Source organism: Nicotiana tabacum, chromosome 1, assembly GCF_000715075.1.
Source record: "Nicotiana tabacum cultivar K326 chromosome 1, ASM71507v2, whole genome shotgun sequence".
Classification (NCBI taxonomy): domain Eukaryota; kingdom Viridiplantae; phylum Streptophyta; class Magnoliopsida; order Solanales; family Solanaceae; genus Nicotiana; species Nicotiana tabacum.
In genome coordinates this window covers 45,142,286-45,214,087 of record NC_134080.1, presented here as the reverse complement: position 1 = coordinate 45,214,087, position 71,802 = coordinate 45,142,286, and the positions used below count along the sequence as shown (strand labels likewise).

At 38.3% G+C, this 71,802-nt stretch overlaps 1 protein-coding gene, 2 long non-coding RNA genes and 10 other non-coding genes across 15 annotated transcripts; 12 read left to right on the top strand and 1 right to left on the bottom strand.

The window, feature by feature from the left end:
- Window positions 1-6,403: 6,403 nt before the first annotated feature.
- On the top strand, window positions 6,404-6,518 carry LOC142164984 (U5 spliceosomal RNA). The gene has a single exon (XR_012696051.1). It is a non-coding gene; the product is annotated as a U5 spliceosomal RNA (small nuclear RNA).
- Window positions 6,519-6,847: 329 nt separating this feature from the next.
- On the top strand, window positions 6,848-7,008 carry LOC142165025 (U1 spliceosomal RNA). The gene has a single exon (XR_012696064.1). It is a non-coding gene; the product is annotated as a U1 spliceosomal RNA (small nuclear RNA).
- A 2,439-nt stretch (window positions 7,009-9,447) lies between these two features.
- Window positions 9,448-10,764, top strand: LOC142180343 (uncharacterized). The gene is made up of 2 exons (XR_012708846.1): window positions 9,448-10,176; window positions 10,360-10,764. It is a non-coding gene; the product is annotated as an uncharacterized LOC142180343 (long non-coding RNA).
- LOC142164935 (U5 spliceosomal RNA) lies at window positions 10,644-10,760 on the top strand. The gene has a single exon (XR_012696027.1). It is a non-coding gene; the product is annotated as a U5 spliceosomal RNA (small nuclear RNA).
- Window positions 10,765-11,179: 415 nt separating the features above from the next.
- On the top strand, window positions 11,180-11,339 carry LOC142165412 (U1 spliceosomal RNA). Its single transcript, XR_012696175.1, has one exon. It is a non-coding gene; the product is annotated as a U1 spliceosomal RNA (small nuclear RNA).
- Window positions 11,340-46,185: 34,846 nt separating this feature from the next.
- LOC142164988 (U5 spliceosomal RNA) lies at window positions 46,186-46,299 on the top strand. Its single transcript, XR_012696053.1, has one exon. It is a non-coding gene; the product is annotated as a U5 spliceosomal RNA (small nuclear RNA).
- Window positions 46,300-46,628: 329 nt separating this feature from the next.
- On the top strand, window positions 46,629-46,789 carry LOC142164956 (U1 spliceosomal RNA). The gene has a single exon (XR_012696044.1). It is a non-coding gene; the product is annotated as a U1 spliceosomal RNA (small nuclear RNA).
- A 3,635-nt stretch (window positions 46,790-50,424) lies between these two features.
- On the top strand, window positions 50,425-50,541 carry LOC142164943 (U5 spliceosomal RNA). Its single transcript, XR_012696033.1, has one exon. It is a non-coding gene; the product is annotated as a U5 spliceosomal RNA (small nuclear RNA).
- A 6,649-nt stretch (window positions 50,542-57,190) lies between these two features.
- On the bottom strand, window positions 57,191-63,404 carry LOC107829157 (uncharacterized). 3 transcript variants are annotated; one of them, XR_012708121.1, is made up of 3 exons: window positions 61,762-63,404; window positions 61,489-61,584; window positions 57,191-57,966 (listed from the first exon to the last, which is right to left on the bottom strand). XR_012708121.1 is itself a non-coding variant. In XM_075250413.1 (2 exons), exons 1-2 carry the CDS (start codon window positions 59,691-59,693, stop codon window positions 57,458-57,460), a joined length of 915 nt encoding a protein of 304 aa, XP_075106514.1. In that variant the 5' UTR covers window positions 59,694-61,006; the 3' UTR covers window positions 57,191-57,457. The 3 variants fall into 3 exon arrangements, 1 of the variants encoding a protein (XP_075106514.1); XR_012708122.1 differs by having other exon boundaries at window positions 61,489-61,577; XM_075250413.1 differs by lacking the exons at window positions 61,489-61,584; window positions 61,762-63,404 and adding an exon at window positions 59,288-61,006.
- LOC142164953 (U5 spliceosomal RNA) lies at window positions 61,839-61,956 on the top strand. The gene has a single exon (XR_012696043.1). It is a non-coding gene; the product is annotated as a U5 spliceosomal RNA (small nuclear RNA).
- A 5,744-nt stretch (window positions 63,405-69,148) lies between the features above and the next one.
- On the top strand, window positions 69,149-70,756 carry LOC142179582 (uncharacterized). Its single transcript, XR_012708120.1, has 2 exons — window positions 69,149-70,026; window positions 70,210-70,756. It is a non-coding gene; the product is annotated as an uncharacterized LOC142179582 (long non-coding RNA).
- Window positions 70,494-70,610, top strand: LOC142164941 (U5 spliceosomal RNA). Its single transcript, XR_012696028.1, has one exon. It is a non-coding gene; the product is annotated as a U5 spliceosomal RNA (small nuclear RNA).
- A 223-nt stretch (window positions 70,757-70,979) lies between the features above and the next one.
- Window positions 70,980-71,139, top strand: LOC142165313 (U1 spliceosomal RNA). Its single transcript, XR_012696151.1, has one exon. It is a non-coding gene; the product is annotated as a U1 spliceosomal RNA (small nuclear RNA).
- The last annotated feature ends 663 nt before the right edge of the window (window positions 71,140-71,802 follow it).

Here is a 71,802-nt window from a genome sequence, read left to right as displayed (position 1 = left end):
TTCGATTAGCAGAGTTGGAGGCTCTCGATGAGAAAAGGTTGGAAGCTCAACAGAGTCTTGAATGTTATCAAGTTCGATTATCTCGCGCCTTCAATAAAAGAGTTCACTCGAGATCCTTTCAGGTAGGAGATCAAGTCCTTGCCGTACGAAGACCCATAATTACTTCCCATAAACCCGTAGAGAAGTTCACTTGAAAATGGGATGGGCCATATGTCGTACAAGAAGCTTACTCAAGTGGGGATTACAAGTTGATTGATGCAGATGTCATGAGAATCGGCCCTATCAATGGCAAGTTCTTAAAAAAGTATTATCCTTGAAGTTGCAACGCTCCTTGACGCATGAGCCTAAACTGCATGTTACTACACTCCTTGCCCGCATGAGTCTAAACTGTGTACGGCCCCTACAAAAAAAAAGAGTCCGCTAAGTTGGAAACTTCGAAAGAAGCGTCCTAGGAAAACGTTAGGACATATATAAAAAAATTAAAATAAATCACCCATTCTGAACTACGGTATGACTTGATCCTCTTCACCGAGGTACGTAGGCAGCTTAGAGTTTCATTCTAAGTTCAGTCGCATAAGTTCAAAAGATATATATTACCCCAATTATTGTTCAAATGAAGTATGAAGGAATGTAAGATCAAGCTGAAATGCCATCCTCCTGTTGAACTTTGATCTCATTTGATTTAAAGGGGACAACTCTCTAAGGTAAATTTATATTTTCAATGGCCGATTTTTGGAGGATGTCAAGCATTTGTATTGAAGTCCAGGGATTCTCTATGTCTTCAGGTTCACCAAACCTTCAAGTTTGTTGGTCTCCAAGTCCGCCCTCTGCCTTAAAAAAAAAGGGGAAGAGAAAAGTGGCGTCAAAAGGAAACACAAGTATAAGGAAAAGATTGCTTGACACAACGTTTCAGATTCAGTGAGACTTGAACTCAAGATTTTTGTGAGAATATAGCTCTTAAATTTCTATTGATGGCAAGTAAGACATCTTCCGATATCTAGGCTTCCGTACCAAGATATGAATTTTTTGGTGAGACTGCGCAAATCTGGAATTGGTAGCGCGGTGCAATATAAAGTTGATTTCAAAATATTATCTGGGACGATTCTGAAATTTTTTGATTGATAATTTTGGATATGTTCTAGATCTTGAAGGATAGTTTTCAAAAAATCAAACGGTTCAAATTTCGACGTTCCTACACCAAGATATGAATTTTTCGGTGAGATTGCACAAATCTGGAATTAATAGCGTGGTGCAATATAATGTTGATTTCAAAATAATATCTGGGATGATTCTGAAGTTGTTTGATTGAGTATTTTGAATATATTCTAGATTTTGAAGTCTAGTTTTCAAGAAATCAAACGGTTTGCAATTTCGATATTTCTACTCCAAGATATGATTTTTTTGGTGAGACTGCGCAAATCTGAAATTTTCAACGTGGTGAAATCTAAAGTTGGTTTCAAAATATCATCTGGGCCGATTCTGAAGGTGTTTGATTCTAAATTTTGGATATATTTTAGATATTGAAGTCTAAGTTTCGAGAAATCAAATGGTTCATTATTTGAACTCTCCCACGGCAAAATATGAATCTTTTGTTTCAAGCGTTTAAAGCTGAAAATTATGCGACTAAGATAAAAGTCGGACAATGTAAGGCAAAAGAGAAGTCGAAACATTTAAGCCCTCGAAGTCTCCAAGTTGAAATCTTCAAGTTCGTCGGTCTTCAAGTTGAAGTCTCCACGTTCGTCACCCTTCACGTTGAGATATCTAAGCCCTCTAGGTCTCCAAGTTGAGGTTCTTAAACTCGCCAGTCTTCAAGTGGAAGTATTTGAGCCCTCAAATTTTTAGATTGAAACGTCCAAGTCCGCCGAATCTTCAAGTTTGCCGGTCTTCAAGTTGAAGTCTGCAAAATCCGCCGAATTTTCAAAGTTTTCTAAATGTTCAAGTTGGCGTTATCAAGTCCATGAAGTCTTCGAGTTGAAGCTTTATAACTTTCCAATCTTAAGGTGGACATATGAGTCCCTTTGCACCTTAAGTTGGCCCCTTCGTGGGTTTGTCCTTAAAAGGAACTATAATTTTCCAATCTTAAGGTGGACGTATAAGTCCCTTTGCACCTAAAGTGGCCTCTTCGTGATTTTGTCCTTAAGAGGAACTATAACTTTCCAATCTTAAGGTGGACATATGAGTCCCTTTGCACCTTAAGTTGGCCTCTCCGATAGTCGGGTCATTTTGAGAGTAATCTCTCCGATAGTCGGGCCACATTGAGAGTAATTTCTCGGATAGTCAGGCAAAGGAGTTTCGTTAATTACACGTGTAGGCATGTAAATTTTATTAGAATTAAAGCCGTAAAATAATTGGGACTATATTTTAAATTCAAGATATATTAGTTCAAATAAATTATTGGGCTAATATAATTGGATTAACCATATAAGTCCAATATATATGGATTAAATAAATAAGTCTTAATCCATTGGGCTAGCCCATTTAATTGGACTAAAGTGATGAGTCCACTTCATTAAGCCTAAGATGTCATCTTCCTAGAGGCCCAGTTTGACGCCACGTGTCAAATGAAGTGGCGTGCCAAGTCAAGCAGAAGAGCCAATAGGACCATGCCACGTGTCAAAATGACAAGGCATGCCCAGTCACACTGAAAGACCAATGAAATCACTCCACTTGTGCAAGTGACATGTTATGGCCAATCAAATACGGCCATGTCACACTTCAATTTGATTGGTCGGAAAGAGTTTGTTCTTATTGTGAGCACGTGATTTTTGCCCTATAAGAACTACTCTCATAAATTCAAAATAAAATAGTTTTGTGTCGCTTGTGATTTATTTGTACTTGTCTGTGCATGTTTATTTTTACTTTAATTAAATAAATGCTTAGTATTTGTTTTTGCATTATTAGAACAACTGTTTGGATTATATGTTGTATGGACTATTCTGGACTGTCTTAGCTTACTAGTTCATTCAGTATTACCAGGGTAGTATGGTATAGCTTAATTCAATTCCATTAATTCATCTCCAGTAGTTATAAAATCGATCCAAATAGCTTTATATGTTAAAAATAGGTTCGGCGGGTTTTGTTGGGCTGTAGTGGGGTGTGATGCAGCAATTTGCACTAGTTAAATGCAGGATGTGGTTCCATATTTTTCTTGGTAGTTTATGGTAGGCAACAGTTTGAAGTTCATGTCTATTTGTTCTAGGTCCGGATATATTGACAAAAGAAATGCGAGTTTACTTTTAAGAATTTTTAACTTGAGGTGCTATGATTAGGACATTATGTTAAATAATAGGTTGAATCAAGGTTACTCGTTACAGTACTGATAATATTGAAGCATGCCCATTTCAATTTAAAGTTCTGATTAATTAGCTAGTTTCCATTTGCTGAGAATATGGTAGTTAATTAATGTTGGGGTGTCTCTTTATAAACGTCATGTTTCCGGTAAATCAAAAGTTTCTTCAGGAATTTGGGTTCACTCTTAGGCCCAGTTGAGAGATGACCCAGTCTCATCCCTGCATCCCCATTCATTTCAGTTTTGACTCGCCTTATTTGAGTGATGCATTGAGCAGTCAATAGGATTCGATCCCTCTCCGCCATTGGGCTTGTTCTGCTTTTCCAGCACGGGTTGGCTTCAGGCCCAAATGCTGGAATCTAATAAAGCTAATTTGTTTTAATTCAAGAAATTTTTGATATCCTAGTAATGATACATGGACTTGTTAAAATAATTAGGACCTTTTTCTTTTACTTTAGAGACAAACAAAATATATAGAAAATCATAGTCGCTTGTAGGTTTGTCCTTTAAAATAATAGATGAGACGAGCCTCGCTAAATAAAGCTACAAATTGCGGGGCCCTCAATAAATGGTTAAAAATAAAATATTTAGAATTCGGGATGGGCCGTTTAGTGAATTTCACGGCCCTCCCCAAAGATAATAATGCACTAGTCATTCTAGACGCGTTTTTGATAATTTACTTTCTTAAACTCGGGTGCACATTAATGTGACCCAAATCCAAATCTCAGCAGAGTTGAAATGTGTCAATAACCACGGGTGCATTGATGTGACGTGGTTCGAGATGTATTTTCACAACGTTGCAACTCTCGTTAAAAAAAAATAAAAATAATAAAAGCGGTAAAAAGTTAAAATTTGCACATAGGTTCAACATGTATAAAAATCAGATAAATAAGCTGAATATGACAGTTGAGCGACCGTGCCAGAACCACGGAACTCGGGAATGCCTAACACCTTCTCCCGGGTTAACAGAATTCCTTACTCGGATTTCTGGTTCGCGGACTGTAATACAGAGTCAATCTTTTCCTTGATTCGGGATTCAACCAGTAACTTGGGACACCATAAATCTCCCAAGTGGCGACTCTGAATCTTTAAATAAAATCCCGTATCGATTGTCCTTTAATTGGAAAAAATCCATTACGCCCCTGCGGGCGCAGGTAAAAAGGAAGTGTGACACTTATCACAACTCCTTCCTTCCACAACTATAAATAAGGGTCTTCATAACTCAGAAAAGACACCAGAAGTTATAACAAGAAGCAAGAGAGAGCTCGTGGATCAAACGCCGCAAATTTCTCTACAAGTTTCAAACTTCAAGCAATCAAGTTCAAGTTCAAGAAATCAAATTTAAGCTCAAGAACGAAGAACAATTCAAGTATTCAAGATCAAGAACGAGTCAAATTAAATACAAGGCGTTCAAGATCAAGGCTACTTGTTCGTGATACAATTCGTGGCAACAATCAAAGTGTTCGCGACGGATAAATCAAATTCAAATTCAAGATCAAGTTCAAAGCCCCTTGAATTTATATTAGAAAATTAGAATCAGAGGAATCATAGAGATTGTACACTCAAATATTCGAAATAAAATACTACGATTGTTGCGATATTTTCGGTCTTGATTTTACTTTCTCGACGCAAATTTATTGTCTACAACACGTTTATACTGAATTATATGGACAAGAATGAGAAACTTGAAATCATCAAACATCTAATAACAACAAATTTATTTCACAACAGTTATGACACAACCCAACTGTATGTCTTGCTCATAGGTATGGCGAAATACGAGAAAAATGTAAGGTATTAATACACAGGAGATAAAGCCCATCATCAGTAGTTGATCAATAGCATCCTAAGACTACTTCCTAACTGGCTAGTCTCACTCTAGTGCGCTGTAACAAAGACATCACAATTTCCCTAACCTACCACCTTAATGCTCGATCTCCACAATTCCCTGTTTAGGGCCATGTCCTCAGTAACCCTAAGTCGCGTCATATCCTGCCTGATCACCTCTCCCCAATACTTCTTAGGTCTCCCCCTACCTCTCCTCGTACCCACCACCGCCAGTCGTTCACACCTTCTCACCGGTGCATCAGTGTTCCTCCTCTGAATGTGCCCGAACCATCTGAGCCTTGCTTCCCGCATCTTGTCCTCCATGGGGGCCACACCCACCTTCTCTCGAATATCTTCATTTCTAATCTTATCCTTCCTTGTATGCCCGCACATCCACCTCAACATCCTCATCTCTGCAACTTTCATCCTCTGGATGTGTGAGATCTTCACCGGCCAACACTCGGTCCCATACAACATAGCAGGCCTAACCACTGCCCTATAAAATTTACCTTTCAGTAACAGTGGCACTTTCTTGTCACACAGGACTCCCGTCGCTAACCTCCATTTCATCCACCCCACCCCTATACGGTGTGTGACATCCTCGTCGATCTCCCCGGACCCCTGAATAAACGATCCCAGGTACTTGAAACTACCCCTCTTAGGGATGACTTGAGAATCAAGCCTCACTTCCACTCCCGCTTCCGTCGGCTCTGCCCCAAATTTGCACTCAAGGTATTCCGTCTTCGTCCTGCTCAACCTGAAACCTTTGGACTCAAGGGTGTGTCTCCAAACCTCTAACCTCTCGCTGACGCCGCGTCGTGTCTCGTCGATTAGGACTATGTCATCAGCAAATAGCATGCACCATGGCACCTCCCCCTGAATATGATGCGTTATAGCATCCATCACCAGGGCAAATAGGAAAGGGCTGAACGCAGACCCTTGATGCAATCCCGTAATAACCGGAAAATAATCGGAAAACTAAGCTGAGAAAGCCTCCGTTTAATTCCGACCCAATGCATTTAAAGAAGCAGAATAGCTTTTAAATAAGAGATTATATCCTTCCTTTACTCATTCCCTGAAATTGAAGAGAATCAGAGCTTATATGAATCAAACGTGGAAGGATACACAACAGTAAAGTCGATTCTATAAGAAGTATATACTTTGATGTCCCACGGTTCAATAAAACCTGATGGAGGAAGAATGAGTCCCACATCCAAAGTGAAGAAGTAAGTCAAAACTTGCTGCTACATATAAAAAGGCAGCTACAGGAAGTGTTGCTACCCACGCAGCCACGCAGTGAGCACAAAGCGAACTATTCTTTCGCCTTTTACTAAAGAATACCGTGTGCGCGTTGCATTCAGTGGCAACTCTTAAAATATACTGATAAACCATGTATTTTGAAAGACTTTCCCTCCGGATTTTGCTTACTTTGTTAATATCAGCTCCATAAATGCCACCTAGTATTGAACATTTCGAGTATTTGTTCTAATTGTTATTTATCTAGGTGTTTTCTAAAATTGAAGGAAACAAAGGAAAATCATTTCATCAGTTACACGTTTATATAGAATTTCATGGACAAGAATCAGAAATTTGAAATCATCAAACATCTAATAACAACAAATTTATTTCAAAGAGAAGATAGTAGGCACAAAATGTCCCATATCGGATTGACACAAAGGAAAACCAAGAGTGGGATGGATATAAATCCATAGGGCAGAGCTTCGAAGAAACATACTTACCTGGACGGGGTCAATGGGCGATTAACAAGGCCCATGGCCTAGGTTGGTGACCTCCATTGCACTTTGGAGGGGTGCCTGCCTAAGGTCGGCCCAAGTGGCTGAGCCTACGTCATAATTTGTGGTAGTGGGGGCCTGCGTTCGCGCGGTCCCTACCCAATTCTTCAACAAAAGTTTTCACTCGTGGCATGAATATGTGTGCTCGTTGAGTTCCCCTTACAATTCTATGCCAATATTTGTAACTATTAAATAAATGAGAAAGTTCTATTTGCTGTACTAGTTGTTTGCCTTTGAGGATGGAATTACTTGGTCTACTGCTGAAAATTTATTCTAATTACTTTTAGCCTTTTCCTTCACATTATTCTCGTCTTTGAGAGAATCTTTTTTTTTTCTCTTGGACCAAACATTATATATGTCTTGTTCATAGGTATGGTGAAATTCCATTTGGACAAAATGCCTTTAATTAAGAACTATGATGTCAATAAGACACATCACACATCAAATATATGGTTGTCTATGAAGACTAGTACCCGATTTTTGTAATCACTATTACATGGATAAAAATGACAAGTTTGAGAAATTATCAAGAAAACAGAAAACAGTTGGAGAGTAACTTTTATGCATCTGAAGATCGACAGTTATAAACTCAGTGATAACAATGATAAAAAACTATTGTTGATCACATTAACAATCTCTATCCATAGGCCATTGGTATATTTCAACGAGATTGCATATTCAAGTAGGCGGATCCAAAATTTAAATTTATGTATTCTGAATTCTAGAAAAGGCAGCTTAATGGGTTTTGGATAATTGTTTATACATATTAAGTAGATTTCTTAACACACATACATAGTTTTGGCGGAAGCTACTAGTTCTGACAAACCGTAACTAGAACTCCAGCTCCGCCTCTGCCCGAATGATGAGGAGGAATGGCCCCTAAAAAGATGTAGGATCTTTGTGTTGAGCTACACGAATTCCACCAAATACTTTATCCCAAAGTTCCAACAAAATGCAAGATTTCGCATTGAGCCAAGGGAATTCCACCAAGTGCTACAATCTCATAATATTACATCTGGTTGACAAGCGCAAAATACAACACAAAATTATTGCTCGTTCGACAAACATAGCATAGTTTAATTATTGTCTCCACAGAGATTGGATTTAAACAGTGTCCGAATAATCTCAAGTTGATTACTATCCAAGAAAATTAACACTTGACTTGATTGCTATTACTATGATTAACTACTAAAATTTAAACAATTAATAATTGATCACAAAAGACAGCGGATGAGCAACGAAGAAATATCAATGAGAGAAATAACAGTAATTGACTAGACATGTGCAAGATAATTGACTCAGGATCCAATTCTTGATGTAATACACTCTATAATACTGTTGATTCTCACGAGTTCAACAAATAATCAGATTACATTTGAAGTTAAGGTTCCTCTTTCGAGTAATCTTTAATTTCAGTAATAAATCCAATTGAAGCACGTCAAACAATTGCAACAATAAAATGATGGTTATGATCTAAAGGGTAACTTCTCATGAATATTTCTCTATTTTCTAGTTCGATTAATAATTCAAGAGGCTCTTTCGATTACATGTTTGAATCACAAATTTAAACTAGAGCATAAGATGTAAAGAAATTCAATATCAAACTCCTCTTTCGATTAAGCAAAATAATAAATAACACCACAATACAAATTGAAACTCTGTCAATTAATTTCAACAATTATCAAGACTCGAATCCCTAATCAAGGTTTCAAAACATCGTATCTGTCAATAGCCTAATGGAATTTACTCCATAGGTATGGAAAAAATCATCTCAATAAGTTTTAAACACAAAGAAGACATCAACGACAATGATTCGATACAAACTCCCGTATTGCACCGATCGTTGGTTGAAATGTTGATGAATTCTTGAATCTTCTTGCCTTGGTTGGTTCTCCAATCTATCGTAGGTCAAAAGTCCTTCAAAAAACGTGTTTCCAGCGTATTTATACCAAGTAGGAACGAACCCGGACGAAACTAACCTCTTTGAGTCAAAGCAGGAAACCCAACAAACTTTTTGCACTTCACGCGTCGCACAATGCGTCGCAGGTTGCGTCGCACAATGCATCATAGGCTGGGTCGCATCAGTGTAGTTTACTTAGTTGCAAACTCTCTGAACACCACGTGTCTGACAGAATTTTGCCTTAGTGCGTCGCACCATGCGTCGAAGGTCGCGTCGCAATAGTGCATTTTCTTGTCAGACCAAAAATACCGAGTCTATGAACTTGTCAAACTTCTGATGCATATTTGCACTAATGCGTCGCTATCTACTAGGTTTTGTGTGTCGCCTTAGTCCATTTGTTCTGGCCCTTGCACTTTCTTCCCACTTTCGTATGCAATGCCTGTCCAACAGCCCCAAATGCGATCCCTGTTTAATTCTATGGCTTTTACTCAGACTTCAAAGCTCCAATTATTCGATTTAGCTCCAATTTATCCTTTTAACTCAGAATCATTTCCTGCAAGGCATAAAACACGTAATAAGTGTAGATCACCATCATTTAAGCTCAAACATACGTAAAATGCAGTAATTAGTGTGTAAACTATGGCTAAAACACGAGTTTCTAGCCTACCATCACTGGTGAGAATGATTAGCTAGTGCAAATACCTGCAAAGAAGAAGCACCAAAAAATCCAGTTTGACCTGTGGATGGATTGATTAGCAACGCCTCCTTAAAGATAGTAAATTAAAGGAAAGACTCCAATAGGAATGTGGGAAAGTTTTTCTACTCCATTGTTTTAACATCAGAACTTGGAAAAGCTAATTTTGCTAACACACATTTCTAAGCCGCACAACATAGATTCTTTTTACTAAAATCGCCCACATTTTGACTTTGAAGCAAATGATAGGATCGTTACTTCCCTAGCTACACCAAACTTCTTAGATTGGTGGCAGTAGACAATTCTTTTTACTAAAATCTTTGCATTGGAGCACAAGGTTTGCAGCAATATATTGTTATCTGTGCTGCGCCAAGAATGCAGAGAGCAAATTAACGACGTCCAGAAATCACCATAGTTATCCAGCATTGCAAGTGAAAAATGCCCAGTACCCTAAGAAGAAGAAAGCAAGTTATGGGTATCTTATATGATAATGCAGAGGCGAAATGCAACATATGGATGGTGGCTAACTGATTTTCATACCAAAAGTAGTCAGAACAGAACACTTCCAACAAGTCCATAGCTTATAACAAAACAAAAAATTGTGAACTTGAGTTCATCACCAAACTCTGCAGCATCAACCCATTTTTATTGGCTTGCGGAATCTTAGCTCCAGGTATATATTGTTCCTTACACTTCTCAATGCCATACTAATGCCAGCTGCTTTGTTTACTTATTCTGCCAATTGGTCATTGTTATAAGCTTAAAAACTAAACCTGCACTGGAAATTCAATATATAAAGTACAACACCATCCTGTCGACATTTCATCGATAAGATTGTTAGCATGTATTTCTTCAGAATCACTAAAAACTAAAGCGAATCAGAGCTTAGATGAATCCAATGATGAAGGAAATGCAAAAGGCGCTTCTATTTGAAACACGAAGATAGTCACATAACATAAGTGAAGGAATGGTGAAGCAACTGAAGAAGGAGAAGGAGAAGAATATTTTGATGCCTCAAATTTCAATAAAACCTGATGGAGGAAAAGGAGTGAGTTGAGTCCCACATCGAAAGTGGAAGGGTATGCCAGAACTTGCTGTTACATATAAAATGGCAGCTGTGAAGAGCAGTAAAGTTCACGCAGCCACGCAGTGAGCACAGAGCGAACTATTCTTTCGCCTTTTACTAAAGAATACCGTGTGCGCGCTGCATTTAGTGGCATACGCCTATTTTTGGAGGGGTTCTCTTCTTTGAGTTCCCCCTACAATTCTAGTTTTAACCTTTAGTGAGATGTTTGATAGGTGTACTAGTTGAAGAAACAAGTGGAATGATTTGGGGCTCTGCGTAAATTTTTCAGAACGGAAATGAACATAAATTTTTCTGCGTAAAATATGTCGATCCTTTTTCTTCTGCTAATTCTGAATTAACTCCAAACGCAAAATATTGGATTACCCAGTAGCAGGGGGTGCACATTATGTTCCCCCATTAAATTCAGCAACTTTGCAGTAATCTTACGTTTTTGTCATTCTTGCTAACTCAGGTACTAAACAACACCCTTAATCCAAAAGATGATTTGCTCATTTTAGGTTTCAGGCGAATTTTTGGTATTTTACTTTTAAGAGATTCGAAATAATCTGTTTATTATCTACCAGGCGTGCTATATAAATGAAAAAGAAACATATATACCTGGACGGGGTTAATGGGCGATCAATAAGACCCATGGCTTAGGTTGGTGACCTCCATTGCACTTTGGAGGGGTGCTTGGTTAAGGTCGGCCCAAGTGGTCGAGCCTACGTCATAATTTGTGGCAGCGGGGCCTGCGTTTTCGCGGCTCCTATCCAGTTCTTAAACCAAATTTGTTTTCTCAAGCTACTGCTTCTATTTTTTTGCATGACCCAGAGTCAGGCGATCAACTTTTTTGCATTGGGCACTGCTTCCTAGCAGGGGCGGCCTGGCGAATTTTGTGGCCTAAAGCCAAAATTAATGAGGGGCCTTAACTTTTAAATTATTATTTTTGAAGTCTATTTTTTTAAGCTTTCTTATATATAAAGTTGTTAATAATTTTCTTATAAATAACTCCTAATAAGTATTTCTCAATTGACAATATAGCTAATCCATTTAACCTTTCTTGTGACATTGTTGATCTTAGCTAAGATTTGATCAATTTTAATTTTGAAAACTCCTTTCCGTTGAAGCAACGGTAGTATGATTTATTAACATTATTCCATAAGTAATTTAGGTATTTGGAAAAGTATCAATTAAACTGCTATCTTCTAATTGTACTATTTTCCTTAATATTTTTAATTCAGAAAATAAATCTAAAACCATCAAATACGAATTGATTATTATGCTTTAAGGAACATTCAAGATTAAGGCAATATTTTTTCAAATTTCCAACATCTAGTGATCTTAATTTTTACCGCCAAATAGAAAACCAATTATATTTTCACATGCTTCGAATTGTTCAAATCTATTTTGAAGTGAAAAAATAGCATTGTCTATTATGTATAAAAGTAATCAACTCTAAAGGTTTATTCGAAAGATTTTAAGATTTCATTAGCAACATTCGCATCAATTGTTACTTCCTATATATCACATGTTTCTTACGAAATTCGGGTTTGATATTCATTTCAAGCGAAATTTCCTTGATAAAAATCTTAGCAGTTGCAAATCCTTCTTATCTATATTTGTTAAAGAAATAAATCAAACTTTTTCACTATACATAACTTTTTTTAAAACTTATACATAGTTTATTAGATATAACAAAAAATGGGGCCCTCACAGACCGTCTATCAGATGGTGAATTCCACCGGAAAGAGAGGGTAGGGCCGCACCCCAACCGTTTTTGTATATAAAATAGGCGTCACCGAGGAAGCTGTGATTATGTTTTAATTTTCTGAACAAAAATAAGCAAATGTATTACCTCAATTAATTCATTATTTACTCGTTCTATAAAGTAAAAGTTGATTTACTCTAGATCCAGCTTTAGTATTAATGCAATATTATCCTTATTCTAAAAAAAAAAGCTTCAGTAAGATTAAAAAAATTGAAAATACAAATTATTTACTACTGTTAAAAGGACATAGTGTTGACTTTTGTAACATTTCAAAAGTAAGAATACTCTTTTCCCTGAATAAGAGAGTATAATAGGGAAAAGAAGAGAGCATGACGTTATTGGATGTGACATTTAATTTAATACAATTCTACTTAGGAATTATAGTTAATCGATCTACTCTCTTGCGTGGTATTTAGGAATCAATTTTCTTCTTTGTCTTGTCTAAATTTTGACTTTTTACATCAGAACTTATTTCCTGAATTATTAGAATGTAACTAGCTACAATCTTGAAAGGCCAAATACATCGACATCCCCTTAAATTTGAAATCGTTTTTCACTTTACTACTTATTCTTTAATCTGTTCCATTTAAACACTTTAACCAATCCTTTAATGTGCCACTTAAACACTAAAACCATATTAAGAGGGTGTTTGGATTGGCTTTTAAGTTAGTCAAAACAGCTTTTAAGCTCTTTTTAGCTTTTTCAGTGTTTGGCAAAGTCAAAAAGTGCTTAAAATAACTAAAAAACTACTTAAAATAAGCCAAAAGCAATAAGCTGGGCAACCCCAACTTATTACTTTTTGGCTTAAAAGCTATTTCTGTTGAAAAGCCACTTTTTTAAGTCAATCCAAACGAGCTCTAAAACAAAAGAGCGTGTGTGCAAGTGCTATCCATGTGTAATTTCAGCCCAATAAATGTACGCCATGTGGATCTGTTGTCCACGTAATTGACCTGGGTATCGGGTTTACTCGTCACAAAGTTATTATACCTAATGACTAATAACACATCCCCATTTTTTACCTCCATCAGTACGTAAAAAGAAAAAAAGAAAAACCCTAACCCGACGATTTTCATCGGCTGAATCGCTTGTTCATGCTCCCAATTCCATCGGCTTCCATTCGTTTGTCTTCCTTTTGATACTGGTAAGCAACATTTGTTGTTTATCATCAATTATTTTGGGTACATGTTAGTAATTTGGGTTTTGAAATGTCAGACCCCAATTTCGAGTTTTTTCTCTTCTTTTTTGATGAATCTTTCTGACTTGCCTTTGTTTTTTCTTGCTTCGTCTTTGTCAATGTAGGGTAAAGTATGTCTAGGGATCCTTTATTCTTGTACGCTTTCATCATCGTGGAACCTTTACCAATCCTCCAGACGCAAAATATGTCACCAATATAGAGGTGAACGAATTTTCTATTGATCAGGGCCACTTTTCCCCTTTTGAGTTTGGTTATTATACAAGGGAGCTGGGGTACCACACTATTGGATTTTTTTTATTTCTTTAACCTTAATACTAAAGAATTTGTGTTGGTGGAAAATGAAAAAATTATATAATATTGGTTGCCAATGTACTGATGGAAAATTAAATGTGTATATTTTACATGTTATTGATGAGGTTTTTGAGACAGTTGTCCCAACTAGCTATTTATGTAGGCCAGAAATTACTCAAGATAGTAGTGACTCAATAAATAAGTCATCTAGGGCAACAACTCAAGGTGGTCCAGATAATATAAATACAGAAGAGCCTCCACATGAAGAGTCACAGGTTGGTATTTCTATTGGTGATTTTTCTGCCGAAGAACCAACTGCTGCTAAAAAACCAACTGTAGATGATGTTATTGTTGAGAAAGATGGTTTTGTTGTTGCAGAAGATGAAGTTATATGTGGTGAAGAAGGGGTTGAATCAGATGTGGCTAGTAGTGAGTCTGATGTAGATGAAATTTCTGATGAGGATGATAGTGAAATTGATGGAGAGTTGAAAATCATAAGAAATGATAGGGGAAATAAAAAGAAGGCTAGCAGAAGAAAGAAACAACCTGAAACTGCTAGAGTACCAATAGGAGAAACTAGAATTGATAGAGGTTTTGAAGATATAGTGGTGACAAACGCCATAAATATGCTGGCATATTAGGAGGTGATGAGGAATTCATAGATAGTTCAGATGCTGGAAGTGATGACACTAGTGAAGAGTTGGATGTGGACTTTGAGCTAGCTGCTGACATTCCAAGTAAAAGGAAGAGCATAAAGTTTAGATATGACCCCGACTATGTAGTTTCAATATTTGAATTGGGCATGATATTTGAGAATGCTAAGGTATTTAGGAAGGCAGTGACTGATTATGTAGTTGAGTATAAGGTTCAATTGAAACTTAACCCAATGAGAAGCATAGAGTAAGGGTAAGGTGTAAACATAAAAGATGCGGATGAGAGTTGTTTGCTAGTATTGATAGGGATTCTAATGACTTTATGGTGAAAAAATACTACCCTATTTACAAGTGTCAACCATTGAACACAAACAAGTTGTGCAATTCCAAGTACATTGCTAACAAATTCAAAAAAGAACTGTTGCACCTTATATGGGGATCTGGAAAATTCAGGAACTTGTTAGAGAGAATTTGGGATTGTATGTAGGAAGAACAATTGCTTATAAGGCCAAACAAACAGTTCTTAGAAAGTTTATGGGAATTGGAAGTTGGAGTTTGCTAGACTTTGGGACTATGTTGATAGTATTAAAGAAACAAATCCTGGTAGCTCTTGTTGGGTAGAAATTGACAGGGAATCAGAACGTCTTAAGAACTTGTTTAAGTACTTTTATGTTTATTTTGATGCCTTGAAGAAAGTTTGGCTAGAAGGTTGTAGGAAGATCATTGGCTTTGATGGGTGCTTTCTAAAGGACATTGCAGGGGTGAATTATTGGTTGTTGTAGGAAGAAATAGGAACCATAAGATGTTTCCTATTGCACGGGCTGTTGTACACCATGAGACCAAACATTCATGGAACTGGTTCATTGGACACTTAATGGAAGATCTGCAGCTAGGATATGGTCAAGGTTTAACAGTTATGTCAGACATGCAGAAGGTAAATGTTTTGCTATTCTTGCTTGTTAACAGTAATACCTTTTTTGTTTTAATTCTTAATGTTTTATTTTGCCTACATTTTTATGTAGGTATTTTTGGCAACCGGAAAGGACTTGTTTCCTGATGCAGAAGTCAGGATATTTGCAAGGCACATATGATCCAATTGGTCAAAGAAATGGTGGGGTGAAGAAAAAAGAAAGCAATTCTGAAAGGTTTCAAAGGTAAGCTATGTCTTTAAATACAACAAAGAAGTTGAGAACATGAGGAAACTTGGCTCACCGAATATATGTGAAGACATGATGAAGTATCCAATGGAGGCATGGTACAGAGCTTTCTTCCAAGAACATTCCAGGTTTTTGACATGGTAGAGAATAACATGTGTGAGACTTTTAATTTATGGATATTGGTTGTTAGGCACACGAGTATTATTACCATATTAGAAGAAATTAGGCATAAGATCATGGCTAGACATGTTGATATGATTAGGTTTGCTGAGACATGAATTTCAGATATATCGCCTATGGTTAGGTTAATATTAGAAGAGAACAACGAGTTAGCTAGACAATGCATAATTATATGGAATGGCCAGGATGGATTTGAAATCAAACAGAAAGAGTTAAGGTTTGTAGTAAATAATACATTCAAGACTTGCACTTGTAGGTTGTGGAAGTTGAGAGGAGTCCCATGTGAACATGCAGTGTATATATATTATTGCTTACAGCAGGATCCAGATGAACATGTGGAGCACTGGTACAGAAAGGATAAATTCCTACAGGCTTATGAGCATTTCATTCAGCCAATTCCTAACTTAGAAATGTAGCCATTGAGTAACAATCCTCCAATTGAACCACCAACACCAAAGCTAATGCCAGGCAGACCCCAAAATAATAGAAGAAATAGGGCAAACTGTCCAAAAAGGAGTTAAAATGACTTGTTCATAATCTCATCAACTTGGCCACAAAAAAAAAAAGATGTCCAACAAGGGTATGAATGCTGCATTTTCTTGAAATTTCACTGCATGTTAACTTCACTGCATTTTCTTGAACTTCACTATATTTTCTTTATCTTACTGCGTTTCTATAACTTCACTACATGTTCACTGTGCTTTTTTATTTAGAGTGGCCCTGGAGATTCTTCAACTACTGGTGGAAGGGGCAAAGGAGGGGGCAGAGGAAGGGGAAATGCTACACCAACTGGTGCAACTGCTGGAGGAAGTGGCAATGGTACCCAAATAAGTGCAACTACTGGAGGAAGGGGCAAGGGAAGGGGTATAGGAAAGGCAAGTAGTACAACAATTAGTCTAGATGAGTTATGCAGTTTAAAAGGAATGAAAAATGAAGAATTACTGGTGAACAACAAAGTTGAAGACGGTCATCCTGATGATGATGAAGGTTGGACGTTGGTGACTCATCGTAGGCGCCACAAAAGGAGCCCACAAAAAGAATCAATAGAACAACCAACAAGGAAGATAATGGTAAAAAGACCAACGAAAAAGAATCCAGTTAAGCATTTGAAGAAAGCAAAAGTGGAGATGCACCATTCTCAAAAGCCACGAAATCCAGTGACCTTGGAGGAGTTTTTACCAAGTTTGTTCCGCACGAAGATTTTCCATGAGGGTATTGAGGCCTCTTGTTGCAATGCTGATAGAGGGGAAGAAAAGAGTGATGTCCTACCGTTGGCACCATCTTTGGAAAAGCTCACCGAGTCCACTTCTCAAGAAGTTAATGCTTGTGAGGAAAAAGTCACGTTCACAAATGACGATCTTCTGCTAGATGACACTCTTCATAACCGCCCACTATACTTGATTTGCTATATGTGTGATGAAAAGGTAAATTGAATTTTGGTTGATGGAGGATCCTCAATGAACATTTTGCCAATTCGCACTGTGAAAGAACTTGGTATTCCCATGAACGAACTCTCAAAAAGTCGTGTGATGATCCAAGGATTCAACCAAGGGGGCAAAGAGCCATAGGCATGATCAGGCTGAGAATCACCATTGAAGATATGCAATCAAGTGCATGGCTACATGTAATCGATGCAAAGACTTCATACAACGTCTTGCTTGGAATGCCTTGGATACATGAGAACAAAGTGGTTCCATCTACCTACCACCAATGTTTGAAATACTATGAGGGTGAAGTCGAGAAGAAGATAGTTGCTGATGATGAGCCATTCAACGAGGCTGAGTCACACTTCGCCGATGCAAAGTTCTACTTGAAGAACCGCATTGTGAAGGAGATAAAAGCTGATGGTGGCATGAAAAGCAAGAATGACGAGCCCATAACTAAAAGAGCTGAGGTGACTATTGGTAAAGCCAAAGCTGTTACTGAGGAGGTACACGCCAACGTGAATAAATCTCATAAAGGTGGTATTTCGTCTTATGGCAAGAAAGTAAGTCATGTGCTCCAATATGTCCCTAAAAGGAAGAAAGACGAGGGAGGATCATCTAATCTCCAAACCAAGATGCTAAAGGAGTTAACTCTTCTGGTAAAACGAATTGAGGCAGTAAAGTTGTCCTCGAAGCCACTTGCAGGGTTTGTAGCCCAAAATCATTGGCAGAATGTGGCACTCCCTACAAAGATAACAGATGAAGGTTTTAATCCTAACGCTTGCAAGCTGTTTGCAAAAGATAGATACAATCCCAATGAGCCATCAAAGTTAGGGAAGCTCCCATCGGAAGCTGCAACGAGGCAACCACGTGAAGGTTTGGGATACAAGCAACCGTCACCAGTGCGCATCTCAATAAGAATGGCGAGCAATAATTATATCACTATAGAAGATGAATCAGCCGCTTCTAACAAGCCTTCTGTCTTTGATCGACTTGGAAAATCACCTGTGAAAACCTTCGTGTTTGAAAGATTGGGTCCATTAAAGAAGGGGAACAAGTTCCAAAGAAATTTTCAAAGCATAAGAACACCCGTTTCACCCAAAATCTAGGAGATATCTAAGGATTTCCCAAGTTTGGTTCCTTCTAGAATAAGGCGACAAACAAAACTTGTGGTTTCATGTAAAGAAGTACTGAAGGTAAAGCCATATACTGTGGTCTACACTAAGGAACGCGACAAAGATGAAGAAAGTGTGGGTTCTTCGTATCATGTTACTACACAAGTCGAGAATGTTGTTCCATCTTCAATAGAGAATAATGCGGAATTGGAGGATGTTTTATCGTGTTACCACATATCCTTCAACGATGGGGACCCTCAAGAAGATGAAGATGCGAAAGATGCTCCACCTGAACTTGAAGAAGGAGTGAAGACGACAGTTGATGCCTTAAAAGAAGTCAACCCTAGCACCGATGAAGAGCCAAGACCCACCTATCTTAGTGTTTTTCTACAAGCTGATGAAGAGAGCACTTATATTGAGTTACTCAAGGAGTTCAGGGACGTCTTCGCTTGGAGTTACAAAGAGATGCCTGGCTTGGACCCGAAAGTAGCAGTCCATCACCTTGCAGTCAAAATGGTGCTCACCCTATTAAACAAGCTCAAAGGCGTTTTAGGCCGGACTTGGTTCCCTTGATCAAAACAGAAGTTAAGAAACTCATTGAAGCTGGATTTATTCGTGAAGTTAAATACCCAACATGGGTTTTAAGTATTGTCCCTGTAAGGAAGAAAAATGGCCAGATTCGAGTGTGCATTGACTTTAGGGATCTTAACAATGCGTGTCCGAAAGATTAGTTCCCGCTTCCCATTCCAGAATTGATGATCGATGCTGCTACTGGGTACGAGGCAATGTCATTTATGGATGGTTCATTGGGCTATAACCAAATACGCATGGCACCAAAATATGAAGAGCTTACTGCATTTCATACTCCAAAGGGTATTTATTGCTACACGGTAATGCCTTTTGGCTTGAAGAACGCTGGTGCTACTTACCAAAGGGATATGCAGAATATTTCCGATGATCTTCTCTACAAGAATGTCGAATGCTATGTTGACGACTTGGTGGTAAAATCAAGAGAGAAGGGCGACCACTTGAAGGACTTGAGGATGGTATTTGAATTTCTCCGGAGGTACCAACTTAGGATGATCCATTGAAATGTGCCTTTGGAGTTACTTCTGGAAAGTTCCTTGGTTTCATTGTCCGACATCGAGGGATCGAAATTGATCAAGCCAAAGTGGATGCCATTTTGAAAATGCCTGAGCCTCGGGATATCCATGAATTAAAAAGTCTGCAAGGAAAGTTAGCGTACCTTAGGAGATTCATCTCGAACTTAGTTGGGAGGTGTCAACCATTCAATCACCTTATGAAGAAAGGTGTCCCTTTCAAATGGGACCAAGCGTGCAATAATGCCTTTGAGAGCACTAAATCCTACTTGATGAAGCCTCCAGTTTTAGCAGCCCCTATACCTGGAAAGCCATTGATACTATACATTGCGGCACAAGAAAGGTCTGTTGGAGCACTATTAGCCCAAGAAAATAGTAAAGGGAAAGAAAACTCGCTTTACTACTTGAGCAGGATGATGACACCGAACGAGCTAAATTATTCGCCAATTGAAAAGTTGTGTTTGGAGCTAGTCTTCTCAATTCAAAAGTTGAAGCACTACTTTCAAGCTCATGTTGTCCGTCTTGTTTCAAAGGCAAATCCCATCAAGTTCGTGATGTCAAAACCTATTCTTAGTGATCGACTAGCGAGATGGTACCTCAAATTTCAACAATTAGAGGTTTTGTACATCCCTCAAAAGGCTGTAAAAGGACAAGCATTGGCAGACTTCTTGGCAGATCATCCGATACCTGATGACTAGGAGCTAACTGACGAACTACCTGATGAGGATGCAATGGTCATTGAAGTTCAACCTCCATGGAAGATGTACTTTGATGGTGCTGCACATCGTGGAAGAGCTGGTGTTGGCGTAGTATTTGTCACTTCCCAAGGTGAAGTCTTGCCCTACTCCTTCACCTTGGCACAACTCTGTTCCAACAATATTGCTGAGTATCAAGCATTAATACTGGGCCTTGAAATGGCCGTTGATATGAAGCAATTGCAATTGCGAGTCTTTGGTGACTCCCAGTTAGTGGTCAATCAACTTTTAGGTAGTTACAAGGTTAAGAAGCCTGAACTATGCCCATCTCATGATTACACTAAAAAGTTAATGGGGTGGCTCAGTGATGTGACTATTTAGCATGTGCCAAGGAAAGAAAATAAGAAGGTTGATGCTTTAGCCGCTCTAGCTTCGTCATTATCCCTACCTGATCAAGCGCAAGTTATTGTCTGCCAAAAATGGGTAGTACCGCCGCCAAATGAGGCTGAAGGTGAAGAAAATGAACTCAAGCATCTTGTCGCTGTTTTTGAAGTCGAGAAAGGAGAATGGAGACAACCCATTATCGACTACTTGTGCTATGAAATACTTCCAGAAAATTCGCGGAGAAGAACTGAAATCCGTCATTGTGCACCTCGCTTCCTTTACTACAAATATACCCTATACAGAATATCATTCGAGGGAGTACTTTTGCGATGCTTAGGGAAAGATGAAACACTCTAAGCTTTGCAAGAAGCGCATTCTGGTGTATGTTGGTCACACCAGTCTGGACCAAAGCTCCATTTCCATATAAAAAGGATGGGATATTATTAGCCAACGATGGTAAAAGATTGCTTGCACTACACTCAAAGATGCAAGGCTTGTCAATTCCATGCAAATTTTATTCACCAACCTCCTAAAGTGTTGCACCCGACTGTGGCATCCTGGCCTTTTGACGCTTGGTGATTGAATGTTATTGGACCACTGCCAAAGTCCTCTGGTGGGCACCTATACATCTTGGCTGCAACTGACTACTTCTGAAAATGGGCTGAAGCTATTGCTCTTAAGGAAGTAAAGAAGGAAAATGTTGCAAGTTTCATCCGAGTAAACGTTATTTATCGCTTTGGCATTCCTCATTACATAATAATGGATAATGGAAAGTCATTCGATAATAGACTGATGAACAAGATTTGTGATCTCTATGGCTTCAAGCAACGTAACTCTTCGATGTACAATGCTGCCGCCAATGGTCTAGCTGAGGCATTCAACAAGACTCTATGCAGCTTGTAAAAGAAAGTCGTCTCCAAATCCAAAAGAGATTGGAATGACTGTATGTAAGAAGCTCTATGATCATATAGGACGACTCACCGCACACCAACACATGCAACTCCTTATTCATTCATTTATGTAGTCGAAGCCGTCTTGCCACTTGAGCGCCAGATACCTTCGTTACGACTGTCAATTCAAGAAGGGATCACTGATAAAGAAAATGCTCAACTTCGATTAGCAGAGTTGGAGGCTCTCGATGAGAAAAGGTTGGAAGCTCAACAGAGTCTTGAATGTTATCAAGCTCGATTATCTCGCGCCTTCAATAAAAGAGTTCACTCGAGATCTTTTCAGGTAGGAGATCAAGTCCTTGCCGTACGAAGACCCATAATTACTTCCCATAAACCCGTAGAGAAGTTCACTTGAAAATGGGATGGGCCATATGTCATACAAGAAGCTTACTCAAGTGGGGCTTACAAGTTGATTGATGCAGATGGAATGAGAATCGGCCCTATCAATGACAAGTTCTTAAAGAAGTATAATCCTTGAAGTTGCAACGCTCCTTGACGCATGAGCCTAAACTTCATGTTACTACACTCTTGGCCCGCATGAGTCTAAACTATGTACTGCCCCTACAAAAAAAGAGTCCGCTAGGTTGAAAACTTCGAAAGAAGCGGCCTAGGAAAAAGTTAGGACATATATAAAAAAAATTAAAATAAATCACCCAGTCTGAACTACGGTATGACTTGATCCTCTTCACCGAGGTACGTAGGCAGCTTAGAGTTTCATTCTAAGTTCAGTCGCATAAGTTCAAAAGATATATATTACCCCAATTATTGTTCAAATGAAGTATGAAGGAATGTAAGATCAAGCTGAAATGCCATCCTCCTGTTGAACTTTGATCTCATTTGATTTAAAGGGGGCAACCCTCTAAGGTAAATTGATATTTCCAATTGCTGATTTTTGGAGGATGTCAAGTATTTGCATTGAAGTCCAGGGATTCTCTATGTCTTCAGGTTCACAAAACCTTCAAGTTTGTTGGTCTCCAAGTCCGCCCTCTGCCTTAAAAAAAAGGGGAAGAGAAGAGAGGCGTCAAAAGGAAACACAAGCATAAGGAAAAGATTGCTTGACACAACGTTTCAGATTCAGTGAGACTTGAACTCAAGATTTTTGTGAGAATATAGCTCTTAAATTTCGATTGATGGCAAGTAATACATCTTTCGATATCGAGGCTTCCGTACCAAGATATGAATTTTTTGGTGAGACTGCGCAAATCTGGAATTGGTAGCGCGGTGCAATATAAAGTTGATTTCAAAATATTATCTGGGACGATTCTGAAATTTTTTGATAGATAATTTTTGATATGTTCTAGATCTTGAAGGATAGTTTTCAAAAATCAAACGGTTCATAATTTCGACGTTCCTACACCAAGATATGAATTTTTCGGTGAGATTGCACAAATCTGGAATTAATAGCGTAGTGCAATATAAAGTTGATTTCAAAATAATATCTGGGATGATTCTAAAGTCGTTTGGTTGAGTATTTTGAATATATTCTATATTTTGAAGTCTAGTTTTCAAGAAATCAAACGGTTTGCAATTTCGATATTTCTACACCAAGAAATGATTTTTTTTGTGAGACTGCGCAAATCTGAAATTTTCAACGTGGTGGAATCTAAAGTTGGTTTCAAAATATCATCTGGGCCGATTCTGAAGGTGTTTGATTCTAAATTTTGGATATATTTTAGATATTGAAGTCTAAGTTTCGAGAAATCAAATGGTTCATTATTTGGACTCTCCCACGACAAAATATGAATCTTTTGTTTCAAGCGTTTAAAGCTGAAAATTATGCGACTAAGATAAAAGTCTGGACAATGTAAGGCAAAAGAGAAGTCGAAACATTTAAGCCCTCGAAGTCTCCAAGTTGAAATCTTCAAGTTCGTCGGTCTTCAAGTTGAATTCTCCACGTTCTTCACCCTTCACGTTGAGATATCTAAGCCCTCCAGGTCTCCAAGTTGAAGTCTTCAAGTTGAGGTTCTTAAACTCGCCGGTCTTCAAGTGGAAGTATTTGAGCCCTCAAATTTTTTAGATTGAAACGTCCAAGTCCGCCGAATCTTCAAGTTTGCCGGTCTTCAAGTTGAAGTCTGCAAAATCCGCCGAATTTTCAAAGTTTTCTGAATGTTCAAGTTGGCGTTATCAAGTCCATGAAGTCTTCGAGTTGAAGCTTTATAACTTTCCAATCTTAAGGTGGACATATGAGTCCCTTTGCACCTTAAGTTGGCCCCTTCGTGGGTTTGTCCTTAAAAGGAACTATAATTTTTCAATCTTAAGGTGGACGTATAAGTCCTTTTGCACCTTAAGTTGGCCTCTTCGTGGGTTTGTCCTTAAAAGGAACTATAACTTTCCAATATTAAGGTGGACATATGAGTCCCTTTGCACCTTAAGTTGGCCTCTCCGATAGTCGGGTCATTTTGAGAGTAATCTCTCCGATAGTCGGGCCACATTGAGAGTAATTTCTCGGATAGTCAGGCAAAGGAGTTTCGTTAATTACACGTGTAGGCATGTAAATTTTATTAGAATTAAAGCCGTAAAATAATTGGGACTATATTTTAAATTCAAGATATATTAGTTCAAATAAATTATTGGGCTAATATAATTGGATTAACCATATAAGTCCAATATATATGGATTAAATAAATAAGTCTTAATCCATTGGGCTAGCCCATTTAATTGGACTAAAGTGATGAGTCCACTTCATTAAGCCTAAGATGTCATCTTCCTAGAGGCCCAGTTTGACGCCACGTGTCAAATGACGTGGCGCGCCAAGTCAAGCGGAAGAGCCAATAGGACCATGCCACGTGTCAAAATGAAAAGACATGCCCAGTCACACTGAAAGACCAATGAAATCACTCCACTTGTGCAAGTGACATGTTATGGCCAATCAAATACGGCCATGTCACACTTCAATTTGATTGGTCGGAAAGAGTTTGTTCTTATTGTGAGCACGTGATTTTTGCCCTATAAGAACTACTCCCAAAAATTTAAAATAATTTTTTTTTTGTCGCTTGTGATTTATTTGTACTTGTCTGTGCATGTTTATTTTTACTTTAATTAAGAAAAATACAAAAAGCGTTTGCATTTACAATTTAGTGGGAAGATCCTCGAGGTTTTTAATCGACTTGTGATTCGGGTAAGTCTTTTACGTCCAGTTTTGATTGTTCACTCTTGCAGTTCCGTTTGTTTACTCTGTCCCTTCCTCTTCTAACAATTTGCATGAATTTCCTGTTGGAATTATGGTCAGTAGTCTAAGTTCCAATTTGGGCTAGTTTGCGAGTTGAATTTGTCAAGAACTATTCTAATTTGTGTCCAGTTAGTTTGGTTTAAGGTCAGGCTACCAATTACTTTGTCATTGTGATTCCTTAATCAGTGATGTTGGCCTGTACAATAGACCTAATGCTTAGGAAATGGTTCATGATTGTTTGAATCTAGACTTGTGCTATTAATCAGGTTTCTTTTCATGACACTTGCTTTGCCTCATCTCTAATTGCAGGCTCATGTTGAGAGTAGTTGGGTTTAGTCAAAACTGTTGTGAATTAAAACTTGTTCTATAGTGTGTGATTCCCTTTGTTTGCAATTCATACTGTCGATTACCTACCTAGTTGGTCATCAGGAGGTCTACTGGTCTTGCAAATCTGAAGTTTTGTAATCTGTCCAGTTGAGTTAGGAGTCAGTTGTTAGGAATTTGATAGTTTGAATCGGTTATAGCTGAAGGGTTTGGTACAGATTGAAAGGGGTTCATGTAGGAAAATAATTTAGGGCATCAGGGGGTAATTTGGACTTTAAATTTAAGTATTCTGTCCAGTAAGTGCTAAGGTAACATTAAATTAATGCATTTGTTTAAGTGCTAATGAGGAACAAAACATAATGGTAGGGGAAGGCTTAAAAGGGATTGATTAAAATATGTTGTCCATGCCTGTTTGAACATTAAATAAGGAAAAAGACAAGGGATAATGGGAAAACATATTCTAGTGGGGGTACTAAAAGAAGATCATGAGCAGAATTAGTTAAAAAATTCTGCCTAAGTGCTCTTGAGAGCTGGCAAGGTTAGTGTTTGGGTATAAGTGGAGGGACTTAGGACAGAACTTGGGGGGACTTGAGAGGACTAGGAATCAGTTTGAGAAAGTTTTTTTTGGAGAGTTTTTCTAAGGTTTCAGTTCTTAGGGAGCATTTTGAAAACTTTGAGGGCATTCACTTCTAATTTGAAACATACAGAGAATTTGAGATGTCAATTTTAAGAGTTGTTTTTTAGAACTTTCAAATTGCTAGCCACTGGAGTCAGTAGTGTTTTCTACTTGGTTCCAGTAGACTTTTGGTTTCAGTCGAGACATTCTCGGATCAGTTTAAGCGTTTTGTTGTTGTGGTATGTTTCTAGGTCAATTTGAAGGTCATTTGGGTTTATTCGAATCAGTTTTGGGTTAATCTATTCATCTTGTTGGTTCAAAACATTTCTGAACTCTTCCTGGATTGATAAATATATTTCTGGGCTGAACTGGTTGTGTTCGTGGCTGTTTGAACTCCAAATCTGCTGTTACACTTGCTGTTCGCTGCCACTGATTTTCTCCTTCTTCATTGTTATAACTTCCAGGTACACCTTTGGATCACCCTGATGTAACTTTGAGTTGAGTTGAAATAGAAACACTGGCCAGATTCGAGTTTATTTGGATGCTGTCAATTGTTTTATCATTTGATAGTTGCTAGTTAAATGCTTAGTATTTGTTTTTGCATTATTAGAACAACTGTTTGGATTATATGTTGTATGGACTATTCTGGACTGTCTTAGCTTACTAGTTCATTCAGTATTACCAGGGTAGTATGGTATAGCTTAATTCAATTCCATTAATTCATCTCCAGTAGTTATAAAATCGATCAAAATAGCTTTATATGTTAAAAACAGGTTCGGCGGGTTTTGTTGGGCTGTAGTGGGGTGTGATGCAGCAATTTGCACTAGTTAAATGCAACATGTGGTTCCATGTTTTTCTTAGTAGTTAATGGTAGGCAACAATTTGAAGTTCATGTCTATTTGTTCTAGGTCCGGATATATTGACAAAAGAAATGCGAGTTTACTTTTAAGAATTTTTAACTTGAGGTGCTATGATTAGGACATTATATTAAATAATAGGTTGAATCAAGGTTACTCGTTACAGTACTGATAATATTGAAGCATGCCCATTTCAATTTAAAGTTCTGATTAATTAGCTAGTTTCCATTTGCTGAGAATATGGTAGTTAATTAATGCTGGGGTGTCTCTTTATAAACGTCATGTTTCCGGTAAATCAAAAGTTTCTTCAGGAATTTGGGCTCACTCTTAGGCCCAGTTGAGAGATGACCCAGTCTCATCCCTGCATCCCCATTCATTTCAGTTTTGACTCGCCTTATTTGAGTGCTGCATTGAGCAGTCAATGGGATTCGATCCCTCTCCGCCATTGGGCTTGTTCTGCTTTTCCAGCACGGGTTGGCTTCAGGCCCAAATGCTGGAATCTAATAAAGCTAATTTGTTTTAATTCAAGAAATTTTTGATATCGTAGTAATGATACATGGACTTGTTAAAATAATTAGGACCTTTTTCTTTTACTTTAGAGACAAACAAAATATATAGAAAATCATAGTCGCTTATAGGTTTGTCCTTTAAAATAATAGATGAGACGAGCCTCGCTAAATAAAGCTACAAATTGCGGGGCCCTCAATAAATGGTTAAAAATGAAACATTTAGAATTCGGGATGGACCGTTTAGTGAATTTCAAGGCCCTCTCCAAAGATAATAATGCGCTAGTCATTCTAGACGCGCTTTTGATAATTTACTTTATTAAACTCGGGTGCACATTTATGTGACCCAAATCCAAATCTCAGCAGAGTTGAAATGTGTCAATAACCACGGGTGCATTGATGTGACGTGGTTCGAGATGTATTTTCACGACGTTTCAACTCACGTTAAAAATAATAATAATAATAATAAAAGCGGTAAAAAGTTGAAATTTTCACATAGGTTCAACATGTATAAAAAATCAGATAAATAAGCCGAATATGACAGTTGAGCGACCGTGCTAGAACCACGGAACTCGGGAATGCCTAACACTTTCTCCCGGGTTAACAGAATTCCTTACTTGGATTTTTCGTTCGCCGGAAGGCTGTTTTTGCAAGAACAGCCGCTTGTGGTCATTTTTTTAGACTTTCACCGGCTAGCCGACACAGCCTTAAAATCTTCGACCCCGAGGTGCTGAAAGGCCGTATTGGCAAAATCGGGTTTTATTTTAAATGAAAAAAAAGAAAGAGAAAAGTGCCCATGTTATCTTTAAGTCAATTGAATCGTGATATTTGCTTAACCACCCTGATAAATGTGCAGAATGAGCACAAATCAGAATTTACACGTAACAATTGTGAACAAGATCCCTTTGGAGTTGCATATGTGGTGGGATGACTTGGGCGAATCAGGGTGCGACACAGTCAATCTATACCTGGGAGGCCTCATTGGGTTGCTGAAGAATAATCCTAGGGGGATATCATAAAGGCCTTGGTCGCATTCTGGGACCCGGCTCACAATGTATTTCATTTCTCAGATTTTGAACTTACCCCAACATTTGAAGAAATAGCCGGATACATCGGGGGTCCCAAGGTTCCTCTGAGACACTAGTACCTGATTGCTCCAAGGGCCGTAGCCGTACACAGGGTCCTAGACTCTTTGAAAATAAGCAGGGAGGTCCACAATCCAGACTTGGCAACTTGTTTTTGTACTTTGCGGTTTATATACAACAGATATGGCCACATAGGGGAGTTCAACAAGCCGGAAAACAAAATCTGTAGCAAAGGAAACCACCTTAAGTGGGAAGAACATAGGTGTTTTGCATTCATGATAGCCTTTTTGGGACTCCTGGTGTTTCCTAGAAAAGACGGGAACATTGACATACGAGTATCTGGGGTTGTCAGCACTTTACTTACTCAGGCCAACAGCACCCTCGCACCCATGATAGTAGCTGAAATCTTCCGCGCTCTCACAGCCTGCAAAGCCGGGGGAGACTTTTTTGAGGGGTGCAACGCATTGTTGCAGATGTGGATGATCGAACACCTATGTCGTTATCCTCAATTTATGAGTTATGGGTCGACGGAGAAAACGTGCATAGAGGAATTTCCTACGAGGGTTGACAGAATCAGCTTACCAAAAGGGGTCACAGAGTGGACAACGCGCCTCCGTTCTTTCATTGCGAGCCAAATAGAGTGGACATTTGGATGGCTACCTGTGGATGAAATCATATATATGCCAGCCACATGACCCCATTTCCTTTTGATGGGGTTCAGGAGTATCCAGCCCTATACCCCTTATCGAGTTTTGAGACAGTTGGGGAGATGCCAAATAGTTCCAAAAGATGATGATCTTAGTGGCCATATAGTCGAGATCGGGCCCAACGGACAATTTCCTGAAGCAGCAGTCCGCCAAATTTGGAGCGAGTGTCAATAGTTAACGGCAAATACGTGTGTACGTGATCGGTCCAAAGGTGAAGTTTCGACGGGATACCTTGCTTGGTATAACAGAGAAATTGAGTTTGGGAGGCCAGCCAAAAGACCCCATCTCCAGGAGTTCGTCGAGGCATCGCAAGAACAGTGGGATTGGTTGGCTAAAAAAGAGAGTTACAGGGCAGAAATAGGCAAGCTGGAGCAACAGATTAAAGACCTGGAATTTGAAAATAGTCTGCAAGTTGACGCCGATCAAGGAGAAAAGAACAAATTGGCCCAAGAAAATGAGGCGCTGAAAGCCCAAATCCGACAAATAAGGATAGATGCTGACAACCAACAAAGGAGTCGATTAGATGAGCGGTTAATAAAAGGGTTGAAAAAAGAAATCAGTGAGTGCCGGAATGATTTGAAGAAATCTGAGGGTACCATAGCACAGCTCTAGGCGCAATGGGCAAAAAGAACAAAAGAGTGCACACAGTACTTACAGTAGGCAAGGAAAGATTATGAAAAGATCATTGTCAGTCTAATAAGTAAGGTGACCACCCTAGAGAGCAAGGCGGCTAAACAAGCCAAGGTTTTTGAAACCGAAAGTAAACACTGCTATAATCTAATGGCCTCGATGGAAGATGAAATACATCAGTTACGAAAACAACATCTGCATGATTCTCGGGTTTTGAAGGCTAGAGGGGATCAGATAGAATGCCTACTCCTAGAGAAAGACCGAACCAGGGACAAGATTTTGACTATTGCTCATGCTATTACCAGGAAATGTCGGGTGTGTGAAAACATGACCCGCACTACTTTCTTCTCGGCGGTGATGATATTTGTCAAACAAATCATGTATGAATTGGAACAGCTGGAAAGGGGCCTTACACCTAAGCCCGCGGCAAGGCCGAATGACGCCCCGTGGGCACCCAAATTTAAAACTTTAATGTGTTCATAGTTCGAGTCTGCATTTTCTTTTTCCTTAGAGTCTGTTGTCTGTTAGAGTCTGTTTGTCTTTTCGCATCAGAGTCTGTCTGAAGTTATTGAGTTCGTACTTGGTTTGGTTTCGAGTCTGCTATTTTCCTTTCCCAAAAGCGTCTGGTTTGTAATAGAATGTTTATTAATGAAAAATCGAAATTTCCAAAAAATTGTCTCTTCGCTTTTCGCACTTATGAGACAGAACTACGCACGGTCTGATTCATGCGGGGACATGATACGTAGGCAATCTCTATAGGATTCGACCACCAATAAAAAAAGAAAAAAGGGAAAAATGAAAAATAAATAAAGAAGGATAGAATAAAGGAAGCTTAAAAGAAGGGGCACAATTATGAGAGGCCGGAATGACGCACGCAACCGAAGCAAATGCATGATAGAAAATTGTTAATTGCCTAGGTGCATTGCATCCCAATGTGTAATTGCATATGTGTTAAACTCTAAAACTAACAAAGTTGTTGATTTCTAGAGAATTCAAGTAGTTATTATTTAGAGGATACTAGCACATTATCATTACCAAACCAGATCAAAAGGACCAATACCGGAAATCATGTCTATCCCAGATGTCGACACTAGTGTTGAGGTAGAAGAGTTGGACGTCTATAAAATGAAAGAGGAGATGCTCAAGCTTAAGCAACAGATGGCCGAAATGTACCAGGCCTGGTCCAAAGGGCAATCACCACCAGCTTGCCCTGCTAACCCTACTTTTACCCCACCATTAGCTCAGTCTCAGGATCATCCCGCCACCGATCCAGGTTTTCCCATTTATCAACACTACCATGACACTACTTCTCATATGCCACAAGCTCCACCACCAAAATCAATTCCATACCCTCCTCCGCCAATCACCCCTGTCTTTGTGGTACCTCCACCAGCTGCACTCCATAAATCCTTGAGTGAATCTGTGTTCCAAGCGCAGGACAACCAGTATTATCCCTCGGAGCTTACCTTCAAAGCGCCTGAAGCCTATCCACATGATCCACATTCTGACCTACCAGGGAAAGCAGAAAAAACCGGCCAGAAATCCTGAACAGGAAGAGATGTTCAGAAAAATGAAAAGCATAGAACAATCCTTCAGGGATATGAGAGGGTTAGGAGGTCAGGTGAGTGTAGCTTACAAAGACCTGTGTTTGTTCCCAAATGTACAACTACCGGCAGGGTTCAAAATGCCCAAATTCGACTTGTACAATGGACACGGTGATCCGGTGGCTCATTTGAGAGGTTTTTGCAGTAAGATGAGGGGAGCCGGAGGAAAGGATGAATTGCTAATGGCTTACTTCAGTCAGAGTTTGAGCGGAGCAGCATTGGAGTGGTACACCCGCCAAGATCACGGAAGATGGTACACATGGGATGATCTGGCACAAGCATTCGCTTGTCACTTTCAGTATAATCTTGAGATCATTCCAGACCGACTATCTTTGACTAAACTAGAGAAGAAGCACAGTGAAAGCTTTAGAGAATATGGTTTCCGGTGGAGGGAGCAAGCAGCAAGGGTAGATCCCCCAATGAAAGAGAGCGAGATGGTCGATTACTTTTTACAGGCTTTGAAGCCAACTTAATTTGGTCATTTGGTGTCCGCAATTGGCAAGTCTTTTGAACTTACCCCAACATTTGAAGAAAACAGCTGTGCAAGAGCTTATCGATACTCATCGGATCGAGGTTCAAACCTCAGAAGCACCAAATATTAATCAGAATCCACTGCCAGCTCACCATGAGACACACATGATTGAGTTAATACACAAAGAGGGGGAGCCCAGGAAGCCCTCACAGACGGTAATAATGATCCGTTCCAGCGAAACCAGCTCAAAGGAAAAGGTAACCAGTGGGAAATAAGTGGTCCAGTTGAGAGGGGTAGATGATAAGCCAGCTGTGGTAGCCGAGAGAGGGTCGTCGAGCCTTGTTGCAGTGAAACCCGAAAAAGCTAAAGTGGTAGTGCCAGGGGCTGCAAGTAAACCTGTTGTGGTCGTGAAGGGTGCTCGTACAGAGCCTGTCATTATAAAACCGGTAACTCAGCTTCCAGTGATCAACATCAAGGCTGTTCCTTGGAATTATGAACGGGTGACGGTGATTTAAAAAGGGAAAGAAGTCAAAGGAGAAGTGTGTGAAGCCCAAGGTCTAACTCGTTCGGAAAGGTGTTTTGCTCCCGCAGAGTTAAGAAGGGCCAATCCAGTAGCGACAAAGAATCCAGTTATCGAGGAAGAGGCAGAAGAATATTTAAAGAAAATGAAGGCGCAAGATTACTCCATTATGGAGCAGTTGAGGAAGACCCCGACACAGATCTCATTGTTATCCTTGTTGATCCATTCAGATGAGCACCACCGGGTATTGATGAAAATTCTGAACGAAGCCCATGTTCCGGATAAGATCTCTGTGAACCATCTGGAGAAAATAGCAAACAAGATTTTCGAGGTCAACAGGGTCACTTTTTCAGACGATGAGTTTCCCGTGGAGGGTACAGAACATAATAGAGCCCTCTATTTGACCGTGAAGTGTGAAGACTCTGTAGTCACTCGAGTACTGATTGATAATGGGTCCAGTACCAATATCTATCCTTTGACCACGTTGAACAAACTGAAGGTCGATGGTGACAGAATTCACAAGAACAACATCTATGTTCGAGGGTTTGATGGAGGTGGTACAGACACAGTGGGTGATATCGTACTTGAATTAACAATTGGTCTGGTCGAGTTCACTATGGAGTTTCAAGTGTTGGACGTGGCAGTGTCATATAATCTTCTGTTGGGGTGACCCTGGATCCACGCCGCCAAAGCAGTGCCTTCTACATTACATCAGATGGTCAAATTCGAGTGGGATAGGCAAGAGATCGTAGTACACGGGAAGACAATGCAAGCGCCATAAGTGATGCCATCGTACCCTTCATAGAGGCTGACAATGACAAGGGGCCCTAGGTTTACCAGGTCTTCGATATGGTTTTAGTGGACAAATTTCTCGAGGGTGAAAGCATCCCACTTCCCAAAATAGTAGCTGCAACTGTCATGGTAGCCTCGGAGATGTTGAAAAATGGGTTTGTGCCAGGCAAAGGTTTAGGGGCTGATCTTCAATGTATTGTTCAACCGGTTTCTTTGCCCAAAAATCTGGATACCTTTGGGTTGGGGTTCAAGCCTACAGTGGCGGATGTGAGATGGGCCCGCAAGTTGAAGAAAAGAGTCTGGGTCCTTCCCAAGCCAATCCCGCGCCTGTCCAGATCTTTTGTTAGGCCGAGCATCAAAAAGTAATTGCTGTCCAAGGTTACAGGGCCATTGATTGGTACAGATGGAGACTTAAATGAAGACTTTGAAAGATTATTCACAGAAATCAACATGGTAGAAGTTGGGGAGGGGTCCAGCAAGGCGGATGTGCAGTTTGTGGGGCCAAAGGCAAAAATCAACAATTGGATGGCTACTCCTTTTCCCATTCGGAGGGAGTCTTGGTAGTTGGCTCTGATTTTCCTTCCTGTTTTCTGGATTATTCCAGGGTTGTAGTCCAGATTTCTTTTATTTTTGTTGTGTTCATCAAAGTGTGAAACCTTGTTATCCCGTAATTCAATAAAATAAAAAAGTTTCTTCTTCATTCCTTATTTTATTTTAATTTTGTTTTCTTCTTTTCTTTTTCTGTACAGTTCTCTTTATACTGGTCTTAATGACATGGCGTGCATAAGGAATCCTCAGCCCAGTCTTAAAAATCAATCTGATTCCGAAATGATAGTTCAAGAAGTAGATTGTGATTACGAATCAGAATATGAGGATGAGGATGAAGCCTTCGAAGAAATTAGTGAGGAGTTAATTCACTTCGAAGAAAAACCCAAACCCAATTTGAATGACACAGAAGCCGTCAATTTAGGGGACACAGACAACGTCCGAGAAATTAAAATAAGTGTCCACCTCGAGCAAAAAATCCGGGAGGAGTTAATCAAAGCACTCATTGAGTACAAAGATGTTTTTGCACTCATCAGGCCGACCACGTCGAGGATTTGAGGAAATTCTTCCATAGGCTTCGCAGGTACAACCTCAAGCTTAACCCCGCCAAGTGTGCATTTGGTGTTCCATCGGGAAAGCTGTTAGGATTCATAGTCAGTCGGCGAGGCATCGAGTTGGACCCATCAAAGATCAAATCCATACAAGATTTGCCCTCTCCGAGGAATAAGACTGAAGCGATGAGTCTGTTAGGAAGGTTGAACTACATCAACAGGTTTATTGCTCAGCTCATGATAACTTGTGAGCCTATTTTCAAGTTGTTGAGGAAGGACGCTGCGATCAAGTAGACTGATGAGTGTCAAAGAAGCATTTGATAAGATAAAAGGTTACTTGACAAACCCACCTGTGCTGGTTCCGCCAGAACCAGGGAGACCTTTGATTCTTTACTTGACAGTCTTGGAAAATTCATTTGGTTGTGTACTGGGGCAGCATGACGTCACCGGCAGGAAAGAACAAGCCATCTATTATCTTAGCAAATAGTTCACAGCTTATGAGGTTAAGTACACTCACTTGGAAAGGACATGTTGCGCCCTAACTTGGGTGGCACAGAAATTGAAACATTATTTGTCATCCTACACTACTTACCTTATTTCACGCTTGGATCCGTTGAAATATATCTTTCAAAAGTCTATGCCGACAAGAAGACTTGCAAAATGGCAGATTTTGCTCACAGAGTTTGACATAATCTATGTGACTCGGACTGCGATAAAAGCCCAAGCATTGGCCGATCATTTGGCCGAGAACCCGGTTGATGAAGAGTATGAGCCACTGAGGACTTATTTTCCTGATGAAGAGGTGATGCATATTGATGAACTAGAACATGCCGAAAAACCAAGCTGGAAACTTTTCTTTGATGGGGCTGCTAACATGAAAGGAGTCGGAATAGGAGCTGTGCTTATTTCTGAAACAGGGCATCACTACCCTGTTACGGCTCAGCTTCGTTTTTATTGTACCAACATTATGGCTAAGTACGAAGCATGCATTTTGGGTTTAAGGTTAGCTGCGGACATGGATGTCCAAGAAGTCTTGGTCTTGGGAGACTCGGACCTTCCGGTACATCAAATTCAAGGAGAATGGGAAACGCGAGATCTGAAGCTCATTCCATACCGACAATGCTTACATGATCTTTGCCAACGGTTTAGATCAGTGGAGTTCAGGCATATTCCAAGAGTCCATAATGAGGTCGCCGATGCTTTGGCTACCCTAGCATCAATGCTGCACCATCCGGACAAAGCTTATGTCGATCCTTTGCATATTAAAGTCCGAGATCAGCATGCTTATTTTAACATGATTGAAGAAGAACTGGATGGCGAACCATGGTTCCACGATATCAAGGAATACATCGGAATGGGGATATACCCAGTGCAAGCCACGGGGAATCAAAAGAGAACAATTCGACGGTTGGCAAGTGGATTTTTCTTGAGTGGAGGAGTTCTGTATAAAAGAACACCAGACCTAGGATTGTTAAGATGCATAGATGCTAGACAGGCTATGGCTGTCATGTCCGAAGTACATTCAGGAGTCTGCGAACCACATATGAGCGAATATGTGCTGGGGAAGAAAATTCTCCGAGCAGGTTATTATTGGCTCACCATGGAGCGAGATTGTATTAGTTTTGTGCGCAAATGTCATCAGTGCCAGATACACGGAGATTTGATTCATTCTCCACCATCGGAATTGCACACAATGTCATCTCCATGGCCCTTCGTCGCTTGGGGCATGGATATCATTGGACCAATTGAGACAGCAGCATCCAATGGGCATAGGTTCATTCTGGTAGCCATTGATTATTTCACCAAATGGGTTGAGGCCAAAACTTTCAAGTCTGTGACCAAGAAAGCAGTGGTCGATTTTGTTCACTCAAATATCATCTATCGATTTGGAATCCCAAACGTGATCCTCACGGATAATGGTGCTAATCTTAACAGCAATTTGATGAAAGAGGTATGTCAACAGTGTAAGATTATACACCGCAATTTCACCCCATATCGTCCCAAGGCAAATGGAGCAGTTGAGGCAGCAAACAAAAACATAAAGAAGATACTTCGGAAAATCGTAGAAGGTTCGAGGCAATGGCATGAAAAATTACCATTTGCATTGTTGGATTATCGCACCACTGTCCGTACTTCAGTAGGTGCAACTCCTTATTTGTTGGTATATGGAACTGAAGCCGTAATACCTGCGGAAGTTGAAATCCCGTCCCTTCGGATTGTCGCTGAAGCTGAGATTGATGATGATGAGTGGGTCAAAACTCGTCTGGAGCAGTTGAACTTGATTGATGAAAAAAGATTGACAGCTGTGTGTCATGGCCAGTTATATCAAAAGAGAATGGCGAGAGCATACAACAAAAAGGTGCGTCCTCGGAAGTTTGAAGTGGGCCAGCAAGTGCTGAAACGCATCCTTCCACATCAGGCTGAGGCAAAAGGCAAGTTCGCCCCCGAATTGGCAAGGGCCATTCATTGTAACCAGAGTGTTGTCCAATGGTGCTTTATGTTTAACAGATATCGAAGGAAAATGCATCGACATGGCTATCAGTTCTGGCGCAGTTAAGAGATATTATGTATGATTTCTTTTAATTGTAATTGTTGTTTGTTTGCATTTGGCATGATATCAGAGAATGAAATGACGGAGGCAATTTGTTCTTCCATCCAAACACTTCAACCTTTGCTTCCCCTTTTGAGCCTTATTTATTCTTTCATACCCCTCTTTTGGAATCAGTAATGAAAATGAAAAAAGGGAGAAAAGAAAAATAATGATAATAAAGACAAAAGAAAAGTCACAAGAAAAACAAAGGAAGTGGGAACTACGTTTGACCTGATTCCTCAAAAAGGATACGTAGGCGCCTCACAGCTCGGTCATAGTGTAATAAGAATCAAAAATCCCCAAGCAAGAAAAACCGGGGCAGAAGTTGTGTTTATAATTTTGGGAAAGAAAGTTGATTCCAAGAGTTGTAATATTTTACCCATCAAAATTATTTTAAATTTTTTCTTTAGCCATACACCAGAAACCCATATTGATGTCCAAAAGACCTCTCGATCAGTATCCGAGAAGTGCCAAGTCGGGCAAATGGAAGTCTGAAGTAACACTCTGGTCCCTAGCAGAAAAGAAATGAAATGAGAGAATCCCCAACAGAAAAGAAATGAAATAAGAGAATCTTATCAGTAACACCCCAATCCCCAACTGAAAAGAAATAAAATGAGAGAGTCTTATTGGTGAAAACTTTCACAGGCACCATAAGGCGACGGAAATTGAGAGAAATAAAATGAGAGAGTCTTATTGATGAAAACCTTCACAGGCACCATAAGGCAACGGAAGTTGAGAGAAATAAAGTGAGAGAGTCTTATTAGTGAAAACCCCTCGAAGGGCACTATAAGGCGACAAGGAATTAAAAGGCGGCAAACGAGATAAGCTTGATAGAAATGATCCGTCGAGGCATCAAACAGAACAAAGATGTTGATTCGGCAAAAGAGTTGGGTTGCGGGACCTTTTGAAATGCAAAGTAAGGCCATCAGAAAGATTGATTGATATAATAGACTGGGTTGATTAATCCGAAATGCACGGCATGATCATTGAGATCAGTTATACCATTCAGATAAGTCCTTTTCCTTTTTTTTCTCTTCAAACAATTCTTTAGGAAGATTTTTCTTTTTATCTTTTGAAGTCATCATCTTTCATTTCTTTTGGTTAAAGATTTTTTATAGTAGTTTGTTTTTAAGAAGGATTTTCAAAGCCAACTACCAGTCGCCAACATGGTGCAAGGTAAATGGGGATAAGACAAGTCGAAGATAATGTGACGGGACAAGAAAGACGTCATTATAAGACCAAATGATGGATTGCTCTAAGATGTCGTGGAAAGTATGGAGTAAAAGTGGAAAACAATGGTTGAGAAGTGGGTGAATACAGAAGCATCAAGAAAGTCGAAAGTTATCAGCCAGGTTTCAAGATGATCGAACAATGCAGAGCATGGGAAAAAGAAAAGGGAAAACCATCCCCAGCAGGAACGTCCCCCACGTTTTAAACTAATAAATTTTCTTTGATTTGAAGCAGGGACAGGAAACATTATTGATGATGAAAAAACATGCCACAAGAAAGATTGTCAAACTGGGGCAGAAAATTTTCTTTCATTTCGAAAATTTTCTGGAAATCTAACACAAGTTTTGAGGGAAGTGATATCCCCAGCAATTTTCAGAAGAAGGCAATACAAGTTTTAAAGAAAGCAATTTCGGGAGGAAGATAACACAAGTCTTAAGGGAAGTAGTTCCAGAGGAAGGAAAACACGAGCTTTAAGGGAATTAATCTTGGAAGGAGGAGAATAACATATTTTTGAATGAAACACCGGTGTTATCCCCAATAGTCTCAGAGGAATGAAACACCAGTTTTGAGGGAAGCAGTTCTGAAAGAAGATAATTTAAGTTAGAAGGAAAATGGTTCAAGAGGCAGGGAGGAACAACGGCGATAGAACGCATTTTTAAGTTGTAGTTGAAGTTAGGAGCCCGCCTGGAGAAATGGAGGTGTTATATTTTTAAGAAGTTGTTGAAGTCAGGAGCCCGCCTGGAGAACGAAGGTGTTATATTTTTAAGAAGTAGTTGAAGTCAGGAACCCGCCTGGAGAATGGAGGTGTTATATTTTAAGTTGTAGTTGAAGTCAGGAGTCCGCCTGGAGAACGAAGGTGTTATATTTTTAAGAAGTAGTTGAAGTCAGGAACCCGCCTGGAGAATGGAGGTGTTATATTTTAAGTTGTAGTTGAAGTCAGGAGTCCGCCTGGAGAACAGAGGTGTTATATTTTAAGAAGTTGTTGAAGTCAGGAGCCCGCCTGGAGAATGGAGGTGTTATATCGTTAAGTTGTAGTTGAAGTCAGGAGCCCGCCTGTATAATGGAGGTGTTATATTTTAAGAAGTTGTTGAAGACAGGAGCCCGCATGGAGAATGGAGGTGTTATATTTTTAAGAAGTTGTTGAAGTCAGGAGCCCGCTTGGAGAATGGAGGTGATATATTTTATTGAAGTCAGGAGCCCGCCTGGAGAATGGAGGTATTATCTTGTTAAGTCATAGCTGAAGTCAGGAGCCCGCCCGAAGAGCGGAGGGTTGCAACAAAGATCCCCGACATAAATTAAAGTTCAGAAGTCGGAAGGAAGGCAACACTAGTCAGAAGAAGGCAGTTCAAGCTTCGAAGGAAAAATAATTCGAAGCTCACAAGAAGGAAATAAGCAGTTCAAATTCGACAATCAAGAGAAGACTACGAGTCAAGACAGAAAGAAAGAAACGTCAGAGGAAACACCAGTCAGCAAGACAGCAAAGCAACAAGAGACACAAGAGCACGACTGAAGATCTAGATAAGATTTTGTAATTCCTAAGTTTAGTCTAGCTTCTTGTTTTCTGTTAGCATGGTGTAATAAGGAGGTCAGTAAACAGATAGCAGCAGCAGCAATAACAGTGACAACAAAACCACATCTTCATGGTAGTCCCAGCTACCGAAACTTCCCGAACTACATTGACCTGATTCCCTTTTAGCCAGGGATATGTAGGAAACCTTTGAAGCAGAGGTTCGGTCAAATCTTTCAAAAAATGCTTTACACGGAGTAGCTGAATGGGCAAAAATCGCTCGTATCCGCTCACTTTGTCTTTGCACGAAAACTCTTCATGTTTCCGGACAAAGAGGGGCAGCTGTGAGCACGTGATTTTTGCCCTATAAGAACTACTCCCAAAAATTCAAAATAAAATAGTTTTGTGTCGCTTGTGATTTATTTGTACTTGTCTGTGCATGTTTATTTTTACTTTAATTAAGAAAAATACAAAAAAAATATATGTGTTGCGTTTGCATTTACAATTTAGGATTAATTAAGTAACTTGTTTACGAAAATAAAAAATCATAAAAAATATTGTACTTTGCATTTTTTAGCATTTAATGTTGAATTGTGTGATTTTATTGTTAATTGGCATTTAATTATATGTGATAAATGTTATTAGAAGATAATTAGTATTTTTAACAATTTAACTTGGTTTATAATTTTAGATAATAATTTAGGAAGAAAATAAAAGGAAAGGGAAAAGAAAAGAGGAAGGAAATAAATCTGGGCCAATTTAATTAAATTCCCAAGCCCAAACACCCAACCCACCAAAAAAGAACCAGCCCAAATCACCCCTATCTGGCCCAATCGACCAAGCCAACCAAACGACGTCGTATGGTCACGTTCAATCTGAACCGTCGATCTCCTAAGATCGAACGGCCCAGTCCACCCCCAACATCGAAGAAACGACGCCGTCTCAGGCCTGTCAATCCAGTTCGTTCATTTCATTTGATCCAACGGCCGCAAATCGCCACCATGCCCCGTCCCATTCCCATCCAAAGACCGATCTGGTCTCGAGATAAATGAAGCGACGTCGTTTCCATCAGTGAATGGATCCAAGCCGTTGATCTCATCAGATCGAGCGGCCTGGATTCATTCTGCCCCTTCATATATATATACTTCAAACCATACCCCGCCCCCCAAACCAAACCCCCCTTCACCCCATCGTCTCTCTCAGATCCCTCAGAGACCAAACGACCCTCCACCAAACCCTAGCCGCCCTCGTACCCCTTTGCCTGAAAGCCGGCGGCAACGATGCCGGTGACCATGAAATTCACACCCCTGAACCTTCTAACCACCCTCAACACAAATCCCTACCCCCTTTTACCTCGAATCATCCCGGTTTGTTTCGAATCTTCAATCGAAGATTCGAGCAAAACCCTAAACCTACCCAACCAGTCCCAAGTTCACACCCTGTGATCTCCTGGACCCCCTCACCATGAATCCTTGATCAATTCTTTTCAAATCATCGTGGGGCAGCTCAGATTCCAGATCGAAGTTAGGCAGGCCAGGTTCCATGAATTTTGAGTCAGAGACTGACTTTAGCCATGCTGTTTTCCTTCGAAAACACATGGTTAAAGTCCGTCTCGGCTTGAAAGTGGGAAGATCCTCGAGGTTTTTAATCGAGTTGTGATTCGGGTAAGTCTTTTATGTCTAGTTTTGATTTTTCACTCTTGCAGTTCCGTTTGTTTACTCTGTCCCTTCCTCTTCTATAAATTTGCATGAATTTCCCGTTTGAATTATGGTCAGTAGTCAAAGTTCCAATTTGGGCCAGTTTGCGAGTTGAATTTGTCAAGAACTAGTCTAATTTGTGTCCGGTTAGTTTGGTTTAAGGTCAAGCTACCAATTACTTTGTCATTGTGATTCCTTAATCAATGATGTTGGCCTGTACAACATATCTAATGCTTAGGAAATGGTTCATGATTGTTTGAATCTAGACTTGTGCTATTAATCAGGTTTCTTTTCATGACACTTGCTTTGCCTCATCTCTAATTGCAGGCTCATGTTGAGAGTAGTTGGGTTTAGTCAAAACTGTTGTGAATTAAAACTTGTTCTATAGTGTGTGATTCCCTTTGTTTGCAATTCATACTGTCGATTACCTGCCTAGTTGGTCATTAGGAGGTCTACTGGTCTTGCAAATCTGAAGTTTTGTAATCTGTCTAGTTGAGTTAGAAGTCAATTGTTAGGAATTTGATAGTTTGAATTGGTTATAGCTGAAGGGTTTGGTACAGATTGAAAGGGGTTCATGTAGGATAATAGTTTAGGGCATCGGGGGGGGGGGGGGGGTAATTTGGACTTTAAATTTAAGTATTCTGTCCAGTAAGTGCTAAGGTAACATTAAATTAATGCATTTGTTTAAGTACTAACGGGGAACAAAACATAATGGTAGGGGAAGGCTTAAAAGGGATTGATTAAAATATGTTGCCCATGTCTGTTTGAACATTAAATAAGGAAAAAACAAGGGGTAATGGGGAAAACATACTCTAGTGGGGTACTAAAAGAAGATCATGGACAGAATTAGTTAAAAAATTCTGCCTAAGTGCTCTTGAGAGCTGGCAAGGTCAGTGTTTGGGTATAAGTGGAGGGACTTAGGACAGAACTTGGGGGGACTTGAGAGGACTAGGAATCAGTTTGAGAAAGATTTTTTTGGGAGAGTTTTTCTAAGGTTTCAGTTCTTAGGGAGCATTTTGAAAACTTTGAGGGCATTCAGTTCTAATTTGAAACATACAGAGAATTTGAGATGTCAATTTTAAGAGTTTTTTTTGAGAACTTTCAAATTGCTAGCCACTGGAGTCAGTAGTGTTTTCTACTTGGTTCCAGTAGACTTTTGGTTTCACTCGAGACATTCTCGGATCAGTTTGAGCGTTTTGTTGTTGTGGTATGTTTCTAGGGTCAATTTGAAGGTCATTTGGGTTTATTCGAATCGGTTTTGGGTTAATTTATTCATCTTGTTGGTTCAAAACATTTCTGAACTCTTCCTGGATTGATAAATATATTTCTGGGCTGAACTGGTTGTGTTCGTGGTTGTTTGAACTCCAAATCTGTTGTTACACTTGTTGTTTGCTGCCACTGATTTTCTCCTTCTTCATTGTTATAACTTCCAGGTACACCTTTGGATCACCCTGATGTAACTTTGAGTTGAGTTGAAATAGAAACACTGGCCAGATTCGAGTTCATCTGGATGCTGTCAATTGTTTTATCATTTGATAGTTGCTAGTTAAATGCTTAGTATTTGTTTTTGCATTATTAGAACAACTGTTTGGATTATATGTTGTATGGACTATTCTGGACTGTCTTAGCTTACTAGTTCATTCAGTATTACCAGGGTAGTATGGTATAGCTTAATTCAATTCCATTAATTCATCTCCAGTAGTTATAAAATCGATCCAAATAGCTTTATATGTTAAAAACAGGTTCGGCGGGTTTTGTTGGGCTGTAGTGGGGTGTGATGCAGCAATTTGCACTAGGTAAATGCAGGATGTGGTTCCATATTTTCCTTGGTAGTTTATGGTCGGCAACAGTTTGAAGTTCATGTCTATTTGTTCTAGGTCCGGATATTTTGACAAAAAAAATGCGAGTTTACTTTTAAGAATTTTTAACTTGAGGTGCTATGATTAGGACATTATGTTAAATAATAGGTTGAATCAAGGTTACTCGTTACAGTACTGATAATATTGAAGCATGCCCATTTCAATTTAAAGTTCTGATTAATTAGCTAGTTTCCATTTGCTGAGAATATGGTAGTTAATTAATGCTGGGGTGTCTCTTTATAAACGTCATGTTTCCGGTAAATCAAAAGTTTCTTCAGGAATTTGGGCTCACTCTTAGGCCCAGTTGAGAGATGACCCAGTCTTATCCCTGCATCCCCATTCATTTTAGTTTTGACTCGCCTTATTTGAGTGCTGCATTGAGCAGTCAATAGGATTCGATCCCTCTCCGCCATTGGGCTTGTTCTGCTTTTCCAACATGGGTTGGCTTCAGGCCCAAATGCTGGAATCTAATAAAGCTAATTTGTTTTAATTCAAGAATTTTTTGATATCGTAGTAATGATACATGGACTTGTTAAAATAATTAGGACCTTTTTCTTTTACTTTAGAGACAAACAAAATATATAGAAAATCATAGTCGCTTGTAGGTTTGTCCTTTAAAATAATAGATGAGACGAGCCTCGCTAAATAAAGCTACAAATTGCGGGGCCCTCAATAAATGGTTAAAAATGAAACATTTAGAATTCGGGATGGGCCGTTTAGTGAATTTCACGGCCCTCCCCAAAGATAATAATGCGCTAGTCATTCTAGACGCGCTTTTGATAATTTACTTTCTTAAACTCGGGTGCACATTTATGTGACCCAAATCCAAATCTCAGCAGAGTTGAAATGTGTCAATAACCACGGGTGCATTGATGTGACGTGGTTCGAGATGTATTTTCACGACGTTGCAACTCTCGTTAAAAAATAATAATAATAATAAAAGCGGTAAAAAGTTAAAATTTGCACATAGGTTCAACATGTATAAAAATCAGATAAATAAGCCGAATATGACAGTTGAGCGACCGTGGTAGAACCACGGAACTCGGAAATGCCTAACACCTTCTCCCGGGTTAAAAGAATTCCTTACTCGGATTTCTGGTTACAGTCAGAGTCAATCTTTTCCTTGATTCGGGATTCAACCGGTGACTTGGGACACCATAAATCTCCCAAGTGGCGACTCTGAATCTTTAAATAAAATCCCGTTTCGATTGTCATTTAATTGGAAAAATTCCATTACGCCGCTGCGGGCGCAGGTAAAAAGGAGGTGTGACACTTATTACAACTCCTTCCTTCCACAACTATAAATAAGGGTCTTCATAACTCAGAAAAGACACCAGAAGTTATAACAAGAAGAAAGAGAGAGCTCGTGGATCAAACGCCGCAAATTTCTCTACAAGTTTCAAGCTTCAAGCAATCAAGTTCAAGTTCAAGAAATCAAGTTTAAGCTCAAGAACGAAGAACAATTCAAGTATTCAAGATCAAGAACGAGTCAAATTAAATACAAGGCGTTCAAGATCAAGGCTACTTGTTCGTGATACAATTCGTGGCAACAATCAAAGTGTTCGCGACGGATAAATCAAATTCAAATTCAAGATCAAGTTCAAAGCCCCTTGAATTTATATTAGAAAAGTAGAATCAGAGGAATCATAGAGATTGTACACTCAAATATTCGAAATAAAATACTATGATTGTTGCGATATTTTCGGTCTTGATTTTATTTTCTCGACGCAAATTTATTGTCTACAACACGTTTATACTACACGTTTATACTGAATTATATGGACAAGAATGAGAAACTTGAAATCATCAAACATCTAATAACAACAAATTTATTTCACAACAGTTATGACACAACCCAACTGTATGTCTTGCTCATAGGTATGGCGAAATTCCACTAAGACAAAATGCCTTTCATTAAGAATTATGATGTCAATAAGATACATTACACACCAACTATTAGGTTGACTATGAAGGCTAGTACACGATTTTTGTACGGAGTATTAGATGGACAAGTTTGAGAAATTATCAAGAAAACGAGAAACAGTTAGAGAGTAACTTTTATGCATCGGAGATCAACAACTATAAACTCAATGATAAAAAACTATTGTCGATCACATTTACAATCTCTCCCAAGCACTCTTTCCACTGGCTATGTGCGAAGTCAGAGATGTTTTCGAGGGTATTCAAACTTGAAAGAAGTAAAAAAAAAATTCCGACAAAGGGTGTTCAGTAAAGGTTTTATATATCTAAAATTAATAATTTACTTATATATACAATATAATTTTTCGTAATTTTCAGCGAAGGGTGGTCAGTTGACCACCCTTTGCTAAAGGTGGCTTCGCCTATGGCCACAGCTATATTTCAATGAGGTTGCATATTCAAGTAGGCGGATCTAGAATTCAAATTTATGAGTTTTGGATTCTAGAAAAGGCATCTTAATAGATTCTGGATAATTATCTATACATATTAAGTGGATTTCTTAACACAAATGCAGAGTTTTAACTGAAGCTACTAGTTCTGGCAAACCGTAACTAGAACTCTAGCTCCGCCGGAATGATTAGGAGGAAATGACCCCCGAAAATATGTAGGTTCTTTAGATGCGTTTGGTACGAAGGAGAATGTTTTCCATGGAAAATGTTTAGCTAGAAAATATTTTCATGGAAAATGAGTGGTTTTATCATTTATTTTTCCTTGTTTGGTTGGTGAGTGGAAAACTTTTTTCCGAAAAATATTTTCTAGTGTTTGGTTAGAGAGTAGAAATATTTTTTTAGGAAAATATTTTTTTATGTTACTCTCCTCACTCCCTTCCCCCAAGTCCCCATGTTTCCTTGCTCCCCCCTTCCCCAAATATCCAACGTTTTCAGGACTCTATTTTTTTCAACAATTTAATTATTCTTCTAAAAATTCTGACAAATCCAAAGGAACTACTGTGCTGCTTTACTTTTTTACGCAAAACAACGTTGAAATTTATGATCTATAACTATAAAGAAAATACTCTTTTTTGGTTGACACAAAAAGTACTCTTTCTACAACATGAAAATAAAGTAATCATTTTATTGAAATAAATGAAAATACTTTTTTTATATCATGAAAAGAAAATACTCATTTTGTTGAAATGAAAAAAAAATCTATCTATAACATGAAAAGAATAGGGTTGGGGTTGGGGTGGATAGGGTGGGGTGGGTAGGTTGGGTGTGGGTGTGGGTTGGTGGGGATGGGAATAGGGTTGGGAAGGTGGAAAAAGAGTTTTGGAAGATGTTTCCCTTCTATTGATAAGGAAAGTATTTTCCTCAATTGGAGGAAAATGTTTAAGCCAACCAAACATGGGAAAATTGGAAAATATTTTCCGGAAAATATCTTCCTTCGTACCAAACACACCCTTTGTGTTAAACTATGCTAATTCAACCAATAACTTTACTCCTAAGGTTCCAACAAAATGTAAGATCTCTGCATTTTACTAAGCGAACTATTCTTTCGCCTTTTACTAAAGAATACCGTGTGCGCGTTGCATTCAGTGGCAACTCTTAAAATATACTGATAAACCATGTATTTTGAAAGACTTTCCCTCCGGATTTTGCTTACTTTGTTAATATCAGCTCCATAAATGCCACCTAGTATTGAACATTTCGAGTATTTGTTCTATTTGTTATTTATCTGGGTGTTTTCTAAAATTGAAGGAAACAAAGGAAAATCATTTCATCAGTTACACGTTTATATAGAATTTCATGGACAAGAATCAGAAATTTGAAATCATCAAACATCTAATAACAACAAATTTATTTCAAAGAGAAGATAGTAGGCACAAAATGTCCCATATCGGATTGACACAAAGGAAAACCAAGAGTGGGATGGATATAAATCCATAGGGCAGAGCTTCGAAGAAACATACTTACCTGGACGGGGTCAATGGGCGATCAACAAGGCCCATGGCCTAGGTTGGTGACCTCCATTGCACTTTGGAGGGGTGCCTGCCTAAGGTCGGCCCAAGTGGTTGAGCCTACGTCATAATTTGTGGTAGTGGGGGCCTGCGTTCGCGCGGTCCCTACCCAATTCTTCAACAAAAGTTTTCACTCGTGGCATGAATATGTGTGCTCGTTGAGTTCCCCTTGCAATTCTATGCCAATATTTGTAACTATTAAATAAATGAGAAAGTTCTATTTGCTGTACTAGTTGTTTGCCTTTGAGGATGGAATTACTTGGTCTACTGCTGAAAATTTATTCTAATTACTTTTAGCCTTTTCCTTCACATTATTCTCGTCTTTGAGAGAATCTTTTTTTTTTCTCTTGGACCAAACATTATATATGTCTTGTTCATAGGTATGGTGAAATTCCATTTGGACAAAATGCCTTTAATTAAGAACTATGATGTCAATAAGACACATCACACATCAAATATATGGTTGTCTATGAAGACTAGTACCCGATTTTTGTAATCACTATTACATGGATAAAAATGACAAGTTTGAGAAATTATCAAGAAAACAGAAAACAGTTGGAGAGTAACTTTTATGCATCTGAAGATCGACAGTTATAAACTCAGTGATAACAATGATAAAAAACTATTGTTGATCACATTAACAATCTCTATCCATAGGCCATTGGTATATTTCAACGAGATTGCATATTCAAGTAGGCGGATCCAAAATTTAAATTTATGTATTCTGAATTCTAGAAAAGGCAGCTTAATGGGTTTTGGATAATTGTTTATACATATTAAGTAGATTTCTTAACACACATACATAGTTTTGGCGGAAGCTACTAGTTCTGACAAACCGTAACTAGAACTCCAGCTCCGCCTCTGCCCGAATGATGAGGAGGAATGGCCCCTAAAAAGATGTAGGATCTTTGTGTTGAGCTACACGAATTCCACCAAATACTTTATCCCAAAGTTCCAACAAAATGCAAGATTTCGCATTGAGCCAAGGGAATTCCACCAAGTGCTACAATCTCATAATATTACATCTGGTTGACAAGCGCAAAATACAACACAAAATTATTGCTCGTTCGACAAACATAACATAGTTTAATTATCGTCTCCACAGAGATTGGATTTAAACAGTGTCCGAATAATCTCAAGTTGATTACTATCCAAGAAAATTAACACTTGATTTGATTGCTATTACTATGATTAACTACTAAAATTTAAACAATTAATAATTGATCACAAAAGACAGCGGATGAGCAACGAAGAAATATCAATGAGAGAAATAACAGTAATTGACTAGACATGTGCAAGATAATTGACTCAGGATCCAATTCTTGATGTAATTCACTCTATAATACTGTTGATTCTCACGAGTTCAACAAATAATCAGATTACATTTGAAGTTAAGGTTCCTCTTTCGAGTAATCTTTAATTTCAGTAATAAATCCAATTGAAGCACGTCAAACAATTGCAACAATAAAATGATGGTTATGATCTAAAGAGTAACTTCTCATGAATATTTCTCTATTTTCTAGTTCGATTAATAATTCAAGAGGCTCTTTCGATTACATGTTTGAATCACAAATTTAAACTAGAGCATAAGATGTAAAGAAATTCAATATCAAACTCCTCTTTCGATTAAGCAAAATAATAAATAACACCACAATACAAATTGAAACTCTGTCAATTAATTTCAACAATTATCAAGAATCGAATCCCTAATCAAGGTTTCAAAACACCGTATCTGTCAATAGCCTAATGGAATTTACTCCATAGGTATGGAAAAAATCATCTCAATAAGTTTTAAACACAAAGAAGACATCAACGACAATGATTCGATACAAACTCCCGTATTGCACCGATCGTTGGTTGAAATGTTGATGAATTCTTGAGTCTTCTTGCCTTGGTTGGTTCTCCAATCTATCGTAGGTCAAAAGTCCTTCAAAAAACGTGTTTCCAGCGTATTTATACCAAGTAGGAACGAACCCGGACGAAACTAACCTCTTTGAGTCAAAGCAGGAAACCCAACAAACTTTTTGCACTTCACGCGTCGCACAATGCGTCGCAGGTTGCGTCGCACAATGCATCATAGGCTGCGTCGCATCAGTGTAGTTTACTTAGTTGCAAACTCTCTGAACACCACGTGTCTGACAGAATTTTGCCTTAGTGCGTCGCACCATGCGTCGAAGGTCGCGTCGCAATAGTGCATTTTCTTGTCAGACCAAAAATACCGAGTCTATGAACTTGTCAAACTTCTGATGCATATTTGCACTAATGCGTCGCTATCTACTAGGTTTTGTGTGTCGCCTTAGTCCATTTGTTCTGGCCCTTGCACTTTCTTCCCACTTTCGTATGCAATGCCTGTCCAAGAGCCCCAGATGCGATCCCTGTTTAATTCTATGGCTTTTACTCAGACTTCAAAGCTCCAATTATTCGATTTAGCTCCAATTTATCCTTTTAACTCGGAATCATTTCCTGCAAGGCATAAAACACGTAATAAGTGTAGATCACCATCATTTAAGCTCAAACATACGTAAAATGCAGTAATTAGTGTGTAAACTATGGCTAAAACACGAGTTTCTAGCCTACCATCACTGGTGAGAATGATTAGCTAGTGCAAATACCTGCAAAGAAGAAGCACCAAAAAATCCAGTTTGACCTGTGGATGGATTGATTAGCAACGCCTCCTTAAAGATAGTAAATTAAAGGAAAGACTCCAATAGGAATGTGGGAAAGTTTTTCTACTCCATTGTTTTAACATCAGAACTTGGAAAAGCTAATTTTGCTAACACACATTTCTAAGCCGCACAACATAGATTCTTTTTACTAAAATCGCCCACATTTTGACTTTGAAGCAAATGATAGGATCGTTACTTCCCTAGCTACACCAAACTTCTTAGATTGGTGGCAGTAGACAATTCTTTTTACTAAAATCTTTGCATTGGAGCACAAGGTTTGCAGCAATATATTGTTATCTGTGCTGCGCCAAGAATGCAGAGAGCAAATTAACGACGTCCAGAAATCACCATAGTTATCCAGCATTGCAAGTGAAAAATGCCCAGTACCCTAAGAAGAAGAAAGCAAGTTATGGGTATCTTATATGATAATGCAGAGGCGAAATGCAACATATGGATGGTGGCTAACTGATTTTCATACCAAAAGTAGTCAGAACAGAACACTTCCAACAAGTCCATAGCTTATAACAAAACAAAAAATTGTGAACTTGAGTTCATCACCAAACTCTGCAGCATCAACCCATTTTTATTGGCTTGCGGAATCTTAGCTCCAGGTATATATTGTTCCTTACACTTCTCAATGCCATACTAATGCCAGCTGCTTTGTTTACTTATTCTGCCAATTGGTCATTGTTATAAGCTTAAAAACTAAACCTGCACTGGAAATTCAATATATAAAGTACAACATCATCCTGTCGACATTTCATCGATAAGATTGTTAGCATGTATTTCTTCAGAATCACTAAAAACTAAAGCGAATCAGAGCTTAGATGAATCCAATGATGAAGGAAATGCAAAAGGCGCTTCTATTTGAAACACGAAGATAGTCACATAACATAAGTGAAGGAATGGTGAAGCAACTGAAGAAGGAGAAGGAGAAGAATATTTTGATGCCTCAAATTTCAATAAAACCTGATGGAGGAAAAGGAGTGAGTTGAGTCCCACATCGAAAGTGGAAGGGTATGCCAGAACTTGCTGTTACATATAAAATGGCAGCTGTGAAGAGCAGTAAAGTTCACGCAGCCACGCAGTGAGCACAGAGCGAACTATTCTTTCGCCTTTTACTAAAGAATACCGTGTGCGCGCTGCATTTAGTGGCATACGCCTATTTTTGGAGGTGTTCTCTTCTTTGAGTTCCCCCTACAATTCTAGTTTTAACCTTTGGTGAGATGTTTGATATGTACACTAGTTGAAGAAACAAGTGGAATGATAGGTATACTAGGTATATAATACTCCCTTTGTTTCAATTCAGAACCGAAATGAACATCATTAATTAAACTGAACTTGTTTCTTCTGGAACCTGGATGTCGTACAATTTGTTTATTATCTACACCAACTGGTGCAACTGCTGGAGGAAGTGGCAATGGTACCCAAATAAGTGCAACTACTGGAGGAAGGGGTAAGGGAAGGGGTAGAGGAAAGGCAAGTAGTACAACAATTAGACCTACCAGGGATATATTCTCAGATGCTATTCCTCAAATTGCTCCTAGAGGAAGGGGTACAATACCAAGAGGAAGAGGAACTTCAACTTGTATGAAAAGGAGATCTTCAACAGGATCTTCACGTGCTGCTAGACCAAAAAGGTCAAGACATGTTGGATTTGGATGCTACACTAGCCCGGAGATTGGAAGAATAGTCCTCAATGAAAGTACAATTCATAAATTTAGTACTCTTTGACTTTTCCCTGTCTAATGTTACAGACTTTATAAATTTTCAGCCTGGTACTACTGGTGAAAGGGTTATCAACTATGGGAGTAGGTTGAGTAGTACCACAAATGTGCAGCCAAGTGATGGAATTAGGCTGGGGTACCACACTATTGGATTTTTTTTATTTCTTTAACCTTAATACTAAAGAATTTGTGTTGGTGGAAAATGACGAAAAATTATATAATATTGGTTGCCACTGTACTGATGGAAAATTAAATGTGTATATTTTACATGTTATTGATGAGGTTTTTGAGACAGTTGTCCCAACTAGCTATTTATGTGGGCCAGAAATTACTCAAGATAGTAGTGACTCAATAAATAAGTCATCTAGGGCAACAACTGAAGGTGGTCCAGATAATATAAATACAGAAGAGCCTCCACATGAAGAGTCACATGCTGGTGTTTCTGTTGATGATTTTTCTGCCGAAGAACCAACTGCTGCTAAAGAACCAACTGTAGATGATGTTATTGTTGAGAAAGATGGTTTTGTTGTTGCAGAAGATGAAGTTATAGGTGGTGAAGAAGGGGTTGAATCAGATGTGGCTAGTAGTGAGTCTGATGTAGATGAAATTTCTGATGAGGATGATAGTGAGATTGATGGAGAGTTGAAAATCATAAGAAATGATAGGGGAAATAAAAAGAAGGCTAACAGAAGAAAGAAACAACCTGAAACTTCTAGAGTACCAATAGGAGAAACTAGAATTGATAGAGGTTTTGAAGATATAGCGGTGACAAACGCCAGAAATATGCTGGAATATTAGGAGGTGATGAGGAATTCATAGATAGTTCAGATGCTGGAAGTGATGACACTAGTGAAGAGTTGGATGTGGACTTTGGCTAGCTGCTGACATTCCAAGTAGAAGGAAGAGCATAAAGTTTAGATATGACCCCGATTATGTGGTTTCAATATTTGAATTGGGCATGATATTTGAGAATGCTAACGTATTTAGGAAGGCAGTGACTGATTATGTAGTTGAGTATAAGGTTCAATTGAAACTTAACCCAATGAGAAGCATAGAGTAAGGGTAAGGTGTAAACATAAAAGATGCGGATGAGAGTTGTTTGCTAGTATTGATAGGGATTCTAATGACTTTATGGTGAAAAAATACTACCCTATTTACAAGTGTCAACCATTGAACACAAACAAGTTGTGCAATTCCAAGTACATTGCTAACAAATTCAAAAAAGAACTGTTGCACCTTATATGGGGATCTGGAAAATTCAGGAACTTGCTAGAGAGAATTTGGGATTGTATGTAGGAAGAACAATTGCTTATAAGGCCAAACAAATAATTCTTAGAAAGTTTATGGGAATTGGAAGTTGGAGTTTGCTAGACTTTGGGACTATGTTGATAGTATTAAAGAAACAAATCGTGGTAGCTCTTGTTGGGTAGAAATTGACAGGGAATTAGAACGTCTTAAGAACTTGTTTAAGTACTTTTATGTTTATTTTGATGCCTTGAAGAAAGTTTGGCTAGAAGGTTGTAGGAAAATCATTGGCTTTGATGGGTGCTTTCTAAAGGACATTGCAGGGGTGAATTATTGGTTGTTGTAGGAAGAAATAGGAACCATAAGATGTTTCCTATTGCACGGGCTGTTGTACACCATGAGACCAAACATTCATGGAACTGGTTCATTGGACACTTAATGGAAGATCTGCAGCTAGGATATGGTCAAGGTTTAACAGTTATGTCAGACATGCAGAAGGTAAATGTTTTGCTATTCTTGCTTGTTAACAGTAGTACCTTTTTTGTTTTAATTCCTAATGTTTTATTTTGCCTACATTTTTATGTAGGGATTTTTGGCAACCGGAAAGGACTTGTTTCCTGATGCAGAAGTCAGGATATTTGCAAGGCACATATGATCTAATTGGTCAAAGAAATGGAGGGGTGAAGAAAAAAGAAAGCAATTCTGAAAGGTTTCAAAGGCAAGCTATGTCTTTAAATACAACAAAGAAGTTGAGAACATGAGGAAACTTGGCTCACAGAATATATGTGAAGACATGATGAAGTATCCAATGGAGGCATGGTGCAGAGCTTTCTTCCAAGAACATTCCAGGTTTTTGACATGGTAGAGAATAACATGTGTGAGACTTTTAATTTATGGATATTGGCTGTTAGGCACACGAGTATTATTACCATATTAGAAGAAATTAGGCACAAGATCATGGCTAGACATGTTGATATGATTAGGTTTGTTGAGACATGGATTTCAGATATATCGCCTATGCTTAGGTTAATATTAGAAGAGAACAACGAGTTAGCTAGACAGTGCATAATTATATGGAATGGCCAGGATGGATTTGAAATCAAACAGAAAGAGTTAAGGTTTGTAGTAAATAATACATTCAATACTTGCACTTGTAGGTTGTGGAAGTTGAGAGGCATCCCATGTGAACATGCAGTGTATATATATTATTGCTTACAGCAGGATCCAGATGAACATGTGAGCACTGGTACAGAAAGGATAAATTTCTACAGGCTTATGAGCATTTCATTTAGCCAATTCCTAACTTAGAAATGTAGCCATTGAGTAACAATCCTCCAATTGAACCACCAGCACCAAAGCCAATGCCAGGCAGACCCCAAAATAATAGAAGAAATGGGGCAAACTGTCCAAAAAAGGAGCTAAAATGACTTGTTCATAATCTCATCCACTTGGCCACAAAAAAAAAGATGTCCAACAAGGGTACGAATGCTGCATTTTCTTGAAATTTCACTGCATGTTAACTTCACTGCATTTTCTTGAACTTCACTATAGTTTCTTTATCTTACTGCGTTTCTATAACTTCACTACATGTTCACTGTGCTTTTTTATTTAGAGTGGCCCTGGAGATTCTTCAACTACTGGTGGAAGGGGCAAAGGAGGGGGCAGAGGAAGGGGAAATGCTACACCAACTGGTGCAACTGCTGGAGGAAGTGGCAATGGTACCCAAATAAGTGCAACTACTGGAGGAAGGGGTAAGGGAAGGGGTAGAGGAAAGGCAAGTAGTACAACAATTAGACCTACCAGGGATATATTCTCAGATGCTATTCCTCAAATTGCTCCTAGAGGAAGGGGTACAATACCAAGAGGAAGAGGAACTTCAACTTGTATGAAAAGGGGATCTTCAACAGGATCTTCACGTGCTGCTAGACCAAAAAGGTCAAGACATGTTGGATTTGGATGCTACACTAGCCCGGAGATTGGAAGAATAGTCCTCAATGAAAGTACAATTCATTAATTTAGTACTCTTTGACTTTTCCCTGTCTAATGTTACGGACTTTATAAATTTTCAGCCTGGTACTACTGGTGAAAGGGTTATCAACTATGGGAGTAGGTTGAGTAGTACCACAAATGTGCAGCCAAGTGATAGAATTAGGCTACCAGGACTAAGATTGAACGGAGGAGATGCAATTAATACTCCCAACTTCAGCAAATGAGTGCAAGTCGAAGAAATAAAGTTGGACAACCCACAAATCAACAACCACCACAAAAAGTTGCAACTCCAGTGATCATGGATAAATTTGCCAAGAAATAGCTTCAGTGACTTGGATTTTGTAGTTGACAGTTTTTAGTTTACAACAATTTGTACTGTAACAGCAATATGGATTCTATAATGACTTGGATTGCAGCAAATAGTTATGAGTGACTTGCCAAGAACCTATTGTATTTTGTTGAACCTTATTTTGTCATTATGGTTTGACTGCTTGTAATGTGCTGTACTTTTTCACATTTGTAGAACCTGTTTGGATTATGTGATTTAATTCCCTTTTGTTATTATGTTTAAAGTCATTATTTATGGTTACAAAATGTGTCTTGCAAGTTGTTTACAACTTCTAAAAAAGGCTATCAGCAGGTTATATCTTGAAATTTTTTGATGTTTGGATTACACATTCCAATTTGTTACCAATTTCTTACCATTTGGTTGCATTACTTAAACACTAGAATCAATAGGCACATATTGAGAATAGGCACAAAACATTCATAGTGTTACCAGCTTCTATAACAGGCACCAAATGAGAATTCCAACAACTGTTTCTTAGAACCTATTCGACCAAAATATGATTCAAACATTGTAAATTACATCAATAGCTAAATATGTTGTAAACATCCTACAATAACTTGTTACACAAAGTACACAAACAACATCCAAATAACAGAAGGCAACACCTACCAAAAAACTCTCAAACACTAAAAACACTAACAACCATCCCCATTTTTACACTATCAACCACCTTCAGCCACTTTAGAATTCTGTTGGCATCAACAATCGCAAGAACAATAGCACAACCATATAATTACGGCAATTAGTAGAACAACAACAACTTATTCCTCCATTGTCTAGCTCGTTCCCTTTCTTGATCAAAGGCCTTGACTCTCTTCAACAAACCCCAAATAACTTTATTTGCTTGGTCGGGAAATGCCTCCTCAAACCATCTGAAGTAGTTACATCCTCCTTTGTCCTTTAAAACATATCCAACTAAATCAATTTTAAAAACTGCAAATTCGTACCGATATTAAGATCAAAGAAACAGAAAAGATTATCGAAATATATACTTACTACGCCATTTTTGCATACAAAATACCTCCTGCCTGGGATTGCCGAACTCCATGAGATTTTCAACACACATGCCTGACCACATCGGCACGAATCAGTCCTCTCTGAATTTTTAGACATTCTCAAGCAACAAACTGAGAGAGAGAAGATGTGAATAAAGCTTCAACTGAAATCGAAGGAGGACGGGGGTCTTTCAAATTGGAGAAAAAAATTTCAATTTTGCAGAGAAATTTGGATTGTAGAAGAGGAATTAGGGCTTGGAGAAGAAGAAGAAAGGGGAAAGGGGGGGTTAATATAACGTGGGGTTTAGGATTTTTACCGTTGGAATAGTCTAGTCAGACTATACTTTTACATTCATGCACTCATTATATGTGATTTACACGCGGAGTGCCTCGAGGGATTTTAGTGTTTAAGTGGCACATTAAAGAGTTGGTTAAAGTGTTTAAATGGAATGTATTAAAGAATAAGTAGTAAAGTGAAAAGTGATCTCACTTTAGGGGGTTGTCGATGTATTTGGGCATCTTAAAATAAAACCATTTTTGGAGACTTTTCATTAATAGTATTACTCAGAAAGAGGTAATAATAAGTGGCCAAGTATTCAGATGGTGGAGTGCAGCTCCACAGTCCACTATTTTCCTAGTATAGGAAATTAACCATTGGGTTGTCCTTGTGAGAATCTCATGTTTTCTGACCAAATTTGGCAAATATAAAAGGTGTGCTAGTTCTGTTTATACTTTCGGCTGAGTTTCCACATAGCAGAATGCCGTTCTTCAAGAATTTTGATATCAATAGGAGACATCGCGTCAAATAAATGGTTTAGCTGACTGTTGAACGGTGAAAACCAGCGTTGATTTGAACAAACATAATTTTAGCACTCACTATTTACATAGATAAGTCACTATGATATCCATCTCAATCACATCCTAACATTGATTGTGGCCAGGATCTTCCCAACCTGGTAGAGGCGATCAGGGGCTGATGTAGTGTTTGAGTACGGGGTTATTTTGAACCCTGCACTTTTAATGCGAAACAATGTGTAAAGAATTTACTAAAATTGCAACAAATAGTAGATACGGATCCATAATTTTAAAAATATAATAGTTCAATACTAAAACCTTAAAGATTGAACCAATAAAATTTAAATTCTGGATCCGTTTTTAGAGGCAATTAACTTGGCCCAAGTTATACTATAGTGTTGAACCTTTATTTACTGTAAACATCATATTAACAAGCCCCATCGCATCATCTTTTAAAGCTTGTGGAGCAACCTGAGATTCATCATAATTTCCAAACCTCAAATATATAAATGGGGAGATAAGTGAGTCCCGTAAGAGGCAGCAAGTAAAAGATCACCAGTTAAGTTGAAGGAGCTTAGCATTGAGCAGCATCACAAAGTTACTAAAACTTGGCGGAATATGGCAGCAATTCTTTTCTTAAAATCATTTTTCTTATAATGACCTTTTTCAAGATAGAATTGGTCCAGCCTGTGAAAGTTGAAATAAAAGGAGGAATATCTGACATTTAATTGTCCTATAACATCATAAACTAAGGCAAGTCCACTACAATTGGTTACACTTTAAATAGCAAAACCAATTTATGAAATATGGTGTCACCATTTGTGACAAACTAATGAAGTGATTATTGTCTTGTAACTCAGACATAAAGTTCCCCCATCATAACTAAAATACTGAAAATGATATGACAGCAAATAGTTGATCACATGCTAATCTACGATACACATTCATTGATGAATACATCATCCTCTGGTGGAATCTTTCTAGTTCTCATTGTCAGAGAAACGTCTCACATCAGTAACTAATAGAATGCAAGAAGAACAGATTGTTTCTATAGGTAAATGACTTATTCTCCGCACCAACGCAACACAAATGGCCTTGTACTTCTAGGTCGCCTTTCATTCCTGCAGTTTCCCCTACAAACTTGAAAAGCCCCAGCACTCTGCTTAGCTGTTTAACCCCACTCTGCAGTATATTCTGCTCAGTGGATGTTAAAATCTTTCCCATGCATAGACGGAATTTATCCCCGTGACCAATGGCATAGAGTCCTCCACAAACTTCAACTTCAATATCCCAGATGCTACCATAAAGATAATAAAGAAGAAGTGTGAAGACACATCGTGATGAGTGGCCCAATGTCTTAGTCAACTTCTTGTGCACTAAACTCTCCTGGTGGCGAGTTTCCTTATATCCAATGCTTTTGTCTATGAGAACATCCCTAATCTGATAAAGCCCTTCTTTCATAACCTCAAGCTTCTTGACCTCCCAAGTTAATTTTGTCTCTTCACTCAAGCAATTAATAACTGATTTTCATACAAAAAGTAGTCAGAACAGAACATTTCCAATAAGTCCATAGCTTATAACAACTTTGTCCATCTTATCAAAAAACAAGAAATGGTGAACTTGAGTTCATCACCAAACTTTGTCCATATATATTATATAACAGTACCTTGAAAAGTCATCAATAAAAGTAATAAAATACTTATGATTGGTTAAAATAGGTACATAAGGTCCACTAATATCAGTATGAATTATTTCTAAGAGTTCAGAGCTCCTAGTGAAACCCTTTCTCTTAACCTTGGTCATTTTACCCTTAACACAATCCACACAAGTTTCAAAATCTTTTGGATCAAGAACAGATAAAATATTTTCCTTTATCAATCGTTCAATTCTTTCTTTAGAAATATGACCAAGACGCCTATGCCATAATAGGTAAGACGTTTTACTCAAAGCAGGCCTTTTGTGGGCAATATTTTCAACATGCATTGCAGAAAATGTTTCATTCAATATATTCAAGCGATATAGACCATCACTTAAAAAGGCATCAGCAACAGCACGTGAATCATAGGAAATTTTAATAATACCATTACTTTGTTGAAATGAATAACCAACTTTGTCCAAAAGGGAAACCGAAACTAATTTCTGTCTCATAGACGGTACAAAAACAGTATTTTCTAAACGAATACTAGAATTATTTTTAAAAGGTAAAATAGATGTCCCTATAAACTCTACTTTTGCTTTGAGTCCATTGCCCACAACAACACTGGCTTCATCCTCTTTTGGCTTCCGTCTGCTTACTAGATCTTGATTTCTTTTTTAGAGGACAACCAAATTTCTTATGACCTACTTGTTTGCAATCGCAGCACTTGATTTCTTTCTTAATTACAGCTTGGGGACCAAGAGGATTATGAGACTGACCTTGGTTAACACCAGGCTTATTAGTATGACCTCTATTACCACCTGGACAATGAGACTGACCATGTTTTTTTTTGTAAAATTTGGGTCCACCTTTTCTTTTATAAGAGGGATAATCAGCTGATTTAGACGAACTAACAAAATTCACTATACCCTTAACTTTCTCCTTTTGAATACTCCCTTCCTCTACCACACAAACAGTAATAAGTTCATCAACACTACATTTATCCTTTTGTGCATTATAGGTTGTCTTAAGCTGGTTAAACTGCTGAGGAAATGACCTTAGAGATTGATGAACAAGAAAATTATCGGTAATGGTTACACTTAAATTATTCGGTTTGGTAGCAATGTTAACCAATTTCATAATATGATCACGGACACTACCTACAAGGTCATACTTTATGGTAGACAGGGAATCCATCAGATTACCTATCTCAGCTTTATCAGATTCTAGGAATTTCTGTCCAATGGCACTCAAGAAATATTTTGCATTTCCATTATCCTTAATTGCACCTTTTATGTGATCAGAAATGGATCTCTTCATGATCATAAGACTCAATTTGTTAGCCTTCATCCATTTTTCATACTTAGCCTTTTCATCAGTAGTGCTAGTAGTTGTGGGTTCAGCGGGTTTCTGTTCAATAAATGCAAAATCCAGGTCCATCAGGCCTAACACTATCTCAACATCCTGTTTCCACTTCTTGTAATTGCTACTAGTCAGAGTTTCAATGAAATTCAACTGAGTAGTCATGTTGTTAACAGCTGTATAAGCAAACACACAAAAATTAAATAAAATTATGGGCAAGAATATATAAATCAAAAGAGTCAAAGACATCCATTACACCCCTCCTTTAGGTAGAAGATGCAACTGTCTCCCCTTTTAAAGATCAAGGAGTCCAAGGCATTCACTGCATCCTTACCTTTAGGCAAGAGATACAAAACCTACTCCCCTTTATCCAAGAGTACAAGGCATACATTGCGTCCTTCTTTTAGGTAAGAAACGCAAAGCCTTTCTCTTATAACAAATTATCCTTATTTATACACATGAGAATTCAAGATATTATGTTCCTCCTTTAGGTGGAAAACACAATATCTATTCTCATATTAATTTAGCGTCACTAGTATCAAAAGGTAAACCTCCACCACTAACGCACACTAGTAAAGGACAATTTAGACATGGTGAATTGAGAATATTTCAATGACTAAATAAACAGATCACTTTGGTGGAAACTATCTATTAATCATAATTCTCAATCCACGTATAATATTATTTTACATGTATAAAATTTTTAGAATTTCCAATGACCCCAAATAAATAGACCACTTTGATGGAAACTATTTATTAATCATAAATTATTATTTAAAATGTGATAAAAATAATCCCCATACCTTATAATATATTTTATTTATTAACTCCATCCTCTGACTAAGTATCAAGAAAAGTTTCTAACAAACAATTTTATTATTAAAGTTTATGATATGCTAACAGTCAGACACACCTAATTATAATAATCAAACACAAATCAAGTTGATCAAGTAATAAAATTAAGGAATCGGATAAAGACGTTCTTCATAAGTCACAAAAGGTGCTTAGATTAGTTCTGACTAAGCACTCAACATTCCATGTTTGCCTTAATTGACAACAACACAAATTTTTGGATAATATAATTACTTCTAGAATTGTGGGCCAAAGAATTAAAAGAATAAAAGATTAATTTAGTTAAAGACAATATCCACCAGGTTAAAACAATATTTCCACAGAAACATACAGTTGATGTGCCTCCGTCATCTTTAAAGTAAAATTGATGATCAAAATTATCATCGTCGACATCAAGCTATAACCTTCCATGTATAATAAATTCGGTTCCATTACAATGGGTTAAAACCCATTTTGTAGAAACAAGAATTACGGACTATAGCCGCCAAAGATGAATTCATCCAAAAACTGACCGTGTAACAACTTTTCTAATGTTGTTACATTGTCCGAAATTCAACAACAATATAAATATTTCGAAACCTAAGATTAATTCATTGATCTTAATCTCTAACTATGGTGGCTCTGATATCAACTGTAAGATTATTAAATCGCAGCCATAGTAGAGATTAAGACACAATTATGCAATCAATCTAGAGTTAGAGTTTAAGGAAACATACCGTTTAACTCCATGAATACATCAACGACAGCAAACGACGATTAAGTGTGAGACCAACTTCCACGATCCACTAGCTACGCGCTCTCGCAGCCCGGAGAACTTGACTGATGGGACGTCTACCGTTACCACGTATTCTAGAGGTAGAATACGCTAGGGTTTTCTAATAGCTAGGGAAAGGGGGATTGACCTCTATTTATAAAGAGTGTCTACCCATCACAGGCCAATAGTTAATATTAGACCTTTTATTTATCCACACACATAATATTTAATATTAGGCTTTTTATTTATCCACCACTTGGTCCACGTCACTATCTTTTCAGGCTATAACCAATTAACGTAAACATAAGGTTCCTAGTACTAAATGCCATTGTAAGGCAAACTTAAAGTAAATATAAACCATGCAATTTAATCGACCGACAACTGCTATATGATCTGCTTATCCTAATTGGGTCCTCCATTATGCAATTAAACACCAACCTGGATCAGAAACTCAAGATATTTAGTCCAAATCATTCTGTGCAGCATTTCGTCGATCAGCTGGTGAGCATATACCTCTTCACAATCACCTACACACTTAAGCGAAATAGAATATTAGATTACAAATCATGCAGAACCGCATAAGTTGTTTATATTTTGAAACATGTAAATTTTCAACCATATAGTAATTAACTGCAGGACTGGTGAAGAACTAGAAGAAGACAGAGAAATAAAATTTGAAGCCTTAAGGTGAAAAAAGAGTGACGGGCGTACCACATCGAAAAGAAAGAGTAAATCCAGACTTTGTTACAATATAAAAAGGGATGCACTGGCTATTGTAAAGCTCACGCAGCCACGCAGTGAGCACAGAGCGAACTATTCTTTCGCCTTTTACTAAAGAATACCGTGTGAGCGCTGCACTCGGTGGCATACGCCAATTTTTGGAGGGGTTCTCTTCTTTAGAGTACCCCCTACAACTCTAGCTCCAATCATTTCTTTGTTTAGAAAGGGAAAGTCTGTGAGGGATCTCTTAAGCATCTTTTCTTCTGGTTATTTTCATCAGCTCAGAAATGAACTACAGGTGATCCTGAACTGTCTTTACAATGTAGTTGCTGCAACATAGGAGTACTGTTTTATTGTTTAATGTATACTAGTATTTGCTAGGAGCTGTTAATGGTTTTGACCTAGCGGCCAAATATGTAATTTCCCCTTTTTTGAAAAATTAAAATTAAAATATTTTTGCAAGAGTTTAATTTTGGGAATCTTACATAAATGTATCAAATAAGTACTAACTTACCAACCTCTAGCCATTAATCATATACTTACCAAAACTAGCCAACTACATACAAATTGAAAACCCTAATAAATAATGTTATTTCTCAATCACATGCAAAGAACGCAAGACAGAAAGGAAATTCATGAATGAGGTAGCAAACAAGGTATGTATACAAGATTCCAAAAATCTAAGCACAAAAGGATCTTTTTCAATGTGTACGGTTGAAATTTATTGAAAATATATAGATGAGTCAATATACAAAATTTGAGGAAAATTAGAGGTGATTTGGACTAATTTTGTAACGACCCGACTGGTCGTTTTGCCTTTTAGAACCCCGTTTCCTTAAATAAAATTTTCCGTACCTGCTTTAGCTAATTTACGACTTACGGGGACGGTTGGTTCGGGATTTGGAAGAGTTTGGAGTGAAATATGCCCCATTTGATTCCTTAGGATTTTCTTAAAAAAGGCTAAGCTTGACTTTGGTCAACATTTTGAGCAAACGGACCCGGAATCGTAATTTGACGGTCCCGGAGGGTCCGCAGGAAAATATGGGACCTAGGCATATGTCCGAAATCGAATTCCGAGATCCCTAGCCCGAGTAATGAATTTTTATTAGAAATTATTAATTTGAAGTTTTAAGGATGTAAAGAAACTAATTAATGGGTATCGGGCTCGTGTGTTGGTTCCGAAGTCCGGTACAGGTCCGAAATATCATTTAAGACTTACCCGCAAAATTTGGTGTCAATCCGAGTAGTTTTAGGGCGTTTTGGCTCGTTAGAGGAAAATTAAGAACTTGAAGTTCATAAGTTTGATTTATTTGGTTTTAGGGGGTGATTCTTAGATTTAGCAATGTTTCGGGCGTTCCGAAGGTTCAAGTAGGTCCGTCTCGTGATTTCAGACTTGACGGTATGTTCGGGCATGGCCCGGGAGCCTCGAGCGTCAATCGGACGAGGCTCGAGTGAGGTTGAAATTTTTGAGAAGTGCTAAAGCTACTGCTTCTGTCATAACCACACCTGCGGTTGGTGGAACGCATGTGCGAGACCGCAGATGCGGCCCAGGGAAGGCCATGCCAAACCGCAGAAGCGGCCTCAAGACCGCAGAAGCGGTCCCAGCCCTTTTAGTTCTTTCCTCGCAGATGCGGTCCCCTGACCGCATATGCGGAAATCGCTGAAGCAGTGAGGTTCATTTAATACGGGTTCTAAGTCATTTTTATCACTTTTCACTCCTCCATGGGCGATTTTGGGAGCTTTTGAGAGAAGACTTCCACCTAGCATCTTGAGGTAAGTCTATCCCACTAATTCTTGGGTTAATACTTGTGTCTTAGGTAGATTAAACACTAGAATTTAGGTAAAATCAAGGGGTTAGAGCAAAACCTAGGGTTTTAATAAAAGTTAGATTTAACCACAAAATATTTTATGGAATAAATTAGAAATCATATATTAGTGATCCTTAGGTTATAGAGAACAACTTCCTTCGAAAATTTCGGAATCCCGGCACGTGGGCCTGGGGTTGGATTTTAGGAAACTTGTGTTAAAGGTTGGAAAATTGCTTAAGTAGCTAGAATTCGATCTTGTGAGTCTATATTGACTAGTTCCTACCTCATTTAACTAGTTTGGGATCGTCGGCTACGAATTGAGGGCTTGGACACATTCTTGGTATTGGAAGTGCACTTTAGAGCGAGGTGAGTCTCCTTTCTAACCTTGTAAGAGGGAATTGTCCCCATAGGTGTAATAATTGACTTAATTGCTATTATATGCGGGGGCTACGTACGCACTAGGTGACAAGAGTCCGTGCGTAGCCACTATTATGTTAAGTCTGGGTAGTCTAGGATCCAAAAGCATGCTCTACGTGATGTTCTTGTAACTTGATGATAAATTCGGATTCGTATAAATTATGTTGAATAAGGTAAATGAGACTAGTAGAGGAACCTTATCCTGCTTGGTCTTGTAAAAGAGAATTTGGATATTCCAGTGAACAACTACTCCTCAGATATACATTATTTTCTGCTTGATTGATGAGTTTATTTATATTTGACCGCGTCACACGTGTGATTCGCGAGCAGAGTAATAGATGCATCTATGGTTCGAGCCATTCGACCCTCTGCAGTGCACAATTTACTTTTATGTTAGATCGGGTTGTACATCCCTCGGTGTTACTTGCACATGCTTTACCTAGTATTTCTCTGTGGACTGAACTTCATATATGCCTTGAAACGTAAATGGATACCCATGATATTATTTGGAAAAAGAACTGTTATTCCTTGTCATATAATGCTAATAAATTGTGCTATCCATGCTTATTATAAATTCTTTCTCATATTATTTGACCCTAGTAAGTATCAAGTCGACCTCTCGTCTCTACTTCTTTGAGATTAGACGGGATACTTACTGGGTACATATTGTTTATGTACGTATACTACACTTCTGTACTTAATTGTACAGGATCTGAGGTAGGTGTATCTGGCTATCAGTCTGGTGCGTATCCTTGAGTGGAGTTCGAGACTTCTACGGTGAGCTGCTTCCCTTTTCGTGCCGTTTAGCAGCCTGAAGGAGTCTCTCTTATGTATTTTGCTGTCTATTCTATTTCGGACAGTAGGATAGTGTGATTCTTTTGTATATTCTACTAGTTGCCCACAACTTGTGACACCAGGTGTTGGCACACACATTAGTAGACTGTATTATTTTTGGGATTGTATGATTATTTTGACTTTACTGATCATTTCTGATTTTATCTCAACTTAAAGAATCATGGTAACTATTTTTGGGTAAAAGTAAATGAAAGTTTATTTTGTATTTTCCGCGTTGGCTGGCCCGACAATGGTGTTGGATGCCATCACGACCCTTAGTAGATTTTGGGTCGTGACAATATGGTATCAGAGTACTAGGTTCACGTAGGTCTCACAAGTCAACAGTAGGATAGTGTGATTCTTTTGTATATTCTGCTAGTTGTCCACAGCTTGTGACACCAGGTCTTGGCACACACATTAGTATACTGTATTATTTTTGGGATTGTATGATTATTTTGACTTTACTGATCCTTTCTGATTTTATCTCAACTTAAAGAATCATGGCAACTATTTTTGGGTAAAAGTAAATGAACGTTTATTTAGTATTTTCCGCGTTGGCTTGCCCGACAATGGTGTTGGGCGCCATCACGACCCTCAGTGGATTTTGGGTCGTGACAAATTTGATATCAAAATTCGTGGTTAAAATCGAGTTAAAAAAATACTTAGCGACACATGTATCACGTATGTGTACATGGATATATATGTGATACACATTGAATACAAATATGGTACGTATGTGCTACACAAATGATACACAGTGTGATACACATCATTTTTTTCATGTTCATCTTTTACTTCGAATTTTCAGTAAAAACTACCTCAAAACTCCACCAAATCATCCCAAAACGGAGATTCAAACTACTTAAGATGTACCCAATCTATTTTAATAACACTCACTCAAAAGAAAACAAAAATTTGACTTTTTTTGCTACAAATAGCTAATTGGCTAACATTGGTAACATTTGATTAATAGTAGTAATATTTTATGAATTTTCCAATTTTTGTAATAAGCTACTTATAAATGGACATAGCTGGTAGTTTCCCATTAATTTTTGTAAACGTATATAATAACCATGTTACAACGGTTAAAGTATACCATAAACTATGTATATAAACAGTTAAAGTATGAATTTGGACATAGATTTGGTTTTGGTTGAAACTTTAAAAAAAGAATTTCTGAAGTTGTGTTGAAAAATAATTTTTGGAAGTTGAAGTTATGTTTTGACATACATTTTATTTGAAAAAGAACTTAAAATTTTGTGAGTGAAAGAAAAATTCCACCGAAACACTGCCCAAACCAATTTTAATTTGCAAAAACTGATCAAGTTTCATGAACAAATAATGATTTCAATTTTTTTTGGACATAGCCAAAGTCTATGTCCAAACGGGTGCTTAAAATAAAAGCAAATTTTGGAGACTTGGTAATAATAGTATAACAAGAAAGAGGTAGTAATAAGTGGCCAAGTATTCAGATGGTGGAGTGCAGTTCCATACTTCCATTGCTTTCAAAATTTGCATATTTCGGGATAACATTGGTACATGCTTCGCCTAGTATAGGAAATTAACCATTGAGTTGTCCTTGTGAGAATCTCATGTTTTCTGACCAAATTTGACAAATATAAAAGCCGTTCAAGTGTTGTTTTATACTTAAGGTTGAGATTCCACATAGCAGAATGCCGTTCGTCAAGAATTTTAATATCAGGGGACATCGCGTCAATTAAATGGTTTAGTTGACTGTTGGACGACGAAAACCAGCATTGATCTAAACCAACATTATTTTAGCACTCAATATTGTAAGCACGTGATTTTTGCCCTATGAGAGAATTTCTCCCAAAAAATCCAAAATAAAACAATTTTCCTTTGTGTGCAATTTTAGAATTTTTGTGGCATTTTTGATAATTATTTGTATTTCTGTCTGTGCGTGTTTATTGGTTAAATTAATAAAAAATTACAAAAATATGTCGCATTTGTATTTAGTATTTATTTAAGTTTGTTGTACAAAATCATAAAAATAATGTACGTTGCATTTTTAGCATTTAACGTCTAACTTGTGTGATTTTTATAGTTAATTGCTATTTAAATGTGCGATAATTGTTATTTGGACAGATTTTTGAAGTTATAACAGATTTTGAATCAGGGCAGTAACAGTAGTTTTAGGGGTAATACGGGAATTAACCAATTGCAGATTATTTAATTATGGTGGGGGACAAGACGTAATGATAAAAGCAAAAAGGAAAAGGTGGATAATGATGTCTTCTTTTCAAAAAGAGGGAACAAGGGGACCCACGGGGGATTTTTTTTCTAGAGAGATTTTTGGTGAGAATATTTTTTAGAGTAATACATTCTGAAAATAAGAAAGAAGTGTGGTAGAGTTTTGAAAAGAGAAAGACAATTTGAACTTTCACTTGAATAATTTCCGTTTGCCTTTCCTTGAGTGTTATTCAAAATCAGTAAACTACTGCATCTTGTATCCGTCTCTCTTCTGCTTTGACTGCGATTGCACTTTGGTATTGCTGATTTTTCAATCCGTTACTGGGTTATTCTACTGGTCGTTACTGGTTTTGCGGTGTTGCTGAACCTGCTGTTGCTGTGTTATTACTGTTGCTGACTCCTACTTCTTTTTCTTCTTGTACTGCCATTTCCAGGTACACATTTGTACACTCTCGGCTTGAAGCGAAATGAAATATTAATCAGGCTTTGTTCCTGTTGAATCCCTCCTGTTTAGATTTGTGTTTGAATATAATTTTTCTTTCTTTGTATAAAAATGTAGTCGATTAATTAATGAGTAATGGGGTTGCATATGTATAACTTCTTCATCTAATAATGTTAGTTTAAATTAATCAAATACTAGTTAATTTGTTTTGATATTATGGTGTGTCAATCTCATGTTCTAGTATTATTGAATAATAGAATATAGAATGAAAGCAGTTTTTCTTTGTACAAACTCGATCGCAATTTTCCATTCGCATTAGCCGTAAACTAATAACTAATAAGTTACGTTTTTCAGCATGTAATTAATTGAGAAATTTTCTTTTAATTTTAGAGACAAACTTAATAGAAGAAATGTAGTCACTGTAGGTTTATCCTTAAAAATAAAAATGAGACGAGCCTCGCCAAATAAATCACACCTCGCTGGGGGCCCTCAATAAATACATAACCATTGACTAGACTTTGGATTTGACCGTTTAATGAACCTTCACGGTCTCTTCCTAAAATAACAATACGTTAGTCTCTTTAGGACGCACCTTAATAAATCTTACCTTCTTAAACTCGGGTGCACATTTATGTGACCCAAATCCAAATCTCAACGGAGTCGAAATGTATCTCTAATCATGGGTACATTGATTGTGACGTGGTTCGAGATGCGTGTCCATGACGTTGCAAATTCCTTTAAAAATAAGAATGAGATGAGCCTCGCCGAATAAAAATACAAAATTGTGGGGCCCTCAGTAAACATTGGCTTAAAAATTGCTTAGACTCAGGGATGGATCGTTTAGCAAAATTCCACGGCCCTACCCAAAGAAAAATGACACGCTAGTTGCTTTAAGCGCGTATTTAATAATGTTGGCTTCTTAAACTCGGGTGCACATTTATGTGACCCAAATCCAAATCTCAACAGAGTTAAAATATGCCAACAACCACGGGTGCATTGATGTGACGTGGTTCGAGATGTGTTTCCACGATGTTGCAATTCTTGATAAAAATAATAATAATGACAAAAGCGGTTAAAAGTTAAAATTCGCACATAGGTTCAATATGTATTAAATCAGATAATCAAGCCGAATATGACAGTTGAGCGACCGTGCTAGAACCACGGAACTCGGGAATGCCTAACACCTTCTCCCGAGTTAACAGAATTCCTTATCCAGATTTCTGGTACGCAGACTGTAATATGGAGTCATTCTTTTCCTCGATTCGGGATTAAAATTGGTGACTTGGGACACCCTCAATCTCCCAAGTGGCGACTCTGAAATAAATAAACAAATCCCGTTTCGATTGTCCTTTAATTGGAAAAACTCCTTCACCCCTCGCGGGGCGGAAAAAGGAGGTGTGACAGCTCTGGCGACTCTGTTGGGGATGTGGCCCAGAACCACTGGTTCAGGGTTAGAAATTCGAGCTTAGATGAATTGTTATATTTGGTTTTATCTGATTCTGTTACATGATATATGCCTAGTGTGCTAAATGATGCTTTTACCGCTTTGATATTATCTGAAATGTATATAAATTGTGCCGACACCCTTCTCCCTTTACCTCCGGGGATGTGCTTACTGGTTGAGACTCCCTATTCTGTTAGTGTCATACCTTGAAATAAGAAAGAGGCCGGACAAGTTACGAAGCCGGATGACCTTTTGGTTCCCGGTAAGTTGCCCCCTCCTCGACTCGAGTTGTCCGCTCGGGTACACAGTCTAAAACACCGACCCAGGTTTTGAACATAGAATAATCTACGATACACATTCATTGATGAATACATCATCCTCTGGTGGAATCTTTCTAGTTCTCATTGTCAGAGAAACGTCTCACATCAGTAACTAATAGAATGCAAGGAGAACAGATTGTTTCTATAGGTAAATGACTTATTCTCCGCACCAACGCAACACAAATGGCCTTGTACTTCTAGGTCGCCTTTCATTCCTGCAGTTTCCCCTACAAACTTGAAAAGCCCCAGCACTCTGCTTAGCTGTTTAACCCCACTCTGCAGTATATTCTGCTCAGTGGATGTTAAAATCTTTCCCATGCATAGACGGAATTTATCCCCGTGACCAATGGCATAGAGTCCTCCACAAACTTCAACTTCAATATCCCAGATGCTACCATAAAGATAATAAAGAAGAAGTGTGAAGACACATCGTGATGAGTGGCCCAATGTCTTAGTCAACTTCTTGTGCACTAAACTCTCCTGGTGGCGAGTTTCCTTATATCCAATGCTTTTGTCTATGAGAACATCCCTAATCTGATAAAGCCCTTCTTTCATAACCTCAAGCTTCTTGACCTCCCAAGTTAATTTTGTCTCTTCACTCAAGCAATTAATAACTGATTTTCATACAAAAAGTAGTCAGAACAGAACATTTCCAATAAGTCCATAGCTTATAACAACTTTGTCCATCTTATCAAAAAACAAGAAATGGTGAACTTGAGTTCATCACCAAACTCTGCAGCATCAACCCATTTTTATTGGCTTGCGGAATCTTAGCTCCAGGTATGTATTGTTCCTTACACTTCTCAATGCCATACTAATGCCAGCTGCTTTGTTTACTTATTCTGCCAATTGGTCATTGTTATAAGCTTAAAAACTAAACCTGCACTGGAAATTCAATATATAAAGTACAACACCATCCTGTCGACATTTCATCGATAAGATTGTTAGCATGTATTTCTTCAGAATCACTAAAAACTAAAGCGAATCAGAGCTTAGATGAATCCAATGATGAAGGAAATGCAAAAGGCGCTTCTATTTGAAACACGAAGATAGTCACATAACATAAGTGAAGGAATGGTGAAGCAACTGAAGAAGGAGAAGGAGAAGAATATTTTGATGCCTCAAATTTCAATAAAACCTGATGGAGGAAAAGGAGTGAGTTGAGTCCCACATCGAAAGTGGAAGGGTATGCCAGAACTTGCTGTTACATATAAAATGGCAGCTGTGAAGAGCAGTAAAGTTCACGCAGCCACGCAGTGAGCACAGAGCGAACTATTCTTTCGCCTTTTACTAAAGAATACCGTGTGCGCGCTGCATTTAGTGGCATACGCCTATTTTTGGAGGTGTTCTCTTCTTTGAGTTCCCCCTACAATTCTAGTTTTAACCTTTGGTGAGATGTTTGATATGTACACTAGTTGAAGAAACAAGTGGAATGATAGGTATACTAGGTATGTAATACTCCCTTTGTTTCAATTCAGAACCGAAATGAACATCATTAGTTAAACTGAACTTGTTTCTTCTGGAACCTGGATGTCGTACAATTTGTTTATTATCTGCCAGGAGTGCTATATAAATGAAAAAGAAACGAAAAACAAGTAGAAAGTGGATGGCTCACTCTTACTTTACTTACCAAACAGGGGAAAATAAATTCATAAATGTCCCTCATCGGCTGAAACAAAGAAAACTGAGGATCAGGAGGGGTATAAAATCATTGCAAGGAGCATCAATGAAACATACTTACCTGGACGGGGTCAATGGGTGATCAATAAGGCCCATGGCCTAGGTTGGTGACCTCCATCGCACTTTGGAGGTGTGCCCGCCTAAGGTCTGCCCAAGTGGTCGAGCCTATGTCATAATTTGTGGTAGCAGGGGCCTGCGTTCGCGCGGCCCTACCCAATTCTTAAACCAATTTTTTTTTCTCAAGCAACTGTTTCTACTAATTTGCATGGCCCAGAGTCAGCGATCAATTTTTATGCATTGGGCACCGCTTCCGATTGTAAGCGAGGTATTTAGTTCCAAAACATTCTTATGCGGAACGAAGAAGGAATGGGGATGGCCAAAAAATTTCTAAGGCTTAGAAAGTTTTGCTGAGCGAAAGGAAGAGGTGAATTCCACTAGAAAGAGAGGGTAGGGCCGCACCCCAACCGTTTTTGTATATTAAATAGGCGTCACCGAGGGAACTGTGTTCTAATTTTCTGAACAAAAATAAGCAAATGCATTACCTCAATTAATTCATTATTTTACTCGTTATGGAAAGTAAAAGTTGATTTACTCTTTGATTCCAGCTTCAGTAAGATTAAAAAAATTGAAAATATACTATTTACTACTGTTAAAAGGACATAGTGTTGATTATTGTAACACTTCAAAAGTAAGACTACTCTTTCCCTGAATAAGAGAGTATGGAGTTATTTGATGTGACGTCTAATTTCAAAGTTTGTATATTTCGGGATAATATTAGTAGATGCTTCGCCTAGTATAGGAAATTAACCATTGGGCTGTCCTTGTGAGAATCTCATGTTTTTTGACCAAATATGACAATATAAAATCTGCTCTAGT

Bases quoted from the DNA above. Each gene is read 5' to 3' on its own strand.
- LOC107829157 (XM_075250413.1), bottom strand. From the start codon at position 59,693: ATGTCTTTGACTCTTTTGATTTATATATTCTTGCCCATAATTTTATTT. The intron at 57,967-59,287 runs GTAATCTGATGG...TATGAAAATCAG, and splicing joins ATCTGATAAAGCTGAGATAG to TTATTAATTGCTTGAGTGAA.